Below are 72,089 nucleotides of genomic sequence, written 5' to 3' on the forward strand. Positions count from 1 at the left end.
GAGCTCTCCTTATATGAAAGCTTCTGATATGACTTTCCTCAATTACTGCCAAGAAAGAGAGACTTGAGTTTCCCCCTCACTTAAATACATACCCCTGAGTCTTTTGAATGTATTCTTAGCTCAGCATTGAAAGAGTCCTATTCTTCATCCCAGAGTAAGTGGAGGAAATAGTCGTGGAGTACCTGTGCATACTTTTAAATGCATATAGGGAACTGGATCACATCAAGCACATTCTGCATACTCATAAGGACTAAGCTCCCATTAGCCATTCCCTATTATATTTGTAAGAGAGAAATTCACCTGAGTAGGGGAAGGGAGAAGAATGCATTCAGAAATTAATGTAATATAAAAACCAAAAGGCATCAATAAAATAAAAATTAAAAGAATATATTTCTAGATAGTGATTATTAGAGGGGTAAATATTGTAAAAATCAAGCAATGGGATTTTGCAAATCCATTAACACAGGGATAACTGGGCTAGAGTCATTATTCCCTTGACAATAAATTTCTTTCCAAATTGATTTACCTTCAAAGCAGGCCAGAGAGGTTATCAATGAGCCTTTATCTGAAAATACCTCAAAGATTCCTCAAACCAAAAAAATACATAGACAATGTAATGAGAACTGAAGCAATGTCGATGCACCTGTAGCCAATTCTAAGCAAAAACTCAATAGTTCAAGTCTGTCCTCTAGCTTACATCCCTGCTTCCTCCTAAATAAAGTTCCACTGGAAAAATACTTGGTCTTTCTACTATCAACTGAATGTCAGCAGGGCACATGCTTGGAGCTGTTTTGGGCAAGGGTTGTGATAGATTTCTACTGTTACCTCCACACTCTCTCATCTATTCCCTCCTGTGAGCCATGACACACAGATACAAAATAGATAGATGCCCCACTGTTCAAAAGCACAGCATTTGGCCACACAAAACAGGAAAGCTAACTAGCTCACAGAGATAAAGCCTTCAACCACTATAGCACCTCCATATTCTAGCTAAAGTAGTGGCTAAAAAGTAAACCTAGAAGTACTAACCACATCATTGTGAAGAAATGGAGGGAGAACCTCTGGCACACCATTACTCAGACAATGACTATCCCGGGTTAAAGGTACTGTATAATTCTACATAGTTCTATATACATTCAAAGCCATGACTCACAAGCTATTGGCAAAGTGTTGACATCTTCTAGTCATCCAGAGGATATAATTAGTTCAAAGGAATGAAACAGTATAAGAAAAGCAATAATAAAATATTTCCCCCAAAAAAACCTGGAGACAGTCTCCCACAAATATACCCAAAAGGTGATGTGGAGAAAGAGGAGGAGAAGAAGCCAGAGGAGGAAGAAAAAGAAGAGAATGGAGAAGGGAGAGAAGAGAAGAGAAGAGAAGAGAAGAGAAGAGAAGAGAAGAGAAGAGAAGAGAAGAGAAGAGAAGAGAAGAGAAGAGAAGAGAAGAGAAGAGAAGAGAAGAGAAGAGAAGAGAAGAGAAGAGAAGGGAGATATGGAGGAGGAAGAGGGGGAGAAGAAGAAGAAGAAGAAGAAGAAGAAGAAGAAGAAGAAGAAGAAGAAGAAGGTTATGATGATGATGAAGATGAGGACAACAAGGACCTTACATCTCAGTACCCTTATTCAATTACAAAAGAAAATCTATCCATAAATATAATAGTCCACATAAACAACATAGGCACAACAGTAGGATTGCAATTGTCCCTCCTAGGACCATTGTACCTGAACTTCATCAAATACAAGCTGAGAAGAAAGAGAATAACAATAATAATGAGAATAACAATAGCAAATGGTATTTATATCATGGTTTAAGCTTTGCAAAGCACAAAAAGTGTATTTTCTCATTGACTGGACACATTCATAGAACATGCATGAATAGGAATATACATTAGGAACATGGGGCTGAAGTTCATGTTGTGGAGGATATGCACCCAAGGGACATATGTGGTTCAATCACATTCATGAAGTCTTATAGGTAGGGAACACATGAGGATAAAGATAACACTGAGAGATGCAAATTATGCCTCTGGCACTACACAGCTGTTTGTGTCTTCTGGTGATCCCATTATGCTGTTCCACTAGACTTGCTTCCCACAGATTTCCTGTAATGTTCATTAACTAGCAGGAATGGAGTCTCTGCCAGATATTTTTTGACATACAGTCAAAAGTGAAAAGGAAAGTGGCCATGGTGGACATTTCTCATTGATTGTGCTGGGTATCTACTGCTTATCTGGGCCCCATTGATTCCATGGTCACTGTTGGTCTCTACCAGTTGCAGCTCCATTGGGCATAAGGTTATATAGCTTTTTTTCTGCTTCCAGTTACTAGTTTTTCCTGGAGTCTTCAACCAAATTTCTACCTTTACACATAAGTGGAAGAATGGGATCTGTTATTTTTTTAGCTTAAAGCCTAAGGCTTAAACTATAGTTCTTGTAGAAAGACAAAAACCTAACACACCCAATGGAAAAGAAGAAAACTCTTCACAGTGATTCCCTATGTAAAGAAGATCTCTTCATTTTTGGAGCCTTGGTTTCAATTTTCATTTCCTCTGCAAAAGGAGATAGATACAACACCCCAGCCACTAAGAGTTTTAAAACAGATCAGTCCCAAATACATAGTGCCTGCAGGCTTAAAACCATTTTTTAACCTCTAATTTATACTCACTAAGAGAAATATGTCTGTCAGAAATCTCACTCTAATTAAGGGTTAAAAATTCCCTGTAACTCCCTACTTGATGACTGATTGCTAATGTTACCCAGTCAGAATTCCTTTAGAGACTATCCTTCTAACAAATTGGCAAGGTTAATCTGGGTAATGAGGAAGGAGATAAGGTCATTGTCCCTCTGCTTGCCTAGATTTCTTCTTTAAGCAGCAAGTTATCTTGTATAAAATATCCAGTGAGAAAATCCTACCTCTTTCTATTCTGCCTTTGCATATCTTTATTTCTTTCTTCTCTATTCACAATACTACCCAGACTAGTGGGGCAGAGACAGAGACAGAGACAGGGAGAGAGAGAGAGAGACAGACAGACAGAGAGAGACAGGGACAGCGAAACAGAGACAGAGACAGAAAGACAGAGGGACAGAGAAACAAAGAGACAGAAAGACAGAGAAACATATAGACAGAGAGAGAGAAGGAGGAGAGAGAAATAGAAAACTATAATTTCCATTTTTGACAAGAGTAATGTCATTCTAGAAAACCCTCTACTTCAGTGTAAATGAGCATTCATGTGTAACCCCAATGTTGTACTTATCTTTACACCATTTCTTATGCAAGGACATCCAAAAGAGTCTACCCTTTCTCAGATCCTTGAAAATAAACTTGCACATTAGGAAGTATCTGTCCCCTTCCCTTAAATGCAATAAATTTTCCCTAAGGCTAGTATCTGACTTGCTATGAATTCACCATAACCCTGGATTTTCTGTGCATGATCAGCACCTGTGGAAAATGATGTATTCAGAAGGCCACTTGCCCTAGAAAAACATACCTTCTGTGGGGGATAGCTGTTCCTTTTTCCTGCCTTGGATTATGAGAATGGACAAAATTAAGCCTTTTAACTGACTTGTAGTCTAAATTGTAAGCAGTAAATTTTGTTCTACAACAACAATAACTCCCCAATAAGTCTTCGTACTCCTAACCCATCTAACCCATCCTTCATATAAGTACTACCCAAATCATTTTTCTTCATCGATCTGACTTTGTCAGTCCTCTATTAAAAAGAAATCTTCATTTGCTTCCCATTACCTACTGAATAATGATGTTTAAACTCCTTTGCCTGACATTCAGTGTTTCATTCCACAGTGTAGAACGAACTTATTTTTCCAAATTACTTCTCTCCATGCACTCAACACTCTATAGTCATTCTCTGCCCCATCAACATATGCATTCACCTGCATTCCTTATGCTGTTCCCCACTTCAATTGTTGAATTTATGTCAATGTCTGAAATCCACCTCAAACATCACCTCCTCTAAGAAGCCTTCCCTTATTTTGTATGTCTGAGATGAACTCTCTTTCACCTAAATTATACACTGTTTTGCATGGCCCCAAATGCATTTAGCATCACAGATCGAAGCTGGAAGGAAGCTTACAAAACACCTTGTCAAAAGTCTCTCATTTTAAAAATTAGTAAATGGAAGACCAGAAAGGTTAAGCAACATCCAAGCACATATAATAATGTGTATTATAGTTATCTGTGATTATGAGTTTTACCCCACTAGACTATAAGTTTCACAAGCTCCAAGATCTTCCTTGCTAAACTTTGTATTGCCACCAGTACCTAGCATGGTGCTCTAATTACAATAAATGCTAAATAAATCTTTTTGCCTGAATGTATGAATGAACAAATATCAGTGTTAGTAAGTCAAGAAAGAGAGGGTTGTATGTTTTGTGGACAGAATCTTGAATCTCAATGTTAATATTTTTAATGTATATCTGGACATCCCATAATCAGGCTATGTTATCAAAAGGAATAAGGAGATGGGTCTCTGAATCTTCCCTAGTCTCTTCAATGGGATGATGGGTCCCTTACCAATCATCTGACTGACAGGCATATGTACATGGATTTTGCTCTTATTAGCTAAATGTCTCCTTAGGGAAGTCTAAAATCCTTCAGTGATAACTACTGGCTATAGTTGATAATTCAGGAGACAGATTTTGCCCTAAGAGATGCTAAGGGCTAAAAAAAAACCCAGCTCAAGTCACACTTTTACTCAGAAATCCTCCAATTTGTGTCAGAGCTGACTCAATGTTCCTTAACACTTTTACTTCTGAACTTTTAATTAAATTTTCTAGGGTTTAGCTAGTAAGAATGGAACTTCATCTAAAACTATGCAGTTGTTTACCACTCAGTCTGCCTTAAAGGAACAAGAACAGGGCAGAAATGCCTTTAGAATTTTAAAGAATATCCCTTAGTCACACTAGATTATCTGACTTTATAACAGGTCACAGACATACCATGGAGTCCAAGACTGGAGTAGCATATGACTAAAACGTTACAGAGGTTTGGATTGCAAATATACCATATATTCCTAGCCTAAAGGGAGAAAATAAAGTATGATACAACTCAAAGATTTTCCAGGACCTAATTTTTAAAGTGATTTAAGACCATCTTTTAAGGGGTTATTGGTACTTTACTTAAAACTTCAAAAGCCCTTGAGGTGAAATAAAATAAAATAAATTTTAAGGATTTGATATCTTTTTTGCTCTGGCCTTAAACAGTACTTGTAGCTGGCATGAAGACCTTATAACCACTGTAATGTCAAAAAAATAATTCAGTACTTTGTATATTCCTGTCTTAGCCAAGGGATTTTTTATTTTTATACATAAGAGGAGAATTATTTTGTGAATACACACACGGGTCTCATAGCCATATTGTCCTCCTACTACAGCATTCAGTCATTTCAGTCATGTCCATCTCTTCATGACTCTATTTGGGGTTTTCTTGGCAAAGATACTGGAGTGATTTGCCATTTCCTTCTCCAGCTCATTTTAAAGATGAGGAAACTGAGGCAAATAGGGTTAAGTGACTTGCCCAGGGTCACACAGGTCTTGAGTGTCAGAGGCCAGATTTGAACTCAGGAAGAAGGGTCTTTCTGACTCCAAGCCCAGCACTCTATCCACTGCTCCATTTAGCTGCTTTATATAGTCTTGGCTCTTACAAATGGTATGAAGAGACAATGTATGGATCAAGAAAGGTAAATGGAGGAAATAAAATTGTAGAACAAGAAAATAAGGAGATTTGTGAAGGTATGGTCCATTTGTGAATGGAACATTCTAAGAGAATATTTCAAGTGGAGCAGGTGGTTTCCATTGTGTTATATAGGGACCACTTTCTTTCCTGAGGTCAACCATTTCCCCATTGTTTGTGTTAGCAGTACCTAGTCTACCCACAGGCCTTTGCAGTGATTCCAAGTTCTCTAGAAGTACAACAAAATAAGACAGGTCAAAGGTCCTAAATCCATAATAACTTCCTCCTAAAACATTTAAAGTTTCCACATGCCTCTTGACCAATGATAAAAATATGTCTGAAATCTTTAGGAGTCACTCAGAAGGTTTTATGAAGCCCCTACAATGTGTAAAGAATCATAGGAGATATAGAAATAATAGAAAACACATTTCTAACCTTCAAGTTGCTTTACAGTCTCACTAAGGCATGTTAATCATGGTTATGTGCCAGTCACTGTGCTGTGTGCTGAACATACAAATGCAAAAATAAGATCAATCCTGCCCTCAAAGAATTTACATCCTACTGGGGCAATACAACATACTGACTGAATAAGACTTATGAACGCAGTGATCTCTTCTTGATATTTAAGGAATGATTAATTCACTTGTACCTGAGATGTATTGACTATTTTAAATAAGTAAAGCTTGTTTTCCAAAATGATCAAAACTGAAATATGATCCATCACTCACATTTTTAAAGGTCAGCTTTGCAATCAGTCCCTTCCCTATCTCTTCATATTAGCTATACCAGTGATGTTAAGAATGATTAAGAAGGAAGAAAAGAACAAGCATTTATTATGTGCTACTATGGACCAGGCTCTGTGCTGAATGCTTTACAATTATTATCTCATTTGATCCTCACAACAACCCTGAGAAGAAGGTGATATTATTAGCCCCATTGTACAATTGAGGAAACTGAGGCAGACTGAGGTTAAATGACATGCCCAGGGTCACAAAGCGAGTAAGTGTCTAAAGCAGTATTTGAACCAAGGTCTTCCTGATTCCAGGCCCAATCCTCTATACTTTGTTGTTGTTGTTGTGTTGTGAGAAAATTAAATTTAATCAATTTGACAATGATGATGTTTTACTTTTATGCAAATAGTTTCATAGAATGCTCTTAGATTTCTCCAATACATTTATTTTACAATGCCCAGTATTTAGCAAAATCTTTTTTGGGGAGGGATGGGAGTTAATGACTTAATTGTAAAACTAATCTTCAGTATTGGCCATTTATTTAGAAGTTCTTTCCATTTCTTAGAAAATTGTAAGTATGTAGCTTTGGCACATATCAAAAGTGCAGTGTATCAATTTAATATAAAACTACTACTGTCAAATATATTAATATACAAATATCAAATTTCACTTTTTAAAGTATATTGAGATTCAAGCATTAAAACAAAGTAATTGTTGATAATTTTTTTAATCTTTTTTTTTTTGGTGAGGCAACTGGGCTTAAGTGACTTGTCCAGGGTCACACAGCTAGTAATTGTTACGTGTCTGAGGCCAAATTTGAACTCAGGTAGGTCCTCCTGAATCCAGAGCTGGTGCTCTATCCACTGCACCACCTAGCTGCCCCCATAATTTTTTAAAAACACAGAAAGCTATATTTAGGTGATTAAGGTCACACACCTAGCAAGTGTCTGGGGCAGATTTAAGACAAAGTGTTCCTGACTCCAGTCCCAGTACTCAATCCACTGTGTCACCTAGCTGATAACCTACTTCTTTATAGCACTTTAAAGTTTGCAAAATATTTTGCATATATTTACCTAATTGAGTCTCATAGCAGGAAAGAGGAAAGAAGGTAAAGTGGGATGACAGAAAGAAGCAGTATTTCTGAAGGAACAGACCCTAAACTCAAAGCCTGTCTCTAATGTAAATCACAAACTCTGTGAGACTCAGTTTTCCCATCATTAAATGAGGGCAGCTAGGTAGCACAGTAAATAGAGCACTGACCCTGAAGTCAGGAGGGCCTGGGCTAAAAGTCTCACCTCAGATACTTACTAGCTGTGTGACCCTGGGCAAGTCACTTAACCCCAATTGCTTTAAACATTCGGGGCCATCTCGAATTGTCCTGATATACAACTCACCACTGTACCCAGATGGCTCTGAAGAAGAGAGTGAATTTGGTGGCACTGAACAGCCCTCCCTCACTTAAACCCAATTCAGTGCAAGTTATGACATTACCCTAATGCCATGGTCATCTTCAAGATCGAAGGACAAACAACAACATCAAATGAAGAGATTAGACTAGAATGGATAGGAACCTCTGAAGTCCCTTCCTGCTCTAGACCTCCCAGTTCCTCAGACTCACAAGCTAGAAGTCATCCTGGATTCCTCACTATCACATACACACACACCATATCTAAGCCATTATCAAGACCTACTGATTTCCACTTTGCAACATCTTTCAAATACCCCTCCTTCTCTCTTCTGACACTGCCACCACTCTAGGGCAAGCCCTCATCAACTCATGCCTTGAATGTTGCAATAGGTTGCTGGTGAGTCAGCCTGCCTCAAGTCTCTCCCCATTCCAATCCATTCTCCATTCAGCCACTAAAGTTATTTCCCTAAAATGCATTTACTAAGCATGTGACCCCCTCCAAACAAACTCAGTAAAGTCTAGTGACTTCTTATTGCATTCAGGAGCAAATACAAAATGGTATGTTTGGCATTCAAAGCCCTTCATATCCTGGCCCCCTCCTACCTTTTCAATCTTCTTACACTTTACTCCCTGACGTATTCAATCCAATGACATTGGTTTCCTTCCTGTTCCACAAACAAGACAATCCAGGCATTTTTTTTTTCTGACTGTCCCTCATAGCTGGAACACTCTCCCTTTTCTGCTCTGACACCTAACTTCCCTAGCTTCCTTTAAGTCCCCAAGAAAATCCTGCCTTCTAATATAAACTTTTCTTAATCCCTCTTAATTCCAGTACTTTCTGTCTTTTAAATATTTCCTATTTATCCTTCATATAGCTTGCTTTGTATTTATTTGTTTACATCTTGTCTCTCTCATTAGATTGTAAGCTCCTTGAGGGCAGGGACTGGCTTTTGACTCTTTTTGTGTCCTCAGTGCTTAGCACAGTACTTGGTACATGTTAGGTAGTTGGGCTATTATTATCCCATTTTAAAGGGAACTCAGAGAAGTTAAATAAATGATTGATCCATAGTAACACCACTTGATAGTGTCATAATCAGGATTTGAACCCAGTTCTTCATGACACCAAAATAGTCCAACTTCATTGAAACTGTGACTTCATGTTCTAGAACAAAAATACTACCAGGTATTTGAAGACATAACCAACTGTGATAATACTGGCTCAACACCTCTCAGGGTGAGGCCAAAATAATTTAGGACTTTCTTGGTGCTCAAGCTGAATTCTTATTTACAACAAATTTGAGAGGAAACTGTGAAATGAAGGAAGATACTTCTGACCTTCATCACCTAAGGAGAGAGAGGAAGAACACAGCTGTCTCTTTCCCATTCCATCCTAATTTCCATAACATTGCATTACTCATTTGGGAAACATGAAAAGAAGGTTTGATTTTATATTTCCAAAACATTCTAAAACATACCAGACCCTTGGTAATATATAAGATGATTGAAATTCCATGGCTGCTGGTGTTTAAGTTAGTGGAAATAGAAGCTATCAAATTCCAAGTTATGAATAAAGTACAACACAAAAGCAGACTACATACTCTGGTCTTTGTCTTTCTATGCTATTATTCCTGCATGGTTTGGGTTTTTTTTTTTGACTCATCGTTTCTATGCATAAACCTGTGGTCATAAAAGAATACAAGCATTCAACAATAAAAAGGAAGTTAGAGCTGAAACTTAAACCAAGAAAAATGAAATAAATTCTTTCTGCAACTGCTTCCTGCTGTTTTTACAACCATAACTAGAGCAGGGCAATTGAGGCTTTACCCCAAGGCACTAAAATGTAGGGGGTACTGACAAACAAATACTTCAAGAACACAGCTCTAACTAAGCTTTGTACCTGATAGACACTGATTCATAAGATGAAATAATACATATGAACTGCTTTGACAACCTTAAAGAATTGTATAAATATCAGCTATTACAAGTATTTTTGGGGGGTGGGGGATGTAGATGAGTCCATATCAATGGTTTCCTTAATTTTTAAAAAAATTTTGGTAGGGCAATGAGGGTTAAATGACTTGCCTAGGGTCACACAGCTAGTAAGTGTCAAGTGTCTGAAGTCAAATTTGAACTCAGGTCCTCCTGAATCCAGGGCTGGTGCTTTATCTACTGCGCCACCTAGCTGCCCCTATAGTTTCCTTAGTATAGAGAATTCTCAAAGATGAAACCTCTTATACTTATGCAGATTACACAGAACTTAAAATCTTAGAGAATTTTCTGGCACACTGAGAGTTTAAGTCATTTGTTCAGGATCATATGTCTGTATAGGTCAAAAGCAAGACTTGTACCCTAGTTCATCTGACTCCAAAGCCATTTCTCTTTCCTCTTATCATATTGCCTCTGCTATGAAGTTCATTGTTAATACTATCATCATCATAAACATCATCGTCACCAGTTATTCTGTTCTCATTTTTTTATTTTATTGAGATATTATATAATTTTTCTTATCTTTTTGATGGAGTTTAAATAGAAATAATCCTGAGAAAAGATTCTACTATGCTATTATTCTTCTATTTTTAATATTTTATTGATATTATAATAGGTGGATAAAATAACTAGTTTTGTAGATGAATAAAAGTATTAGGATGCAAGCTCATGCTATATAGACTTGATGAAAGCATCTTTGGGCCAACACTGACAGCAGGTAGAATGACAGATATAAGATGTTCTTTAAGTAGATTCCATATGGTTTTATTTCTCCTGCTAGGTTTCTATTTTAACACCTTTTAATTCCACATAATTTAGAGGGTTTTAGTATCCATTATGATGACTTCAATTAACAATGTTTTTTCTTAAATTTTTGTGGATCAATATTAGGTCTGGGCAATTGTGAGGCAACTGTTTTCCACGATAATGCTTAAGTTCTAATAAGTTCTTTGTTGAATTCTCAGTTATATTTTGGTGTTTATAATATTAATATGAAAGTATTAGTTTATAAAGGATAGCAATATTCTGGAATAAAATGTTGGCTACTTGATCATGTGTTTCTATGTATTCAGTAGGAACTAAATTTTTACAACCAGCAGGACCATGTAGCACATTTTCTACTATTTCCTTGTATAAGCTACATTGATTACTAAGTCTGAATCCCTTAAGGATAACTTTTCCGGAATCTGGTGCCAATGACTTGATCCTGAATCACTATCATATAGCTGACAATTTCTATAAATAAATCCACATGACTCAGCTATTTCTTATTGAGTCATTCTTTGTTGACATATTCATGTAGTTGTTTCTCTATTGTCATTCTTTATTCTTGCTCTATAAAGTGATGCCTTGTTGTTCCTAAAGTATTTCTAGAAGTTCCTAACCTGCTAATCATGTGCTCTAAGAATGTCTATCAATCCTCTTCCTCCTTTTTTAATTTACTATTTAATTATCTTAACCTTCTTTTCTTTTTAAATTTTGTGTTCCAAATTCTCTCCTTCCCACCCCCTTTTCCACTAACTTAGAAGAAAAGTAATTTTATGTCAACTATACATGTGAAATCATGCAAAGCATTCCTTATTAGCCATATTTCAAAAATAAGCAAGGAAAATGAAAAAGGTGAGAAAGGTACATTGATATAAGCTAATTGGTTAGCATTGTTCAACTCCATTGATTGACATGAATTGAGGGGTGGTCTTAGAGACGGTAAGTTCCTACTCTAGGTGTGTCTTCCCTTAGCTAATCAAAAGTACCAATATATATATATTCCTTTTATTAAGGTGAACCTAGGCAGGTTTCTGGTGTGATGGGGAGAAGGCAGCAAAAACTGTCTGTGTTTCTCCTAGAAATCCATTATTAATATTTTCTCACAGTTTCCATATGTGTCTCAAGTTAATAGGCCCTGTGTTTTGTTAATATCATATAGGTTTTTATTGGGATACTTTCTAAGTATATAGTCATCCCTTTGGCCTTTCCAAAAGTATATGTTAAGACTGACATTGCAAAGGTATTCATTGATTTAAATGTGTTCCTCCTATTAAGCTTAGGCTTCAGGATGTCATTAAGTCTTTTGATGTACAAAGCCACAGTTTTCTCACTGATAGTTTCTTGTTCCTTGTCTTGCCTGGAAAAGATCAGTGTATTAGTTAGTATTACCTTTATCCATTATTTCAATTTTATTTTGTGATTCCAGTTCAAAGTTTTCACTCACATTAAGAATTTTACACTAATAAAGTCCAAATATCCAATATCACTGGAGAAAATTTCCATGAGATGGAGAACTTATTTAATGTGACTTTTGATGCTGCTTTATAATTTAATTTCATTCTTCTATATCAAGTGATCAAAATAATGTTTTGGTATAACTCCTCCTTTAACTTGGAAGCCATACTCAGTTCAGTTAAGGAGGGATGATAATGAGCTTTAGAACTAGGAAGAATGAGATTAAACTATCTCTTTTTTAAAAACTACATTTTATGACAATTATTCTTTATTTTTGGTAGCATGTTTTTAAAAGAGAATCATTTCCCGCATGTATATTAAATTCTCTGTTATTCTCAAAATACTTTGGTCTAGTGTATATATTTATTGTGTGAGTAATACAAAAATGAGTCCAAAGCTTTACAATAATTACTGAACGTGGTATGAGTGATGTGGCATTTTCAGGAGGCTTGTTAGATAATCACCAAATCAATAATGAATTGCTCGTTATATCCATGGAACTTTTCAGAAACTACTTTTGCTCCTCAGCCAATATAACATTCTCTTTATAGATTTTTGATTTGATATAAGCTGTGAAAGTTTTTTTAATTACATAAACATGTAATTGGCCTATATTTGGAGGATTCGATAGTGTTCACATCTTTTGGTGATAAATATTTGATACCTTCTCTTAAAAAAAAAAGTGGGATTGGTTTGGCATCTGAGACAAAGCTGTTAAAGTACTTGGCTAGTTTTTCAAGCACAATGATGAAGTGAAGTGTTTGAATCAACAATTCTGTATTTCATCTGGCCTTTCTGCAGAAAAGATAGTTTTAGTCACCTTTCTTTTTGTAATTATTTGTCATTCATTACATTAATGTGTACAGAGGCAGCCTATTTCATGTTTAAATCAGCTTACATTTTCTGTGTTTTGAAATACTTGTGAGTGTATAAAAGATGAGAAATTTTCCAAATTCTCTTCAGGAAATTTCTTTTATATTCCTGATTTCTTTTCTTCTTAAACCTCCATGGTAAAAGCTTTGTTGTATGTCAATTTTGTTTTGTTCTTTGTGTTGCCTTCGTGTGCTCCTTAGCATTGTAGCTTTTGCTTTCAGTTGTTGATTGAATTTAACTAGAACTTCTGGTTATTATTGTTCTCTGGAGTCCATTCTATTTCCTTTAATTGGGTGATCTGGCATTCCTTATCTTCAACTGCATTGGTTTCTTCAGTTGTCTCTTCATATGTATTTGTGGTCAGCCCACTTTAGTGGTCAGTGCAATATGAACCAAAGCCAATGGGGTATTAGTAGTTCTGATTCATTCTCATGTACCTCATCTTCTAGTGTTACCACCTGAAAGAGCATCACCTCCTCTACTTTCCTCTATTTCAAGATGATCACCCGGATGGTTCTAAGTTGTTGATATTGTTATATTTTACTTCTTATTATTACTATCTACACTTTATAATATTGGCACATGGAAACTTTCCTTCCAGGTGGTAAGCTCTGCACCAGGCCTGCCCTGCTCCTGTAAAGAATTGTTATTTGAGGTTTTTATGCCTAGGCACGCACTGGCCTGGGGCTCCGCTCTGGCACCTCACGCCATCACCACTCACCTATACCTACATGGGCCTGGCAAAATTATAATGATTGGAAGCCTAGTGAGGGCAGTCATATGACTGTCAGAGCAGCCATCCTATTGGCTGGGGCTGTGTGGGGTGTTTCTAGGTTTGGGGGAGGAGAATTGGGGATTCTAGGTGGAAGCTGGAAAGCGACAGGCGTTCTGCTGCATATTTTCAGCTGATTCCTGGGCGGTGGTATTTTTTCAGGTATTATAATTTCCCTTTCCCCATTTTATTTCCTTTCCCTTGATCCTACTGATCCTGTTTGTGTGGTTTTTTTTTTAAGTTCGTTCTTGTTAAAATAAATCTTGTTCTGTTTTGAGGGAGGCTGTTGGTCTCCTTCCCTGCCCCAATATTGCGGCGAGCCGCTTAGCTAGCACTCCCCAATTAAAAATTGGTCCCCACAATCCGTTCCCCCTAAACAAAATATAACCAGTGTTTGCTTCAGGGGTCTCTGTCTTCTCCTCACAAGGTAGTTTCTTGAAAGAATCTATCTTATTCCCTCCATTTCATTTGTTTAAGAAGTCAGTTTGTGGACTTACTTCATGTTGCTAGTCCCTAGCTATGCATTGAAAAGCTTGCCCAAACTGTGCCAAAATTATTAATTTTGTGTCAGTGTATTGGTATAATTTTTCCTTAGAATGCAGACTCTCACCTACACACACACACACACACACACACACACACACACACACACACACACACTCCCACACACACACACTCCCACATACTCCCACACACCTCCTCACCAACCAGAGAAGCTCACCAGACCACCCGTGCTAAAGGGCCCTTAAAAACAATTCCTAAAGACCACTAAGGCACCTGGAAAGAAATTCTGCTGTTTGATGTTTAATGAGCCTCAATTTCCTCCCTTATAAGATATGAATATTAATACTTGCACTCCCTTCCTTATAGATTTATTGTGAAGAAAGCACTTTGTAAGCCTTAACCCTGCATCTTTTAAAAAGATCCAAAGCAGAATTTGGAAGGCAAACTTTATTTTAGCAACAAATGCTTCCAAGTGGCTGCATTTGTTTCCATTGCCACTGTGAAACAGATGTTTGTGTCCAGAGCTGTGAAAACCACCATAGATTGGCCAACAGCCCCTAAGCTCCAACTCCTGCTCACATGCTCCTTGCAAGCATGTCTATGTCTCAGGACTTGTCATGGGACTTCTGTGGTATCCTGGGAAAACATTTGCTTGAACATTTGTGCAATTAGGACGGCCAAGTGTTTCCAAAAACATTTACTTTGCAAGATATGGCTGGCAGTTAAGATACGCCTGTGCATGTTTCTGGAAAGGGCACTCAGCTGCCCACAGTGCCTCCTTTGCCAGTTTGGATGACATGTATATAAGCCATTTGCCCTTCTGGTGATTTGCATTGTTATTGTTTTGACACTGTACCATTGAATTAATACTGACATTGGCACTGTTTCCTTCATTAAGCCCAGCATCTTCACTGCCAGCTTGAATATTTGAATATTATATTTTAGTCCAACTCAATTTTAAAACTCAAAAACTGAGTTGAAAAAACTGTTTAACTACTCTTCTATAGCAAACAATGGCTAAATCAGGAGTACAAAAACTTTCAAGCCTGAAAAGGATTGCTGCCAGCGTTTTTATCAGTTTTTTCAGGTGGAATGAGCATTTGGAATCAAAAAGTCTGGGTTCAGTTCCCATCACTGCAACCAAATACCCATGAAACCATGGACAAGTCACTTCCCCATGACAATTACCTCATCTATAAGTCACTTATACTACCCATCTCATGGGATTGTTTTTAGAAGATCACTTTCTAAACCTTAAAGTACTATAGAAATCAATTTAAGTCCATCTCCAAAATGGGAAGAATGCCAACTTTACAAGGTTGTTGTACAGAAAACACTTTGTGGGAGTGGCTAGGTGGTGCAGTGGATAAAGCACCGGCCCAGGATTCAGGAGGACCTGAGTTCAAATCCGGCCTCAGACACTTGACACTAGCTGTGTGACCATGGACAAGTCACTTAACCCCCATTGCCTGGTGCAAAAAAAAAAAAGAAAACACTTTGTAAAATCATAAAGTTATATAGAAATGAGAGGCATTATTACTGGCTAACTTATAAAATCATTGTGAGAAAAACATTTCATAAACCCTAAAATAAATATGAATTATTATTATAATGTTTCACTAGACCTTCAATTTCATTAGTATAGGGAGCCATTGTGAAAAACTCTCTGGTCCAACACAAATCAGTACCCATTCTGCAGCTTTTATTCTTAGAAAGCTGCCTGGGACACTAAAAGGTTAAGGGACTTGCCCAAGGTCACACAGCCAGCATGTGTCAGAGACAGAACTTAAACTCATATCTTGGTGACCCCAAGGCATGTTCTCTAATCAACATGCCATCTTGCCACTTGTCACTATTTTTTTAATAGCAGAGTAAATAGAGTACTGATCTGAGAACCATGGGATCTGAGCTTTATTCCTAGTTCTACCTCTAACTGGATTATGTGACCTTGGAGGCTTCACCTCTCAAAGCCTCAGGTTTCTTACCTATAAAATGATAGAGTTGGAATATATGATCTGTGAGGTTCCCTTCAGTTTTAACATTCCATGAGTCTAAATTTCCCAGCAACCAAAGCAATCAAAATCATTTCTGCGTTCAGAAATATTGGAGGACACTATAATATAGTGATGATTGGCCAACAGTCAATGTTCCTGCTTCTATAAACCTTTCTAAATTATGACTGTGAAACATGATCCCATTGACAGCACTGAGACAATAAAACACATAAAATCATGGAATCATCAAACATTGTAGTTGAAATAGACTTTGGAAATCATGTTTTAGAGGTCTTCAGGTGGAAGTGACCTCAGAATTCCTCAAGTCTAAGAAATATAGTGCTATGAAAAGGCAAGAAAATATTATGCCTCAATCTTACAGTATGAGCTCTACCTCTATTCTCCCAGCTCTATGGTAAATTCAGACCTTAAAGGCAAAAAAGTCACTGATTATGACTTACCCAGGCCCACACAGTTAATAAGTGTCCCATATAGGATTCAAATTCAGGTCTTCTTGACTCTAGGTCTAGCACTCTATCTGTTGTTGTGGAAGAGAGAGATAGAGGCAGAGAGAGAAACAGAGAGACACAGAGACAGAGACAGGGAGAGGAAGAAAGAGACAGAGAAAAAGGAATGATTAGATGGATAAAAGGAGAACCAATAAATGTCAGTGCCATGGAGAGTATGAATAAGGAGGGTGTGGTCAACAGAAAGGACAATGAGGATGAAGACTGAGAAAATAACACTGAGCATGCAATTGGAAAGTCATTAGTGACCTTGGAGAGGACAGTATTGGTAGAATAGTAGGAATTGATGGAAGATTATAGTGGTTTGAAGAATCAGTGGATAGTGAAGAAGTGGAGTCAGGGAGTGCAGGTGATTTCTAAAATGTTAGTGGAAAAAGGAAAAGCTGCTTTAATAGCTAGAGAACATAGAAAGACCATAGGAAGATTTTTAGCAGGATCAGAGACACTTTCACGTATTTTCATGCAGAAGGGAAGGAGGCAATAAAGAGGTATAAACAAAAGATATAAAGTGCAAGGGGAGTAGAGGATGATGACTGAAGGAATAGGGCACCAAATAAGATAAGAAATAATGGAGGAGGGACAGCTAGATGGTGCAGTGGATAGAGCACTGGCCCTAGAGTCAGGAGGACCTGAGGACCTGAGTTCAAATCTGGCCTCGGACACTTAACACTTACTAGCTGTGTAACCCTGGGAAAGTCATTTAACCCCTATTGCCTCACTAAAAAAAGAAGAAGAAGAAGAAGTAATGGAGGATCATCCTAACCTAAATTAACTAAATTTATTCTATAGTCCTATCCCAATGCCTCATCATCACATAGAGATAACCCAAATTCTCAAAAGCTGTGCTGATAGCATGCAAGTTCTAGCCAGTGCTATCATGCTGATAAGGCTCCTAGTGAAACCAAAAAAAAAAAGAGACTGAGTCTACTTTACATGAGCTAGTCCAACTTAAAAAACACACACTCAACCCCAGAAAGCTCATCATTTTGTGATGAATTATTTAGTCACGGAAACCCATTTAAAAAAATAAAAATAAAAAATGACCCTCGGTTTTGTATAGCCCGATTTCACCTCTGCAGTGATGGTAGCAGAGAGGTAGAAAGGGGGGGGGGGAACAGAGGGCTCAGTATCATGGTTTTATACCATCCATGAACTTTACGTTAGCTATTGGACTTCTAAATGGGAGCTCTTTGTCCAATGACCAATGAGTGGATATACTATAGGAAGAATAAAATGGCATTAATCTTAACATTCTCTTTTTTTAAAAAAACAGAAAACAAACAGAAAGTTCAGCTAAATAGAAGGAAAATGCAGGTTCTCCTTGAAGAAGCAAATAAAGGTTTAGCAGAATTAGTTTTATCATGTGTCCAGATTAATAAGAAACATTATAATGTTGTCTTCTCATTTTATAATACCCATGATAAGTATTTGATAAAAGATTATGAAAGTAATTGCAACTTATATAACAAAATTATTAAAGGGAATACAGATTTTAAAATTCTATTAAGAACATGATAAGATCCTCAAATTAATTCAATATATATTTTTATACTTCGTGACAAAAGCAAAGATAGGTGAAGACAGCAAAAAAAAATGAAAAATTCAAATCATGAAAAAGGAATGAGAGAGACCAAGCTCTAGTAAACTTAACAGAAGCTTCATACTTAGATATAGTAAATATTGTATTCAATAAAAGAATAATAAAGTAATGAAAAGAGCAAGCATCAATTATTATCACAAAACCAAATCATATTGATCATATTTATCCAATAGGAAATTGCTCTTTGTTAATGTGTGTTCTTCCTAAATCAACCATACGTATATGGTATACAGTCATATCATAGACTTAGAAGAAAAAATTTTAAAAGATAGAAGGAAAATTTAAAAATTAGGGGGAATGGATATGGCATACAATTAAAACAAATTGAACACGGCATTTAGACAAGTTATTAATTACTAAAATGGGGGTATAGATGGAAGAAATAACTGATATTCATTATAATAATTTCACATAGGAGTTTAGTTAATGTATACCAGTTGCCAAATGAAGAGACTGAATCATTAAACATTTGACAAACTTGCCAAACGAAAAAACATAGCAGCCATGGACAGCACCACTTTAAAGAAGAAATTAATTTGATGGGAAAGATTACGAGTCATGTCATCTAATAAAACAGTGAAGCTAGAGAGTGCAAAACCATTTTTAAAGGAGTCATCCTATGGGTATGTTTTATAAGGGTGAAACTGGAAGGAGGACAAGAAATAGAAGAAAGACAGAAAAGATCTACAAAATTTGTTATAAAAAACAGACTCATATCCTCACCAAGATTAGGGATATACTACATTAGACTCAAACACCATAGTTCCAAATGTTATTTTAAAAAGGCAAAAATGTCACTTGAAGACGGCAAAACCAGAAAATAACTAGATTAGATCAGGTGTACATAGAGATCCGTGATGAAGGTAAAGCAATTTTGAGAGTACTGAGGAATCAATTCACAAAATATATGAAGGAGGGGAACTATGTTGAGTACCCTGATGAAATTAGGAAAAGTGGAACCAGGAATACAATTTTTTCTTGATAGTTCTAAATTGGGGAACAAGAGTAGAGAAAGCAGACTAGGGAGGTAACCCAAGACTAGGGATTAGCAAAATGAAAAAAGTAGGACAAAGTGGAAAGAAATTTAAAGTTGGAAAATAGTATAATATCGAGATGGCTAACTGTTCAAGGATATGAAAAGATGGAAGTAAAGCCAGAAAAGGAGTGTTGGATTGAGAAAATTAAGATCACTTGAGGATCTGCAGATCACAAACATATTTAGGAAAAGTGAGGGAATTATATATGTAGGAAGGCAGAGAAGACTATCATTGGAAAGGAGTATTTGGGAATTCTTCAGGATCTTAAGGGTGTCATTGATAGTGAGGTCTGTGGTGTGACCAACTCTATGGTTAAGGTCAAGTGGACAAGGAGGGGCACTAGGAGTCGAGAGGGTGGATGTTTGAATGGCCAGGTTGTTGGAAGATTCATCAACTTGAATACTGAAAGAACTGAGGATGATGTCTTGAGTTGAGAAGAAGACTGTGAACTAGAAGCTAAAGTCATTAAAGAAGCCCAAAGTGTACTTGGGGTTAATGTATAACAGTTATAAGAATTAGGAGAGATTGATATAATCAGAGAGTGTGAACTTTTAAATAAGAGAGATGTTGAATGAAGACAGCCAAATAAGGGTCTAGAAATGACAGTGTGCAACAAAGTCTATCAGAACCCTGGATATGGGTGATGAGAAAGCTGAGGAGTCTCAGCATTTGTAAGAGTACAAAGTTGCTTGTCATTAATCTGTAAAATTCAATAAAGAAGAGAAGTAGTGATGGTAGAAATATTTTAAAAGAAGTGAATAAAGAGTTAAATAAAGTATTATTTGTGGGCATGTGATTCCTGCAGTTTAAGGAATTACATCAGAGACATTCAAAGAAGCTCTATCTCTTATAGTATAGAAGGGAATTGAAGAGGGAAAGAGGAAGGTCACAGCTTAGTTTGGGAGAAGGAGCACTGGATCTGGAATCAGAGGATCTGGGTTCCAATCCCACCTTTAATACTTATTACCTGTACGGCCTTGGAGAAGTTATTTACCTGGATCTCAGTTTTCTCACATGTTCAATAAAAGTCCCTTAGGTTCCTTCAAGCTTACCACCACTGCTACCAAAAAAAAGTGACAAAAAGAGCATTAATAAAAACAGGTATTTGATACATACATACATAAAAACATATATATATATACACATATATACATATATATGTGTGATTTAATTAATAATTATAGGTTTGTATTTAACTATAAAATTAATTGATAATTGTATGATTAAATACTTAATAATTCTTTTCTTAGTGTTTGGGTAAATATATTTAATATTTATTATTGTGTATTATTGTATATAATATAATTAATATGAATTTAATTAATATTATAAAGCTAGAGCTTGAAGGAATCTAAAGATGTGTATACATATATGTACAAACATGCATTCTCTTTCCATGTATGTGTGTGTGTTGAGAAAGGCAGGGAAGAATAGTTGAAGGGGCTACTATTTAGGGATAGGTAGCCTTTTACAAGAAAAATTTCCCAGTACTATAGCATTGTAGATAGAGATTTGGTTTCAGAATCAGTAATTCCTGCATTTAAGTTCAGCCTCTGACACATTCTGGCTATGTAATTATGGTTAAATCACTTAATCTCACATTGGCCCATGTTGTTCTTTTCACCAGGAGAAGGAATTTCCATATCGGAATTTCCCCACAATGAAAAAGTTACAATTATGGGTCCAAATTTCAAAATAAACCATATCTGTGCCATCACATATCTGACTAAATAAAATGGGGAATACAAGACAATGCTGTATTGATTGATTTTTATTGATTATTTTAAAATTCAAGGAATTAAAAATTAGTATTACTCAAAGGGCAGCAAAGAGGTATATGTTGGGTATAATCAGCCTGCAACAAATAATAAATAAACAAAGAATTATAGAAATCTGAAGTAAAGTACGTCATCAATGAAATTATCAAAAGGGAGGAATACTGGTCTCATGCCAAGAGTAAGGAGAGAGAGCGGTGTACTCCACTAGTATCTTCTTCACATTATCAAGAGAAAGTAAAGAACCCCCATTCCCACAGCCAGCATGTTAAGTGTAGTGCCTGAGGTAAACTTAGAAGAAAACAAGGATAAATCACACTGAATGGTAAGGCATGAATCCATTATGATCTACATCAGTGGAGGACATGTCAATATCAATGAGATCATAGCTCCATTTATATATTCTTGTATATCACTCCCCCATTTGATCTCATAGCCCCCAAACTTCCTGTTATGTACTCATGTTTTGATTTATATTATATTTCTATCCTACTATTTTTCTATTAAATTATATGCCATGGGAAGACAGGATTGTCTTATTTGTTAATGTATCTCTTTTAACGCCCCTCCACTATACCTTGCATTGTATATTGTCCATAGGTATGCATAGAGTGTAAGCCAGATTGTCCTGGAACACTCCAGAAAGCATTTCCATTGTTTTTTCCCATTCCTTTCAGGCCAAGGGTCAATGGTGTACCTGTACACCCAGCCCATGCTCTGCCTATGGCATTGTACCTACTGGGTTCATGTTTACTGTATAAATAAATTAATAGATGAGGTAGGAGAAGAGATAGCTGTACTGCAGTGTACAAGCCAGGAATCCTAAACTCAGCTCCAAAACTACATCAATTAGAAACTTTCAATCAAGTTTGGTTGTTTGTTTTAATGCAAAGGATATACAAGAGGAGAAAACAGAAATGGAAGAAGAACATGGTACTCCACAGAAATTCCCATGTGCAAAGAATTGGGCATGGAGAAAGGATTAAAACCACTATGAAAAAGGAATAATGCTTCTTTTTAGTTCCTCTACCTCAAGAACTGGATTTCTACCAATGTACCTATCCCAGTTTTGTAAATAAGTCCTTTATGTTGCCAAGTCCAGTTTTTTTCCTGGCTAAAAACCATCATAGACATCCCAAATTGAACATGTCCATTGTATTTTTGCCAGTGATTAAGACTCAATTCTGCACCAATTCTCCTGAGATTTTTTTTCTTAATGAGCAACTAATATTCCACATTATTTAGCATGCTTAATGAGTAGAACTAAATGACCTGCATTTCAGAAGATGGATCAACAAAGCAACTGATTCTCTTACAAGCAACTTCTAAAATAGGAGGAATACAAGGGTAATATTGAAACAGGGTAGCTGAAAAAGAACCTTTCCAAAGTTGTCCTTTAACAGGGATGGTTAGACCAAGCATATACCCAGCCTATCTTCACCTGACTCTGTTGATTTGTATTTGTACAATTTTAGAAGAAGAAGAAACAGAAGAAGAAGAAGAACAACAACAACAACAAGAGGAAGAAGAGGAAGAGGAAGTGGAAGAGGAAGAGGAGGAGGAGGAAGGAAGGAAAGAAGGAGTAAAAAAAAACCTTTTTATTAAGCATTTATAAGCATTTGCTATATGTAGAGCACTAAGCCATGTGCATACAAACACAAAAGTTCAAGTAATCCTTGTTCTCAAAAAGCCCACATTCTAATTGAGGGGGCAGGGCAACATATGTAGGAGACTTCAGTTTGTTTGATAAAGAGGCCTTAGGGTGCAACAACAAAGCAGAAGGTAAAGCCTGTTTTTGTTGTCATTTACATTAATAAAATCATATCAGTTGCTGATGTTGAACCATCTGACAGTGCCACTTCCTTTGATGTTGAAAACTTTCTTTTCTGGGTCTTAGGTAGCTGGGGCTACTAGGGTTCATATGAGGAGTTTCTCGTGACCTCCAAACTCTTTTGCCAGGTAACAGAAGGGTTGGTCCAGTGGAAGAATGGGGGGAGGTAGAAAAGGAGGAAGAAGAAAAGGAAGAGAAAGAGAAAGAAAAGGAGGAGGAAGAGGTAACAAAACCAGCAGCAACAAGTACTGGTAACTCAATTCTAGATGTGGTTTCCCACAATTTGTCCCAGCAAATAAAAGCTGATGTGAAAATCTGAGTCTCTTCTTTTAAACCAACAAACTAATTAAATCTGCAATCATGTCAGATGGATTTGTTTCAATGGGCTATTGCAGGGCTGGCATGATAATAATGCTCTTATATGATTTACCATCCAGAACTATAAGGAGATAATAACATGAAAATAAATGTATTACAGGCCTCTTTTTTCTTTCAGAGTTGTTTTTTTTTTTTTTAAGTCAGCAGTTTTCTCAAGGGAAAGAAGGCTGTTTGCTCTCATTGTGTTTTGGTAACATTCTCTGCACACTGACCTGGCTCATAAATAATTATGAAGCCTCGGGAACTTGGACTTTTTGTTGCAGCCAGCTGGTTTTATTTATGAATAACTTGGGCAGCCAATCATCACCTGCATTCTAATTCCAATACTGAGCCAATGGAGCTGTGTGGACCAGGGGCTCCTTTCTCCTCCCCCAAGGCTAACCCCCCAGGCCACAGCCCACAAGGCATTGCTGCCTTTATAAAATTACATTGTCTCTTTCTTATCTTTCTTTTCTTTTTTCTTCCTTTTTTCCCCATAGGGTGCATTTGTTTGCATTTCTTCTTTTGTTCACTTTCAACTTGGAATTTTGATGGAGGATTGCAGAGACTTTCCAAAGACCATCTCCAATATCATCAATCAGGCATGAAACAACATCCCTGTCAGTCAAATCAAATAGTATGATTTAAAACATGTAATATCAAAAGAAAGTAAAGGACACATGAGGGACAGGAACTAATCACTTTTTAAAGTAAAACACAAAACAACAACTGGAGACAAAGAGGTAGATCTCAGAAGTTCAATTCAATTCAATTATGTGAGCATTTATTAAAGTAAAAGCAAGGAAATTCCCATCAGACCACTGCTGTTGTACTAGTAATTGAGGACTTAGCAGGTATTAAGCTTATCTTAGTGCCATGGTTTGGTAGATGAATTTTATCTAATCTATTCTAAATTCAGCTTGGCCAAGAAAGTACAGAATCAAGTTATCCTTGTTTTATTGACAACTAATAAATTGCTGGGATTCTTACATTTGATGTCTATATTCTCTAGTGTAATCTGTGTACCTGGGATCCATTTGCATGTGTTATGATACACTATGAAAAGTATTGTTTGTTATGCTGAGGTGGTTTTGAATTCCTGGCCTCCTGCCAAGGTCAGGAGACACCCCCTCACCAAGGAAGAACCTCATTTCTTATATTAAAAACTAGCCAATTACATGTATAACCTATATTGGATTGTTTACCATCTCAGGGAGGGGAAAGGAAGGGATAGAATTTGGAACTCAAAGCTTTATTTTAATTAAAAAATTTAACATCTAATTGGAGAAAAATAAAATGTTATATTTTAATTTTAAAAGACTAGCCAATTATAAACAGATTTTGTGGCATTAAGGAAGGAAGCTTATTAATAATGTGAAAGGCCAGGTCTCAAAACATTACAGTTATTTGTTTCCTTTTTTTAAAGTTCATAATATTTGAGGGGTAAAACTGCCTTTTCTAGCCACCATTCCAATTTTATACTTTCCTTACCTCCCCAACCCCATAGCTATGTTTAAATGAACCTACTTGGGGGCAGCTAGGTGGCACAGTGGATAAAGCACCAGGCCTGGATTCAGGAGGACCTGAGTTCAAATCTGACCTCAGATACTTGACACTAGCTGTGCGACCCTGGACAAGTCACTTAACCCTCATTGCCCTGCAATAAATAAATAAACAAATGAATGAATGAATGGATAGATAGATAGATGAATGGATGGATGAATAAATACATCTTCTCTAATGTAATTTTAATCTTATTGTTTTTCCATTTTTGGTTATATGTTTCTATTCTACTGTCTCTAGACATATGCCCACAGTTAGAAACTCCTAGAGAATAGAACTTATCTTTGTAGAATTATTTTTGTATGAATAATTCTACAAATAATGCTTATTATCTTTACAATAACAAAAATGACTCACATTTCTATATGCATGGTTTACAAAATAATATTCACATGTATGTAACACCTCCCTCTGGGTAACACCACTAGTTCAATTCACATTGACATTGGCAAGTTGAGTCACACCAGAGGCATAGATGCTACTACTTTTAGACTTCTAGAAGTAATTCTGCAGAGATAGATCACAAGTCCCTAACCAATGTGACTCCCCTTTAACAAGAGCCAATCAAGTCAGTTCCTCTGCAAATGTATTTACTTAAGTAGTATAGCAAGACCAGTAGTTATAAAGCTTTCCCACCCCCACCCCATGCAATCCTCCAAACACCAGGAGTATACTATGCCACAAATATACCCAGAGGAAGAATGTGTGTGTGTGTGTGTGTGTGTGTGTGTGTGTGTGTGTGTGTGTGTATAAAGTGTAGTATGATTGATAGTAGTAAGGCACACTTATATGGCAGCACACATGATCCAGACAAATCAAGTCCAGAAATGCAAAGCCTCTATGTCCTTTTGCTCTCTGAAGGTTCCTGATGGTGTTTATTTTGAGGTATGTTATTCCTGATGGATAAATAACTGCTGCCCAACTGGGATGGCTCCTCAAAGGTCTCAATATTTCTTCTAAATGGGCAGCTTAGATGGGATTGCCCTCATAGAGTATATTGTATCAGTTAAATGACTAGGCACCACATAAATAAAAACTTTGGAGTCCTCAAAGATTTTTAACAGTGTTATTGAGAAGAAAAAGTCTAAGATCCACTATCTAAACTGCCATGTGATGATGCTCAGACCTAGGTTTTTGCTTAGTATGCTATTAAGATCTTTGGGGTTTTTTTCCCTAAACCATAAACTGCCTCCTTCTTCCCAGTATGATAATAATACTCACATGTTCTCTTTTATTGAAAGGAGGCTACATTAGTATCTTTGTTTTGTTAGTTAGGTAATGGAAAGAAAGAAAAATATGTTGATAGTCAAGACAGCCCTAAATAATGCTACTATTTCTCTGTAATCCCAGTTTTAATCTAAATAGCACTATAGAATTCATGCCTGGACGATTAGCTTTTCATGGGATGGTCAGATTCTGCAAAAACAAAAAACAAAAAATAAACAAAAAAACCCAAATAGTCCTAGCTGCCCAAATGACAGGTGACTTCATGGTACTAGAAAGTCAATTTAATAATTTACAACAAGAAATTATATTTCCCAAAAGAAGTCTACTTAAGCAGAGCAGTAATATTCTAGCACCGCACCAATATATTGATGTTCAGAGATACCTTCATTTGCAAATTTGGGCTCTGGACTACCAAGGAGAGAAGATGGAGTGCAGTGGAATGGGATATATGGTTGCACGTAACTGAAGGTAATGCTGAGGCAGGAAGTGAGAGGGCACAGTGGTAGCTGGCACATGTTTGCCTCCCTATTGCTGTTGATATTAGATTTGTGGCACTCAGAAAAGACCCCATAATACAGTGTCTGGGGCATTTTATCAATGTCCTGTTTCAGTGCTAGGTATTTTAGGGGCAGGCAGAAACATTCATTCGAAAAGCATTTTTAAAGTAGTGGAGAGAGAGAGGGAGAGACAGACAGAGACACAGAGAGAGAGAGAGACAGAGGGATGGAGGGAAGGAGGACGAAACTATTTCTGCTCTCAAGGATCATGATGCAGAGTTCTGATAAAAAGCAGATAAAACCAGAGGTTCTGAGACCCTGGGGACATAGCTGGGTTTCCTTATTCCTATACTGCTGCAACCATGAAAATCACTGAAAACTTCCACAGCAGTCACTAATCTCACTGTAGACAATCAATCAATCAATAAACATATGTTAAGCATCTACTATGTGCCAGGCACTGTGCTAAATGCTGGACAGACTACCCTGAGTTAATCATGCGTATCTGGTGCTTTTTCACAGGAAACTGGAAAGTCTAAAATAAGGCATAGAACTTCTAGGCTAGCTCTCATCCCTGAGAGACCTTCATGCTGTGGTTGGGATATATGAGAAAGACTCCTGCTTAAAGGAGTTTATGACTTGGTGGGGGAGGGGGGACTAGATTTATTATTTTGATGGAAATTATGGTCTATTTTAGTGTAAGTTATAAGGGAATAATGTTTCTGGTTTTGTTACTTTTTGTTTAATCCAATTAAACTGCTTACTAATGTAATGACTATTTTCCACAGAGATCAGAGATTGATAGTTGTAAAGGGTGTGGTAAGCAGGTGGGAGAGAATCAAAAGATATATATTGTGGTTGCTGTTATTTTTCAGTCATTTTTCAGTAGTGTGCAACTCTCTGTGACCCCATTTGAGGTTTTCTTGGCAAAGGTACTGGAGTGCTTTGCCATGTCCTTCTCCAGCTCATTTTACAGATAAGGAAACTGAGGCAAATAGGGTTAAGTGACTTGTCCAGGGTCATGCAGCTAGTAAGTGTGAGAGGACAGATTTGAACTCAGGAAGATGAGACTTCTTGACTCCAGGCCTCATACTCTATCCACTATGCCACCTAGCTGTAGATGATAAACCTCTAGATGGTTAAAAAAAGGGAAAAAAAACTAAAGTAGAGGATAGAACCAATGGATGATTCACAATCCACATAAACATGGGTCCAGCTGATAGCTTAAGAGGAGCAGGTTGTATACACCCACTGTGCCATCTAGTGGTTAGCTAAGAAACCAAATTAAAGAAAGAAAGCTACTACATTAGTACATGCAAAGTAACTGCCAGTAGGGTAACACTTAAATAGGTGGAATCCCTGCTTCAGACAATGCTAGAATGCATTGCCCTAAATCTTTTCCAAGGTTCCCCTTTTTTAATACACCAGTCATCCCTCCTTTCATTTCTTCTGATTACAGATTACATCAACATTAAAAAAGGTACCCGGTTGTTTTAGTTTCCCTCTTTTGAAACATAACAAATTAAAATTAAAATCACACCCTACTAGAATATACCTTTAAAGGACAGGTGGGTATTGCAGTGGATAGAGTGCCAGGCCTGGAGTCAGTGCTCATCTACCTAAGTTCAAATTTGACCTTACAAACTTACTAACTGTGTGACCCTAGCCAAATTGCTTACCCCTATTTGCCTTAGTTTCATCATCTGTAAAATAGCCTGAGGGGGCAGCTAGGTGGTACAGTAGATAAAGCACCTGCCCTGTATTCAGAAGGACCTGAGTTCAAATCTGGCCTCAGACACTTGACACTAGCTGTGTGACCCTGGGAAAGTCACTTAACCCTCATTGCCCCCCCCCAAAAAAAAAAGAAAAAGAAAGAAAAAAATGGGCTGAGGAAGGAAATTGCAAACCACTCCAGTATCTTTGCCAAGAAAACCCCAAATGGGGTCACAAACAGTAGGACACAACTGAAGTGACTGAACAACACACTTTTAAAATAACCATGTATATTTGATAAATGAGGAAACTACAGTGTACAGAGTGATACCTCCTCATATATTTTTGTTGTTGTTAATGATTTATATGTGTATTATTAGATTTTTTAGACCCAAAAATGATTTGAGAAGTCATCTTCTCGAAAACTCTTGTTTAATAGATGAGGAAACTAAGCTTCAGGGAGAGTTTGTGACTTACTTAAAACATTACACAGGCAAGAAGGGTAGAGCCTGGATTTAAACCCAATTCCTCCAACTAAAAATCTAGTGTTCTTTCACTGTACGACACAACTTGTACGTCACCAACACCTCCCCAAAGGATGCCAAGTGTTCTAGGCCAAGGCTTCATGAACTTCTTTCACTCACAACCAATGTTTACCCAATAAATTTTTACAGGATCCCGGGTATATAGGTATATAAAATAGGTATACATAACCTTTTACTTTTGCCAAATTTTTTGCAACCCCCACATTCAGTTAAATGACCCCACATAGGGTTATGACCCACAGTTTAAGAAGCTTTGTTCTAAGCTGCCTGAGCCTGCATAGGTGATCTTCTAAATCCAACCCCATTGTTCTCTCCATTACACAATGCAGCCACTCACTACAATTTGACCACTCCTAAGGATTTTGGTAGCTTTCCCACCCCCACCTAATGAGAAAATCCCCAAGGAAGCCCAACTCCCCTGTCAAAATAAGCCCAGCAGCAGTAGCTAAAAGCCCCTCTATTGGCAGAGTTTGAATATCAACTAGTCACCAATTCCCACTGCATCTCTCCCAAACACTCCTCAATACCCCACATTACAGCATAAATTAGCACCATTGCTCAGGTCCTGGGTCCTTACTTCCCCCCCTACAGTGCCTGGTCCTGCTCAACCCAGATAAGAACTGTCAAAGAGGAAATAGGTGGGGGATTCTTAAGTATTCCTCTTTAAAGAATTGTACCCTCTTGTACACAATTCGATTAGAATAAAATAGTCTTTTAATTAGGCACTAGAAAAAGAGACCAAGAGGGAAGTCAAAGACTTCACCTCAAGCAGAAATGGTTCAAAGACATGATTCTCTGAGATATCTATTTCCTGGAACAGAAGAAAGGCAAAAGCTTTTATTGATGATAGATGGGGTGACCAGATGGGGTGACCCACCTGACAATGGAAAGTTCCCTTTGGGGGTAGGGAAAGGCTTGAATTGAGAGGTAGTGGTCCGAACTTCTGGAATGATCTCTGTCCCCTGGCGCTGATCAGGCAGCCGCCACACATAAAAGGTTTATATTCCTTACTTCTCAAGGTGTGTCTGTCCTTTAGTTTAGCTGGCCAGTTTAAACTTTAATAGTCCCAAATTTCTTGGTATGTCCCAACCCCATTTCAAAAATCCTATAAAAACTCACCAGATTTTACTGATTTTGGTAAATCTGACCCGTTTCTATTGTCCCTGACTGCCCTTATTGTATTTCCCATCAACATCTCTGGCTTACTTTGCTTCCTCTCTGGTGAATCTGTCTTGTAATCCAAGCTTTCTTGAACAGTCCTTTGGGATCCCAAATCACACCTAATCTTTAATAGCCACTGCCAGACATATAGATGGGGCACAGGCCTTGTAATTACCACAGTGGTGTCTATTCTGCCACAAATTAAAATTATGCTAGATAAATAGTTGCTGAGTATCTACTAGGTATAAGATTTTGTACACCCTGCTGCTGCATTCTGGCAAAAAAGGCAACCTTTCCTTGCTACAGCTAATATACTCATACATGGAGCAAAAAATAACTCATTTCCATAGACCTTTAAGATTTACAACGCATTTCTCTAACAACAATGCAATGAATTATATAGTGTATTATCATTCTCATTTCACAGATGAAAAAACTGAGGCTCATTCATCATCACAGAGACAGGAACTGTCAGAGCCAGGATTCTAAACTCAAGAATGATGATCATTCTATTAGAAACAATAACAATAACTGATATTGTCATAAGGCTTTAACATTTACAAAGTATGCTACCTATACAATCTCATTTGATCCCTACCACAACCAAAGGAAATGCATACAACAAGTATTGTTATCCCCATTTTATAGATAAGGGAACTGAGGCTCAGAAAAATTAAATTACATACTCAATGACCACAGTTATTAAGTATGATAGGTAGGATTCAAATTCAGGGTCCTCATGACTCTGACCAAGTCTAATACTTTATCCCCTTTGTTATTCTGCTTCTCAAATAAAACTACACTGGACTTCTGCTTAAATAACTTTTTTGAATAATCAAGATGATACATAAAAACAGAGGTCAGAGTCCGTCCTTTTTTCGGTCCAGTCAGGTATATCTAAATGGCAAAAAGTTTCTTCTCTGTACCTAGGTCCAATACTGTTACATCACTGTTTATCCTAAGTTTGATAGATTTTTTTTTAATAGAAGAGCTTAGTTTGTAGAGAAACCCTTCCTTTTCTCAGTCTCCTCCCATTTTCAGGACACAGTGTTTCCAACCAATTTTGGATCTATATGGCATTGTAAGAGGAAACAGTCTGCAGAGAGAGAGATGGCAGAGAATCTTCTTCCCATGGAGATCTTTCCGATAACCCCAGCTCCTCATTCACTGCAGTGACGTCCCCCCTTCTCTGACATAATGGTTACAAAACAACATGCAGTGGCTTCTCCCCCTCCTTCCTGCAGTACTGTAGCTAAAACCTGATCACTTTCATATTACTATTGTTATGAGATAGAATGTCAGAACTGAAAGGGACCTTGGAACACAGAATGTATGGGCCAAAAGTTACCTAAAAACATAGACTGTCAAGACCAAAAAGACCTTAGAACATAGAATGTCAGAGCTGAAGGAGACCTTAGAGTATTTCAAGCCTGAAAGAAACCTTGGAACAGGATATCAGGGCAGAAAAAGGACCATAGGATACAGATATTTTGAAATGTAAGGGAACTCAGAATTTAAAAGGTCAGAAATAAAAAGAAACTTAGAACATAAGAGGTAAAAGATGAAAGGCACTTCAGAATGTTAAGAAGGGACCAAAGAACATAGAATGTTAGAACTAAGAGAAATTTTAGAACAATGAATGTTGTTAGAGATGCAAAGGTCCTTGTCTAGATCGTTTATTGTATACTCCTCATTTGACAAAAGAGAATACTGAGATGCAAAGAGGGTGAGTGACTTTCCCAAGATTTCACAGTAAATGAGTGGCAGAGGCAATTCAAAAACCTAGATGGAAGTGGTTAGGGGAAAAGGACAAGGCTAATTGCCCACATAAATTAGGAGACCCCAAGCACTGGGGGAAAGCAAAGGATAAAACGTATCATTGGAGTTTGGAACACTGCCCATAGGAAAGCTGGGGAAAGGAGCCCTGCTTCCCTTATGCTCCAAAGCCAATAACTAGCAGTCTTCTCTATTGACCACAGGGAATGTGCAAAAGAGTAGGCAATTCACATAAAACCCCCCTTGCCACCCACACAGCACATGTGCACCCCACCACTCTAACTTTCACGTGAAAAATGTGCGAAACATTTGAAATGACAGCTTGGTGAAGCCACTGGTGGTGGGAGTGTAAGGAAAGTAAAATCCAAGCTTGTCATGCTGAGCTTTTTAGGCGGCCCCAGCTATGTTTCTCTTTCTTCATTTCTGGAGGTTAAAGGTAAATGTGACTGACATCACAAAATTCAAACCGGCCGAATGACGTGAGAAAAGTACAACCTTTGTCTATGGGAGTGTGAAAGTAGAAAGAAAATGGAGAGCTTGAAGCAATGCCTGCTGGGGTAGGTCATTTGAGGTGAATGAGGGAGTTCATTGAGTGGCAGATTTAGTGCTGAAAGGAGCAAAAGAAATAATTGAGTCCAGCCATTCAATTTTACAAATGAAGAGACTGAGGCACAGAAGTGACTTGCATGAAGTCACAAAGCTTGTCAAGTGGAAAAACCAAGACTTGGAGCCACATATCTCCCTCCCTTCTCTGGCTTTGTTTTCTCCTAAGTAAAACAAGGGGTTGAAATAGAGGATCTCCAATGCCCCTTCCAACACAAATGAGCCATGACACACCCAAGGCTACACAGATGATAAGGAACAGAATCAGAATTTGGACCTAGGCCCTCTGTCTTCTAATCCAGTGTACTTTTTTACTACACTATACTTTCTCTTGACAAAATTGTTAATATAATTAATATGACATAAATTGTTACTACCAAATGTACTATAGACTTCCACCCCCTTAAATGTTCCTTGTAATGTCAGAATTTCAGTAATGTCCTTGCATTCCTACTCTTAAGATGTGTATTCTTGATTAGGTTGAGTTGAACCACATCCTAGGTCCCCTCATCCAGAGAACTTGATTGCTGGGGGAACCTGGCTCAAGCTGGATGTAGGCATCTGATGTCCTTCTCTTTTTCCATTGGGATTCATGGCATGAAGGGCAAAACAACCAGAATGAAATGGCCTTCCTTGCCCAGATTGCCAAGAGCCACTGGGGTCTCATGACCAAGGCTCACTACCTTATACTGTCTCCTCCCCCTCTCCTCTTAAAACAATAAAAACTTTTTTCATGGGTCTCTTTGGTTGGGAAATCCAGTGGACATCCCCCAGGGTGGCAGGCTTGCTGCCTTATTATCTCAATTAAAGATGCTTCCATATCCTTGAATGGCATCATTACATACCTGGCACAATCCCTAGGAGAGGTAAGCTTCATCATTATTATTATGCAGTATGTGAAAGAATACTGAGAAAAGCAGAATTCACTTTAGAAATATAAGAATTTAAGGCATCATGGCATAGCAAAAATGGTATGGAACCTAGAATCAAGAAGACCTAGATTCAAATCCACATTCTCTAAATTAAATATAGAATCAAGCCAGCCTCAAGCTAGGAGGGGGGAAGCCAACAGACTGAATGTACGAGCTGACGAACTCTCCAGTTTAATATTCATTATTAACATGTTCTCCATCACTTTCTTAAGTCTAAACAATCAAAACAACAAATCAAGGCCCAATCTGGAGTATTTTCCAATTTCTGAGGCATAAATGCTTACAATGAAGATTTAACAATTGACTCTCAGCTGCTGTTTATAGATACCTGCAGTACACACCAAAAGTACCACCTACTCAGAATTCCAGCTGAACTCAGAAGCTGTTGTAACCTCAGTCCCAAAGCCCATTGATATGGGACTCTTTCCTCATAGTTAAAGATCAATGCATTAAGTCTATCTGAGGGACAGGCAGAATTGGTGAAGAGAGTTCTTCTGTCTCTTTGAGCCTTTGGGTCTTTTTTATGAGATCCACAAATAAGGGCTTCCAGCTCCTTTTATGTCAGCTTCTTCTCAGAGTCTTTTCCTTCAGCAACCTGAAGTAGGATTGACATCATCCATGTTCTCTCAAACCTGAAAGCCAGAAGTACCCAAAACGACTACAGAAGCAGAATGGTCTGGGGAAAACCCAAGGACTGGAATAGACCAAAGAATTGCCCTCTCTCCCACTCTCTCAAACTCTGCCCTCCTCCCTCATGCAAGAACAGTCCACTGATCTCCACCAATGAGGACAGAGTCCCATACAAAGGGCTTTGGGACTGCAGTTACACTGGAAACTGGGAGAAGCTCCACAATCAAATGCCCAGCTGAGCCACTCCAGGCAGTGACTAAAAATAACCACAGAAGCAGCAAAACAGCACTGAGCACAGCCATGAGAGACCAGCAGCAACTACATACCTTGCAGATATTGCATAACAATAACAATAGATATAGATATAGATAGACATAGATATGCATATGGATATAAACTGATTTAGAATTTGGCATTCGCATGGCCTGAAACCAAAAGAAAAAAATCTCACCGAAATGAATGTACTCTATTTATAATATTTAAGACCCCAATTCTTTTCCTGCCTTGATGTATAAATATGGGCAGTAAGTAATGGTATTTTCTACACTATTGGTAAGAAAGAATTCTTCCACTTGGCTGCTAGTTTATCTCTTTGGTTAATTTATGTTTTGTCATCCAGCAGGTTTATTCCTTTAGGTCAGGACAATAAATGTGCAATTGTATTTTCTGCCACATCAAGGCTTAAGAACCTTGGTAAGCCATGGTGAAAAAAGTAGACACTAGCTTTATTGGATATGCAATTTAGGGAACATGATCTCTGTCATTGTAATCAGAATAAATCCAATGGCGATTGGCAGTGGACTTGAGAAAGATGTACCACTGAGTCATCTGAAGATTTCATTATTGAAGTCTACATAAATTAGGCAATCATTGGGAAAAGAGACCCAGCTTTGTATAGCATGTTCTTCATCACTGGAGGATCCGTGATTACATGTCAGGAAGATTAAAGAGGTGATTCCTGCTCTGGTACACATTGGGTTTGATGATCCCTAACTTTCTATCAACCCTGATATTCTCTGAAAGAGAGCTGAGCCCTGAGATGAGAGTCAGGAGATTTGGGTTCAAGTCCCCACTCTGCCACACTGATTATGACTATGGTCAAATCACTTAGCCTCTAAAACAGCTAAGACTATAAAGCTGCAGAATACTTGCTGATATGCTTTGGTAGAGGAAGTTTCCTCCCAAGTAGTCTCCCAATGAAATCACAAGTTGGATTCCATCACCACCACCACCACCATAACCCCCCCCCCAAAAAAAGCACGGGAGGGTAGAGAAAAAAAGAAGGGGGAAGGAAGTTGGCTTATGGAATTTAGCTTGACTGAATGCTGTAGTATGGTACTGACTAAAGGCTGAAGTATGAAATAGACTTCAGCAAGAACTATCTCATGTCTAAGGGTATAAAGCTAGATAATGGAACTGCTGACTAAGAAAACTGAAACTAAGAAAACTACTCCTCCATTCCCTTAGTCAAGTGAACAATTATTTCATAAATACTTGAAAACCTTCACTTGACAGCATCCCCTCAATCGTCTAATTTCTCTTGTCCCCTTCACAAACTCCTAGAAAGGTTGCTTCCTCTACTACCACTCACTTCTCAACCCTTTGAAATCTAATATAGAAAGGAGGAAGAAAGATGAGGGGAGGAATGGAACTTGTTCTTTTTTTTTTTTTTTTTAGTGAGGATATTGGGGTTAAGTGACTTGCCCAGGGTCACACAGCTAGTAAGTGTTAAGTGTCTGAGGCCGGATTTGAACTCAGGTACTCCTGAATCCAGGGCCGGTGCTCTATCCACTATGCCACCTAGCCACCTCAACTTTTTCTTTTTCAGCATTATTGTACGTGAGGAAAAAGAATATTTACAAATATGGAAGAAAAAGAGACACAAAGGGGAGAAAGAAACAGACAAATTGTGATTATCTATTTAGGCACTTCCTCCATAAGTGCAGACTGTACTTCACATCCAATGTGATGCTTGTCCATATATATCTTCCTATAAAACTTGCAAAGTGCTGGGGAATATCCTCAAAGTCTTTTGATGTTGCATAGATATCAGTATGACGCACAGACTGTTGATTTTTAACACAAGTTCTTGCTACAAAACTTGGTTTTCCAGACAACTTACTTGGAGAGTAACTTCGTAATTCTCAGAATTTTTTAACTAGATCTTTATTTCATTAGATCTTGGACCCAATATTGTTAGAGGATCTTGGACCTATTAGAGTTAGAGCTTGACTGACTTAGTTGGTTTAGAGAAGACATAGTCTAAGTTAAGGATTCAATCTCTGGATGAAGAAAGTTAATTTCATTGAATCATAGAGAACTAAAAGGAAATTCAGAAGCCATCTAGTCCAATTCTTCCTAATTTTACAAATGAGGAAATTGATGGGGGGAGGGGAGGAAGATTAAATTATTTGTCCCAGTTGAAACAGGTGTCAGAGGTAGCATTTGAACCCAGGCCTTCCATCTCAAGTAAAAGCTTTGGTAAATCTATATATACCCCTTAACCTGACCAAGTATATTGCAAATGCATTCGCATAGCCCAATGGAGGAGTAAGAAACTATAGATGAATGGTTTGCCTCAACACATTCTGGTGGTAAACAACAGTTTATTTAGGAGAGAGAAATAAATTCTGTACCACGTAGTGATATCTGAAAACAGACATTCAGATTTGGCAGTTTTAATGGTTATCAAAACTGAAGACTATCTCCTGAGAACTATAATATCTCTGGTCTAATATCTCTGTCTCCACAGAACAAACAATGACTGGGTTGGGTTAGCTCTCAAACCTAAATTCCAGGCACAACCTCCCTCTACCATAGGGTATTGGAATTTATAGATCCAATTTAATATGACAAACATTTATTTATTAAACACCTACTAAGGGGAGCGGCCCTGGATTCAGGAGTACCTGAGTTCAAATCTGGCCTCATACACTTGACACTTGCTAGCTGTGTGACCCTGGGCAAGTCACTTAACCCCCATTGCCCCACCAAAAAAAAAAAAAAGAAAGAAAGAAACACCTACTAAGCACAAAACAAATTTTCTGATGTCAAAGGGAGTATTCAATTTTTTTTTAAAGCAGAAAGAAAAGAACTTATAGAACTTTGTGCCCCCATCAATAGGGAAAATGAATTATAATATTGGAAAAAATGAATATAGTAGGATATAATTTCAGAGAATCCTGGGAAGTACTAATTGACACAGAGTAAAGTGAATGGAGCCAGTAGAGCAATTATTACAATGACAAGTTTGCAAAAAAAAAAAAAAAAGTACTTTGAAAGACTTTAAGAATTCTGACCAAAACAATAACCAACCATGTCTCCAGAGCATGTATCAGAGAGCATATTTCCCACCTTCTGACAGAGATGTGATGGACTTAAAATATAGAAAGAGATACAAAATTTTGGTCCTGGCCACCATGAAGATTCATTTCACTATACATATTTGTTACAAGAGGGAGTGGAGAGAAGCAGATGATAAAATGATGCCAGAAAAGAAAAAAAGGCCATTGAAAAAGGCTTTTTTAAGTAAACAGAAGATAACAGGAGGAAGTTCAAAAGGAAGTAAAGACAAGCAGGACAATTTTGAAAGTAATATGTTGAATTCATTTCATATATGCTTGTCTTTTGGGGGTTTGTTTGTTTGGTTTTTTTTGCGGGGCAATGGGAGTTAAGTGACTTGCCCAGGGTGACACAGCTAGTATGTGTCAAGTGTCTGAGGCCGGATTTGAACTCAGGTACTCCTGAATCCAGGGCCAGTGCTTTATTCACTGCACCACCTAGCTGCCCCCTATGCTTGTCTTTTGAAAAATAAGCAATATAGATTAGAAACTCATAGTTTCATATACTATTTTCTTTTTGTTCTTTATTTTATGTATGGAAATGCTCTTTTGGATGTCTGTTAAATTCAGAATTTTTTAAAATAGTGGAAACCTGTTTTCCTCTGTTATTTATGCAAATTATACCCAGTTCTCCACAGTCCACTTCATGGCTCACCTATATTCCACGATGCTTTTCCTACTCCATGATGCTTCTTGCTATACAAGCACACCATTTTTTTTTGTCATCTGACCATTTGTTTGTAGGTCTTCTCATTCTAAGATGCCTACAGGCTCCCTAATTGCTAGTTCCATATAGCCATAATAGATGCATGTAGATATAATTTACTTTGTATATATTTTGCACTTGTTTGTGTTCATATTATCACCTTCCTTTCTTCTCCCTCCCTCAATAGGATATAACATCCTTGAAGTCAGAGACCCTTTCTTTTTGTCTTGGGACATCCCCAATCCCTAGCACAGAGCCTGTCATATAGCAATGTTTAAGAAAGGCTTGTTGATTTTAATTGAATGAAGAGGAAGGAAAATTAAAATAGTTCCTTACCACTTGGTAAAAAATTAGCATCTTTTTTATGGTGATCCCATGACTTAATATATGCTGAAGGAGTTAATTCCATCCAATGTGTAAGTCACACCCCCAACATTTAGAATGAAAGCCCCTAATGAAAAGAAACATTAATTATTCTTCCAACATAGGGCAGAACACTTAACCAGCCTGAGTAGCTGTAAGGTCATCCCGGAGCAATCCTCCTATGGTTTTACATTAACCTAAAACAAAAAGGAAAGCTGGGTACCTCACCTGTGTTTGCTACAAGATAAATAGAGAGTCAGTCACCCAGGAGGTAGTCAGGGAAAACGGTGTTCCTCTAATTGCTATTCCAAACAGCAAACGATGCTGCTTTGGAGAGCCTGAGTTTCTTAGTTTTGAAAGGCATCATCTACTAGCCATTTTTCATGTTTCGTTTTGAAAAGAGAATGCAGAAGACAATTTTGGCATGCCATAGTGAAGAAACATGAAACAGGATGGCATGGGAATGTTGCTGGTGATGCTTATCTCATTTGCCATGCCTTTGTTCAATCTTTTCCTCCAAACAACCAATACCCAAACTCCTCCCCATCCCTTGCTACCTGGACAAGTGGTAACCATCCATCATCATGCAGCTCATGTTCCTCCTCCTCCATGTTGTTTTCCCTAGACAATCTATCCCAGTCATCTCTCCTCTCACTGAACAGGATAACATTTGTTCCCTATATGTCATATTTTGGTATGTAAACATGTACTAACTTGGTTTGATATTTAAGCATTTGTTCAGGTATATATTGTCTTCCTAAAAAATCCTGTAAGATAAACAAATGAAAGAATGGGGGGGGGCAGCTAGGTGGCACAGTGGATAAAGCACCAGCCCTGGATTCAGGAGGACCTGAGTTCAAATCTGGCCTCAGACACTTGACACCTATTAGCTGTGTGACCCTGGGCTAGTCACTTAACCCTCATTGCCCCGCAAAAAAAAAGAAAAAGAAAGAAAGAAAGAATGAATGAAGAAGTGAAAAAAAGCGTTTATTTAGTGTTTACTGTGCTACATGCTGGGGGCTCAGAGAGAAAAGTAAGATAGCTCTTGCTCTCAACAAGTTCACATTCTGATGGAAGAAATAATATTTTTTTCTTTTTTCTGGGGCAATGAGGGTTAAGTGACAGGCCCAGGGTCACACAGCTAGTAGAGGCAAGTGTCTGAGGTCAGATTTTAACTCAGGTCCTCTTAAATGCAGGGCCAGTGCTTTATCCACTGCACCACCTGGCTGCCCACAAAAATAATATATTTAGGAGTTTAGAGTTCCAAATCAAGTGTAAAGGTCCAGCACATTTAAAGGTCCAGTGGTCCTTATGGTAAAGACTTGTTTAGTGTCTTCTCCATTCATAGAATTATATTTGTTACTGAAATGAGGAAAACTTTCTTATCATAAGGAAGAAGAACAATGTCTTTTTCCACTTCTCTATCCCCCAGGGCATTTATGGCAAAAATACTTGGTATATGGGGCAGCTAGATGGCGCAGTGGTAAAGCACCGGCCCTGGATTCAGCAGTACCTGAGTTCAAATCCGGCCTCAGACACACTTGACACTTACTAGCTGTGTGACCATGGGCAAGTCACTTTACCCTCGTTGCCTGCAAAAAAAAAAAAAATACTTGGTATATAATAGGTCAGCATCATAGAGTATTGAAGCTATAAAAGATTTAGAAATCAGAATGCCTATTTTTTTCAATGCCATTATTTTACAGATAAGGAAACTGAGGCTTAGAGAGGTTAAATGAATTGCCAAAGGCCATATCACTTTGTTTCTGCCAGAACCTAGAATAGGACCCAAAAGCAGAGTAAAGAGATACCTCAGATGCCTCTCTTTTGTTGAACAGTTTTCCCTGATGATTAGGCTCAAATTTGTAGGATATGTCACATTTGGTTGCTGTTTTAGATCCTTTGCTTTTTGGAATGTGCGTTTTCATTCCCTTCTGTCATTTCTCTTCCTTCTGGTTTAAATTTCTCTTTTTTAAAATCTGTTTGAGTGCCTAGCTTTTTCCCCCTTGATATCTTTGATATTCAAGCGCTTTTTTTTTTTGGGGGGGGGGAGTTGGCAATGAGGGTTAAGTGACTTGCCCAGGGTCACACAGCTAGGAAGTGTCAAGTGTCTGAGGTCAAATTTGAACTCAGGTCCTCCTGAATCCAGGGCCAGTGCTTTATCCATTGTGCCACCTAGCTGCCCAACATTCAAGCTTTTTAAAAAAAATTCCCCATTACTTTATGTGCTTCTCCTCTTTCTTACTGGTTAGACTCTCAAGTCTGTGCTTAAAGGTTATCTCCATTTTATCAGTTTGGGGTGGAGGGGTATATAAGGTTTATTAGATTATGACCTTCCCTTTAGCATTCTCTCAGTTGTCTTTCAATACAATTTCTATAAGCCCCAGTGCCCAGACATCCTTGCTGGCACCCTACCTGGTTCATCCCTCTGCTATTCTCCTTTTCTTCACATTGCTGGATAGTTTCAGTATATGCCATTTATTGTGGACTAGGAGGAAAATAGACGAGTCTTGTGGCAGAACAACTATACTCTTAGAAAGTGCTTATCCTGGGACCAGTCCCCAGTCAGGAGGCCAGACATTTTCTACCTAACTGATTCCTCCTTTGTTCTTTTTTCCTTAGTGTGGTTGGGCAGGATGAGAGTCTGCTACTTCTTGAAAGATAAGAGAGGAAGTGGCATTCATAAAGAGTTCATGGAGGGGCAGCTAGGTGGCACAGTGGATAAAGCACCAGCCCTGGATTCAGGAGGACCTGAGTTCAAATGTGGTCTCAGACACTTGACACTTACTAGCTATGTGACCTTGGGCAATTCACTTAACCCTCATTGCCCTGCCCAAAAAAAAAAAAAAAAAAAAAGAGGAAAAGAAAAAAAAGGAGTCCATGGGACAGTAGAGCATCACAACCCTATATAATGCTGTATAAATCTTACTTGTGCTTCTGCCTTTTCACAAAGAGGCTGGTAAAGAAAGGGAGATGAGAATTCAGAATACAGGTAGAACAGTTGGAAGGGTTTAAGTGGTACCTATTATTAGTCACATAGAAGCCAGGTCTCTAAAGCCCAAACAAGTGTCCTTTTTCCTTCATAAATATTTGTTGAATTAACTTTAATTGTCCCTTAGAGTTACTGGTAAAAACACAAGATGCATCAAGAGGAAATATGGGAATATAATACCTGGTCCAATTCTATGACTTCAATAATTAAAGCTTCAATAATTAAAAAATCCAAAGAGATTAAGTAAGGAAAGTCATACAATAATATTGTACAATAAGTGTGACCATTTATTCCAAGAAAATAGTGGTGCCTACAACTATAGGCACTATACTTAGAGAACTATAGTGAACTATAGTTGTGAGAACTATAACAATATCATGAATTCCTGGCGAGCTAATACATTTACTCTTAGGAGTAAAGGGCAACATGGGACAATGAAAGTGAAAGGAAGAATTGAAAAATAGGAAATAATTGGGTAGTGTATGTCAATTTAGATTAGCCACCAAAAGACAATTCTACATCTTCTACACTTGGGCTGTTTAAGTGAAAGGTCATAGAAGTTAAATGAATTGCCCAAGGCCACGGAATTTGTTAATGCCAAAGCCAGTGATAGAGACACATATTGAGTATATACATGAAATAGACATAGAATAACATAATAATACTATTTTACATAGAATAATATAACAATATTTTTGAAAAATAACACCAGCTCATGTTTACCTCAGACTTTTAGCTTTATAAAGTCATTTCCTCACAGACACAAAAACCTTGTGAAGCAGGTAGTACAAAATCATTTTCCCCTTCATATCTGAGGAAATTAAAGCTGAGAGAAGTCACATTATTCGCCCAGGATCATACAGGTATAACATGCTGAAACCAGGTTTACACCCAGTTCTCATGACTCCATGCTCTTAACAAACTCCCACTATATCAGATCACTCTATGTGAAAAAGTTTTCTGCACAAACTTAAAGGCCTTCACCAAAGTTCTTCTAATCATTGTGTATAGTCTTTAGTTCTCAAAAAGGTATGCATTGGAACATAAGTTCTCTTAAGCTGCAGAGACTAACTTTGACCTCAGTAACAGACTGTGTCTGCCATCAAAGACCAGCATCATTAAGTGTGCTGATATTCAACACCAGAGAGTACACCCTCTGATAAATGTTGATTTTTTTTTTTGCTAAAGCAATTAATTAAAATAACCTACTAATTCATGGGAGATTTGAAACAATATTAATGTGAGGCATGTCCACACCAATGACAATTAAAATCCTTTTTTTTTTTTTTTTTTTGGTGAGGCAACTGGGGTTATGTGACTTTCCCAGGGTCACACAGCTAGTAAGTGTTAAGTGTCTGAGGCCGGATTTGAACCCAGGTCCTCCTGACTTCAGGGCCGGTGCTCGATCCATTGTGCCACGTAGCTGCCCCAACAATTAAAATTCTTAAGGCTTCAAAGTAAGTAAACTTGGAAGACAGATACCTCTAATTTTCTCTACAGTATTATGATTTAGATAATGATAGGAATTGGACCTGTTATTTCACCAGTATAGGCAATTCCCCAGTAAGAAAACTCCTTGTATTTATTGATGACTTGGAGCAAATACTTTATCATTATCCCCAGGCAACTATTTCAAGCCATAAATAGCAGACTAGGTGCGGATCTTCATTGGTAAAAGGTGTTTTGTCATCAGGATTATCCTATACCATTTAAATTACAGATCTGGTAAACAAACACACAGACATAAAAAACACATACACATACAAAGGTCAATGAACTTGTTTTTTGCTTAATATTTTGATAACTCTGTTTCCATAAATTTGTTTCCTTTGTAATAGTATATATTTTATTTTATGCATTTAAAAACATTATTCTGAGAAGAGGACTATCGGCTTTACCAGATTCCAGATTCCATGACATACACAAAAACTTAAAGAACTGATAGGCTAAAATCATTAGAATGAAAGACACAAACACCAGCCAAAAAAAGTAAAAAGATATTCTCTGGAAAAGATAATGATAAAATTTAAATCCTAAAATATAAAAGGAAAATTAATTTATCAAAATCAAAAGGTAACATTGGAAGACCACACAGGAAAGAAAAAGAAAGAGAGAGAGAAAGAAAGAAAGAAAGAAAGAAAGAAAGAAAGAAAGAAAGAAAGAAAGAAAGAAAGAAAGAAAGAAAGAAAGAAGAAAGAAAGAAGGAAGGAAGGAAAGGAAAGAAGGAGGAAGGAAGGAAGGAAGAAAGAGAAAGAAAGGGAGAAAAGGAGAAAATAAAGAAGCATTATAAATCTTGCAAAAAATGTAATTTAAAAAATGAATACCATACTACAGAAAATCATATAGGAATATTGCCCAGAAATGATGGGAAAAGAGAGCCAAGTATAAGCCTCCTTTTCCATTTGGCCAATTCTACTTTCTAAGAAGTCATTTTCTTAAGTGAATTTTATCTTTTTCCATTTGGCCAATTCTGATTTTTTAAATAGTTCTTTTCAGTGGATTTTTTTTTTTTGCTTCTTTTACCATTTGGCCTTTTCTGGTTTTTTAAGGTGTTATTTTCTTCTTGCATCATTCTCATTTCTCTTCCTAATTTTTTCTCTAACTTCCTTCTTTGTTTTTTTTTAATCCTTTTTAGCTCTTTCATGAGTTTTTGAGTCTGAAACCAATTCACAGTTTTCTTTGAGGCTTTTCATGTATCCATTTTGATATTGTTGTCCTCTTCTGGATTTTTGATCTTCCCTGTCACCATAGTAATTTTATATAATCAGATTCTTTTTTGGTCATCTGCTCATTTTTTCAGCCTATTTCTTGACTTAGCTTTATATTAAAGTTGGCCTTTGTTCCTGGGGTGAAAGGGCACTCTCCAAAGTTTCAGGGTTTTTGTTCTATTATTCTCAGAGCTCATTCTGGGGATCTGTAAGTTTTAGCTCTTCTGAGGTGGTATGATTTAAGGATTGGTATCGTCACTGCTCTCCTGGCCTGCAATGTGGTCTGTGAGAGACCACAAGTATTATTTTCTACCCTAGAACTGTGAATAGGGTCCCCTGCAGCTGGGAGCTTTAGTGTGCTCTTCATCCTTGAACTGTGACTTGGAACCAAGTATAGGCAATGCAACAGAGTCCTGTACTCAGTGCCAGCAAAAGGTCTCTTGTAATTTCCTTCTGACAAGTTGTCTAATCCCCTTACCATCTGTGGGTTGAGAGCTCCAGAAATTGATGCCACAGATTCAGTTGTCCCCTAAGACCTGCTGCTGGCTTTAGGAGGGTTATTTTAGATTAAAAGCTGAGTTCAATGGCAATCACTCTAAGATGCCAGTTAGGAAAATTTGTAACATTTATACAGAGGTTGAGTTCTCTATCTAACTTAATATTTAGATCCTATCTGTCTCTAGTTAAACCCTTTGTGATTAAGTAATATGCAATTTACTGGGCAATCAAATAGTAGAACATATTATAGTAGCTGGAAATAGACATCATGGGGTGAAAATGGAAAGGAAGCAAACTTTTTTCAGGATATCCCCTTTTGGGGGCAGCTAGGTGGTGCAGTAGATAAAGCACTGGCCCTCAATTCAGGGGGACCTGAGTTCAAATCCAGCCTCAGACACTTGACACTAGCTGTGTAACCCTGGGCAAGTCACTTAACCCTCATTGCCCCTTCAAAAAAAGGATATCCCCTTTCTCAAGTCTTCTGCTCTAAGATGTTTATAGAGCTAATGATCCTCAATATCTCCCTTTCCTGCCACAGTTCAGTCCTCTGCTGTGCCTCAGAAGTATTCTGAAAAGTCTCACTCACTCCAACCCTTCTTCCTAATGGAACCTGATTCTTATGCAACATCACTATAGTAGAAATGACTACCACATTTAGTCTAAGGAATCTGAAACCAGGCATTTTATCATTACTTTGAGTGGAGTAGCATTAATTAAATCAATAATGCTCCCCTTATGAAAAAAAGTTAAATGTTTTCTCCTAACATTTTGGGTAATTCAATAATAATAATAGGACATTGTGGCACACATAGCAGAGGGAAGAATGGAAGTCAGGTCCCACCAGAAAAAAGAGAATACTCAGGAAGTATCACAAAGCAATACCAAAAAGGTAGAAGGGAGTGAGACAGGTATCAGATAAATTCTGTTGAGAGAAACAGAGACCTGGAAACTCCAAGGTATATTCATGGTATAGAAATCAGAAGACTACTAAGACAGAATGATAGACATACTATCAGATATAGTCACTATATTGGGCATTTTTATTTAATTTTCTTCATTAAAACAGGATGATTGAATCTCAAGAGGAGAAGAAATGGAGATGCCATCCCCATCTCCTATAGAAATGATTGTGATATAATACCAAAAGACATCAAAAAAATATTTGTTTTGAAAATGCTGAAGAGGGAAGAAAATCTTGGGGTTTTACAGGACCAAAAGTCCAACATGAGTCAATTATATGACATGGCAGGCAAAAAGTTTCTGTGATGCTAGGCTACATTTGAGACAAAGTCTCTGGGACTAGGGAGGTGACATTCCAATTTTATTCTACCCTGGTGAGATCCCATATGGTATATTGTGTTCAATTCTAGGTGTCACGTTTAGGGAAGAACATGAATAAGCTAGGGATGTCCAGAGGAAAAGAATTAGAATATCAAGAAGATCAAATATTATGCCATAGGAAGATTTAATTGAAACAACTGGGGATGTTTAACCTGGAGAAGGGAAGGATTGGCAGAAGCATGATATTATAACTTTCTTCAAGTATTTGCGAGGATAGGTGGAAGAAATGAAAATTGCCTTGTTCAGATAGAAACTTAAGCAATATAAGGGAGGAAACAACAATCAGATTCCAGTTTAATTTAAGAAAAACTTCAAAGCAATTATGTAAAAGTAGAACATGAAGCCTGATAGGAAGAGGGAGCCAGGTGCTCCCTAGATGGCTTTTTTCAAGCAAATGACAGATAAGTATTTGTTAGCTATGTTATAGAAGAGATTCTTATTTAGTGTAGGTTGGACTAGATGGCCTCAGAGGTTCCTTCAAACTCAGAGATTCTGAGTGATCCTGTATGTGATTTCTCTTCTGTGTATCTCTGATGGACATGCCATTTCACGCATCAGCAATTGTTAGGAGTCTCTCTGGACCTATGCTGAATTACATCAGCTTCCTTCTACTCAGAAATTTTCAGTAAAAATCTGCTAACAAAGCATATGTATGTGTACAGATATAGATATAGTCATAAAATTCAGGTCTATTTTTCTAGCATATACTAAAAACATGTTTTTAACAGAACTGAACCACATCATTGTAATATCTACACAGAAGCATAAATAGTAGCATTTGGCTCTTCTTTAGCATTTTGTAAATACATGTTTTTATAAATATTTTTATTTGTATCTTATTAAATTATTCTTTAAAGGATCAATCAGACAAATTTTTAAAAAATTTAATCATCTGTTTCTTGTGCAATTCTCGCCTGGTTGCCAAATGTCTTTTTTTTTTTAATTTTCTTGATTCCCTGGTAATTAAATCAGACTCTCCTGTGAGCTTCTCCTTGTAACTTTCAAAAGGTAAAGAGAATAAGCCACTAAGAAGTTAGGAGTTGAATCCATACTAGGTTATGTAGCCAGCCCAGTGAAGAAGCATCAAGGAACAAGGACTAATTTTTAGAACCCAATCATGCTTTATCTGGAAAAAGAGTTCATCCAGCAGCAATGACCCTTTAGATACAAATGTGGTGGGATCAATGCATTGTAGAAACTTCCTTAAGGCTGAACTTACTGTCCTCAGAGATAGAGATGGTGTTTGGCAGGGTGTTTTCCCCACCTCTTGTTTGGAAATAATGGTTGCACTTCTATTTATATATCTTTGAAGTAAATATTCTTGGCAAAAGTTATTTGGCATTAATTAGTGTAATGATTGGAATGATGCCACCTACTGGAGACTTACTGTAGAAGAGCTCCGCCCATGAAGTGCAGGTCTTTGAGGGTAAGACCAGGAGTCTTTTCTTTGGCATCAGGAAGTGATGTTGGCTAGTGGCAGAAGGAAGAGACTGGCGCTCTGTTTCACTCTCTTTCCTGAAGACTACAGTGGAGAGCGGAGCTAGAAATGTGCTCTCCCTTTAATAGATAAGAATCTAGGCCTTTTCTTCTCTCTTTACCAAATTCTTATTCTCCTTAATAAGTGCTTAAAAGTCTAACTCTTGCTAAAGCTTATAATTTATTGGCGACCACTCATTAGATATTTTAGACAGTTTAGCTAGAATTTTAGCCCTTAACATTAGTTAAATGGAACTAAAGTTCTGGTAGCTAAAAGTAGAAAGAAACACTTTTAAAAATGGCATGAGGTGATAACAGAGAAACCCCTCAGGGGTACTCCTAGAATCCTAAAAGAGATATATAGCTAGCCTCATCCTGGAAATGTAAGACTTGAGTATTCATTTCACGAATAAATTAGCTAAAATGTCCATATCCTTGGCCCCAGATATTCTACCTCTAAGTGTATATGCTACAGAAATAATTGACAACAAGAAAGGATACATATAAAACAAAATATTTACAGCAGTACGTTTTGTGGTATCAAATTAAGTCCCCGTTGACTGGAAAAATGGCTAAAATAAATTGTGGTACATAAATATAATGGAATATTACTGTGCTGTAAGAAGTGACAAATATGATGAATACATATAAGCATGGAAAGACTTACATGAGCAAGGTACAATAAGCAGAGCCAAACAGTATATGCAATGGCTACAGCAATGTGAATTGAAAGCACAAAAAAAATGAATGTCAAAAAATTACAAAGAGCTATTTTGGTCCCAGAGAAGAGATGAGAAGATGCCTCCATCCATGACTTTGCAGAATCAGAGAAGATCGTGAATGTGGAACATTGCATATATTGTCATTTTTTTCAATGTATTCTTTGAGCTTGCTGATTTATTTTTCTCTGCTTTTCCTTTTTTCTTTTTAATAAAATCTTTATTAAAAATGAAGACTCTTTGGGAGGGAAAAAGGGTGGAATATAGGGGGAACCTATGAAATGAAAAGCAAAAGATATCAATACAAATTTATTTCAATAAAAAAATTACTCTGCCTGGGTCTATTGTCTGGGGTATGAAATTTCTCAAGTTTTCATATCCACAGGAAAACAAAATTGGCCAAAGCTCATTCTGGCACACGGGCATGACTCCTGAGAGAGCTAAATTCCTGCAGATATATCAGATTCATTGGTACTTACATATCCACATGCATGGGCTCTGGGAATAACTTAAGAGTTATTCTTCCTGGACCTCTTCTTTGCACTTGCCAAGATGTATATCAGTTTGCTTCACAGGAATGTCCTTTAGTAGAAAAGACAGCGAGTGACATACTCAAGTATTTATAGTCCCTAGTCAGTTATTACTATCTCTTGTCAATTACTTGGCTTTGTGTGAATTCCCAAGGATAGCCTTCTATGACAGCTTCATTCTCTATGACACTCAAAATTCCCCTGGAAGTCATTGAATTACAAAGTGGAAGGTATGAAGCTGTAAAATGGTTCAGCCATTCTGGAAAACAATTTGGAACTATGCTCAAAAGTCACTAAACTGTACATGCCCCTTAACCTAGTAGTACCACAACAAGGCCTATATCCCAAAAAGACTTTAAAAAGAAAGTGGTTTATATGTACAAAATATCTGTAGCTGTTTTCTTTGTTATTGCAAAGAATTAGAAATTAAAAGTATGTCCATCAATTAGGGAATGAGTGAACAAATACGGGCTATATATGTAAGGAAATAGTATACTATAAGAAATTATTAAAGGGATATTTTCATAGAAACCTAGGAAGATTTTATTAACTGATACAATGAAATGAGGAGAACTAGTAAGAAAATCTATACAAAAAAAATTTTAAGTCTTAATAATTCAGATAAATGGAATGACCATTAACAATTTCAAAGGATTAATAAAGTATGCTATCCACCTCTTGAGAGGTGATGGACTCAAATGTAGAATGAGACATACTTTTCAGATATTTCCAATGTGAGAATATGTTTTGCTTAACTATATGTTTGTTACAAAGCTTTTGTTTTTTTTTATTTTCTCAATGGAGGGGAGGGAAATGAAAGACAAGAGTGCTACAAATGGGTTTGGCTCCTCCCACCCCACCCTAAACCACCACCCCCCCAAAAAAAAAGGAAAGAAAGAAGGTTATTTAAACATGTCTCAAATGCATAGAAAAGAATAGAATAAAGACCAGAAGAAATGACAATTAGGACAACTATGAAAGTATTTTTACATACAACATTAGAAAGAAAAGTTAGATCTACATAATAGCTTGTTCATTTTAATAAAGAATTTATTAAAAAGAAAAAAGAAAAAGCAGAGAAAAATAAACCAGCATTTTTCAGAGGGAGTCATGTCCATGCTAATTATGACCCTATTAATATAGCCAGCCTTAAAAAAAGCTTTCATTATCATTTCCAGACATTTTTTGTTCTTTAGGATGTTAGAAGTAAAGGCACCAACCCAAACATTTTCAGCATCCTGAACCTATTGTGCTAGGTTCTTCAGGTTGTAATGAACTTCCAATCTAGTGTTTAGGCATCTTTAAAGTTTACTGACCCAGCAAGGAAGACCATGAACTCATTCATTACCAACATGGGAGCCACCATTAATTACGGTGAAAGATGGGACTGGAAGTAAGGTTTCATTAATGCCTTCAAGGTCATCAATGTAATAGTATAGGGAACACCTTTCTTAGCATCTATAGCCTTGAACGAAAGCCAGAGATACTCTTATTATGCATTTGCCCCAAATTTCAATTGAAGTGGTTCAATAGCAGAGTGACTGGGCATGGAGTGGGAAGGTCAGAATTAAAATACTGCCTTAGAGGCTTACTTCCTATGTGACCCTAGAGATGTCATTTAACCTCTCTGTGCCTTAATTTCTTCATCTATTATATATTGGGGGGGCAGGGCAATGGGGGTTAAGTGACTTGCCCAGGGTCACACAGCTAGTAAGTGTCAAGTGTCTGAGGTCGGATTTGAACTCAGGTCCTCCTAAATCCAGGGCCGGTGCTTTATCCACTGCGCCACCTAGCCACCTCCTTCATCTATTAAATAGGGATAACAATAGCACTATCTTCCTTAAAAACAAGATAACATTTTAATCACTTTGCAAACATCAAGCACTACATAAATTCTAGCTGTTATCATTTTTGCTATTATTGTCAATGTCATACATCTTTAGCAGCAGTTTGCAAATCTTCCACTCCTCAACACTAAGTTTCTTACTAATGAATGCTGGAGCAATAGATTTATTGATGTCATCAGCCACTTTTGAAACACCTTTTCCCATGTAATAGATCTTATTGTCTTAGAACACTGGGGCTTTATGATTGTCATTACAAGTATCTCTAGTCATAGCAGCTTCAAAGAGACGTTTTGTAGCATAGACATCAACCTCAATAATGGGTTTCACAACAGTCAAGGATCTTCCTTGCTTGGAACTTAAAAATACACATATTGAGTTCCTGGTCAGGGCTGGTGATACTAAGAGAAAGCTTTAAGGGAATGCTTTTCATTGTAAGAGTGGATCACTACCTCACTACCCGGCCCAAGGAAACAGTACTGGGAAATGCCGCCAAAACTGTGCTTGAAAGTGCTTTTTGATAAAAATGTTCAACACTGTCTCAAACACCTAAGATAATAAAAAAAGTAGCTTTGTCATTCAGAAGAGCAAAGAGGACCAAAAGAGGAGCAGTCTCACATGGCAGGTGACTCATGATGTAGATGATTCCTTTAAAAAAAAACACCTAGAACATCAAGTCCTATTGTCCTGAGTTGTGACTTGCCATTGGCATACAGGTTTCCCTGTTCATTTGCCTCCTGCTGTTTCTGTAAGTGTGTGCCCATTCTCCATGATACTCTTTATTGGCAAGAAATTGTAACCTGAGTTCATAGGTACACTGATGTTATGCTATGTTATGCTGTTATGTCATGTTATGTCTTGTTTTGTTATGGTTTGGTATTTATGTGTTGTTGTGTTATATGTTGTTATGATTATTATTAGTTTGCATTAAGTTAGTAACTGTTTCATGTTTAAGAGTATGGTGTTTAAAATTTAATCTGGGGGGGCAGCTAGGTGGCACAGTGGATAGAACACCGGGCCTAGATTCAGGAGGACCTGAGTTCAAATCCGGCCTCAGACAACACTTAACACTTAATAGCTGTGTGACCCTGGGCAAGTCACTTAACCCCAATTGCCCCACAAAAAAAAAAAAAATTAATGTGGGTCCTAACCTGCCCCACCAATTCTGGGAGGAAAGCTGGCTAAAATCACTCATAAATTCAGCAAGGGTTTAGGCTTTTAAAGATTTATTAAAGTATATTAGAAGTTAGTGAAGAGAGAGAATGGAAAATCCTAATTTAGATCTATTTGGTATAACCAGAGAGAAACCTTTGCTTTGCCTAGCAGTCCGTGTGAAGTCTCCCACCATGACAAAGTCCTGAACAACCAGGGGGACCTTCCTTTTTCTCTGTCTCTGCCTCCAGCAAGCCAGCTCCAGAGGAAAAGAGGAAGATCCAGCAAGCCAGCCTCACCTTTCTACTTCCTGTCTCCCTCCCCAAAAGGGGAGGTCCTTCAAGCTGATTGGTTGAGAGTGGTCTCTTGCTGATATCAGTAGTACACTGCCTCTGAGAACAATACCCCACTCAGGGCCAGCCAAGTATGGTCTCAATTTTGATGGTCCTCAGGTAGGGCCCCTGGGCATCTGCCAAATCCGTTATTTTATCACAAGAGTAAATTCACACACAAAAAAATTTTAAAAGAGTAAATTCACTTATTTGTTTTAATGGGAAGTAAACTGAGAGTTAAAGAATTACTGTTGTGAGTAGGGGACAGCTATGTAGCACAGTGGATATAGTGCTGGGTGTGAAGTCAGAAAGACCTAAATTCAAATACAGCTTCACATTGAGAATGGGTTGTAGCAGGGACAGCTAGGTGGTGCAGTGAATAAAGCACCAGCCCTGGATTCAGGAGGACCTGAGTTCAAATCCAGCCTCAGACACTTGATACTTACTAGCTATGTGACCCTGGGCAAGTCATTTAATCCTCATTGCCCTACAGAGAGAGAGAGAGAGAGAGAGAGAGAGAGAGAGAGAGAGAGAGAATGGGTTGTAGCTACATGGTTATCCCTTTGAGGAATCAACTCAACCTTCTAGCGTGGGATGGACAGGTGGAGTGAGTGAACCAGTTGTAGCCCAAGAAAAGCCTAGAAAAAGTTGACTGTATAACACCATGCTCTGTATTTCACACATGGATATGGGTCAACTTAGATGGTACATTAGTCATTCTTCAATCTTCCTTCATGAATGATTCACTTCCTTTTCTGGTTACAAAATGATACACCAGACAAGATTATCCTCTATCTACTCTCTATCTATTTATCTATCAATCCACACATGTAATAATATATATATTTTTTACACCAGACAAGATTATCCTCTATCTACTCTCTATCTATTTATCTATCAATCCATACATGTAATAATATATATTTTTTTATTTTATTTTTTACATATAAGGTATTTTATTTTTTCCATTACATGTAAGGATAGTTCTCAACTTTTGTTTATACAAGCTTTACAATTTCAGATTTTTCTCCCTCCCTCCCCTCCCTCCCCCCTCCCCTAGACAGCAGGTAATCTGATATAGGTTATACCTATATATCTATATACATATACATATAGATATACATACATATACCCACAATATATATACCCATAATAACATTAATCCTATTTCTGCATTAACCCTGTTACAAGAGAAAAAACTAGAGCAGTGATGCAAAACCTCAAAATAGAAAAAAAAAACAAACAACAGCACCCAAAACAAAAGAAATAGTATGGTTCAATCAGCATCTATATTCCACAGTTCTTTTTTTTTTTTTCTTGGATTTGGAGATCCTCTTCTATCATGAGTTCCATGGAACTCTTCTGTACCATTTTGCATTCGTGAGAAGAATATAGTCCATTACAGTAGGTCAACACTCAATGTTGATGATACTGTGTACAATGTTCTTCTGGTTCTGCTCATCTCACTCATCATCAGCTCATGTAAGACCCTCCAGGTTTCTCTGAACTCCTCCTGCTCATCATTTCTTACAGCACAATAGTATTCCATTGTATTCATATACCACAACTTGTCCAGCCATTCCCCAATTGATGGGCACCCCCTCAACTTCCAATTCCTTGCTACCACGTAAAGAGCAGCTATAAATATTTTTGTACATGTGGGTCCCTTTCCCCCCTCCATGATTTCTTTGGGAAAAAGACCTAAAAGTGGAATTGCTGTAATCTATTCACCTCTTTCACTTCTTTCTTATTTATTTTTTGGCTAGATTTATCTAATTCAGAGAGGGGGAGATTCAGATCCCCCACTAGTATAGTATTACCATCTAATTCCTCTTGTAACTCATTTAACTTCTCCTCTAAGAACTTGGATGCTATACCACTTGGCACATACATATTTAATATTGATATTACTTCATTATCTATAGTACCTTTAAGTAAGATGTAATTTCCTTCCTTATCTCTTTTAATGAGATCTATTTTTGCCTGCACTTTGTCTGAGATAAGGATTGCTACCCCTGCCTTTTTTACTTTAGCTGAGGCATAATATATTCTGCTCCAGCCTTTTACCTTTACTCTGTGTGCATCTCTCTGTTTCAAATGTGTTTCTTGTAAACAGCATATTGTAGGGTTCTGGTTTTTAATCCACTCTGCAATTCGCTTCCGTTTTATAGCAGAGTTCATCCCATTCACATTCACAGTTATTATTACTGACTGTCTATTCCCCTCCATTCTACTTACCCCCTTTGTACTTTTCCCCCCTTCTTTCACCCTATTCCTCCTCACCGATGTTTTACTTCTTACCCCTGCCTCCCCCAATCTGCCCTCCCTTTTTATCACCCCCCTCTCTTTTCTTTACCCTTTTCTCCCTTGCTTTTGTCCTCCCTTCTATCAGTCCCCCCTTTCCCTTCCCCTTTTGTTTCCCTAAAGAATGACTTAAGTTTCTTTATCCCAATGAACGATTATGTTATTCCCTCTTTGAGTCAAATCTAATGAGAATAGGGTTGAAACCATGTTCCCCCCTCCTTTCTTTCCCTCTATTGTAATAGGTTTTTTTTCCACCTCTTCATATGATATAATTCATCCCATTCCACCTCCCCTTTCCTCTCCTCCCCATAGACTCCCTTTTTATCCCCTTAATTCTTTTGTATCATCACATCAAAGACAATTTATATTTATACCCTCTATATAAAGTCCTTCTCTCTGCCCAAATACATTTACAATTCTTAATAGTTATGAGTATTATCTTCCTGTGTAGGGATATAAACAGTTTAACCTAATAGGGTAACCTTTTTTTTTCCCCCCCTCTGTTTACCTTTTTAAACTTCTCTTGAGTCTTGTATGTTGAGATCAAATTTTCTATTCAGTTCTGGTCTTTTCACCAGGAAAGATTGAAAGTCCCCAATGTCATTAAATGTCCATCTTTTCCCCTGAAAGAAAATGCACATTTTTGCTGGGTAATAGATTCTCGGCTGCAATCCAAGCTCCTTTGCCTTCCGGAATATCATATTCCAAGCCTTGCGGTCCTTTAATGTTGAAGCTGCCAGGTCCTGAGCAATCCTGACTGTGGCTCCATGATATTTAAATTGCTTCTTTCTGGCTGCTTGGAGTATTTTCTCCTTCACCTGATAATTCTGGAATTTGGCTACAATATTCCTTGGAGTTTTCCTTTTGGGGTCTCTTTCAGGAGGTGATCGGTGGATTCTTTCAATGATGATTTTATCCTCTGATTCTATGATATCAGGGCAGTTCTCCTTAATAATTTCCTGGAATATGGCGTCTAGATTCTTTTTCTGGTCATGGCTTTCAGGCAGTCCAATGATTCTCAAATTGTCTCTCTTTGATCTGTTTTCCAGATCAGTTGTCTTTCCAATGAGGTATTTCACATTTTCTTCTATTTTTTTCATTTTTTTTATTCTGCTTGACTGATTCTTGGTGTCTCATGGATTCCTTATCTTCCAACTGTCCCACTTTAATTTTTAAGGCATTGTTTTCTTCAGTGAGATTATGCACCTTTTTTTCCATTTCGCCAAATGAATTTTTTAAGGCTTTGTTTTCTTCAGTGAAATTATGTGCTTCCTTTTCTAAGCTGCTGATTCTTTTTTCATAGTTTTTTTGTTTTGCTTTCATTTCTCTCCCCATTTTTTCTTCTACCTCTTGCAATTGATTTTTAAAATCCTTTTTGAGCTCTTCCAGGAAGGCTTTTTGTTCTTGCGACCAATTCACCTTCCCTCGTGAGGCTTCAGATGTAGGCAATTTGAGGCTATTGTCCTCATCTGAGTTTGTGTTGGCTTCTTCCCTGTTGATACAGAAGCTCTCAATGGAGAGGGCTCTTTTTTGCTTCTTACTCATTATTGCAACTTATTTATTTATTCTTTAAGTTGAGGTCTGCTCTGGGGGCACCAGGGTCCCTGTTTTGGGCTTCTTGTGCAGGGCTATAGGTGCTGTGTGACCGGGTTTTTACTCTGAAGCCTTTATCGTGTGTGGAGATCCCCCGCCCTGCACTTCCTGTCTGATTGTGCTCGGCCAGCCAGGCGCAGGACCCCGGCGTCTGATCCCGCCTGACCCGTTCGTGGCCCTCTCGGCCGGTGCAGGTAGGTTTTTCCACTGTCCTTCTTGGCCACCAGATTTTTGAACCAGGTTCCAGGGGCCTCAATTGTTCAGCTGTGGCCCGCAACTCCTGCTGACTTGCCCCGACCCCCTCGGCACTGGGTTGCTGCCCTGCGCTAGGCCTCCCTTTTGCTCGAGTCAGACCGACCTTTTCCTGAAGTCTTCTAAATTATCTCTGGTTGGAGGACTGTGTCTCTCTGTCTCTTTGCAGGTTCTGTAGTTTCAGAATCCGTCCAGAGGCTTGATTTAATGTTCGTTTTGAGGGAACAGAAGGAGAGCTCAGGCAACTTGCTGCTTCCTCTCCGCCATCTTGAATAATATATATTTGATTTCATAATTTATATGACTCCTTGAACATAAGCCATCATTTGTAATATGCTGTAGCGTACTCGAATGCTCTATGTGCTTTTCTAGTACTCCTTGGATTATAAATACTTCTAAAATTATGATCATCTATGATCCTTAACCATGTAACATCACTGGAAGAATATTGAGATAAAATAGGTTTTGGCGGCAATAAGTCGCTTGAGAGAAATGAAAAGTATTAATTTCCCATATGTAATTGAACCAAATTTCTTTCTCCGAGACAAATACATGCATGCGTATATGTATGTATATATATATATATATATATATATATATACACATAAATATATGTATATATACATTCATGCAAAGATGTCTACGTAACTATATACATGCGTACATAAAAACTAGTGGAAGATTTTTCCTTTTTTCTCAATGTGAACTACCAAAATTGACTACCTAAAAAGAAGCCAGTTTACTTAGATTAGCTAATTCTTCACTCTTCATAAAAATGCTTTTTATAGTGAAAACATTTCTACACTGTGAGATGAATAGGACAGTTATTATTATTTTCATTTCATAGATGAGGAATAAGAATTATGACTTGTCTAAGTTCATGTAGCTAATTAGTGATACAACTGGAAACAGAACCACAATTCCTGAATCACAGTCCAGGGTTCCTGCCACAAGACCAGGATAACTATCTTGATACATTTCCTAAGTTGTCTAAGACATGCCCAAAGACTGAGCAATTACTTATCTCAGTAACTGAGCCACTGGGGTAATTTATCTTCTATAATTAATAATAATAATAATAATAGAAAATGATACTTCATGAAGGTCAAATAGCATTCTAAGTCTCTAAGGAACAGTTTCAAAACTGAAAATCAAGGGAAACAGAGATCACAGCTTGATTTGCTACCAAAAAGCTTATGGATTTTGGCTTTGGCACATTTCAATTTTCAGATTTAAATTATACAGAGGAAAAAGAATAAAAACAAGTAATGCTAGAAAATTCTGCTTATATTACCTGGGACTCAGAATTGAACCTCTGGAGTTACATGAACCTTATTCAATCTTGGGGGCTTCTCACAAATACCTCTCTTTGACTCATGCCCTAACCTCAGGTTTCCCCTGAAAACATAAGAGAATTTGGGTTCGTGTTTAGGCCACTACACAAAAATGTCCTTAACTCCCATGGCAAACAGTAAGGCTAAAAATAAAGCAGATGCAGAACCTATTTTATTTCGTCCAATGTAAAACACAAAAGACTCACATACATGCTCAGAGTTTTCTTCCCTGTCTAGTGGGTCTCCACTTTCCCATGGGTTATGCTAGGGTTGAGACTCTCCTCCAAACAGAAAACACTTAAGACCACTGAAGAATTCCTCTCCCCCTGGCAAATCCCAATTTCCAAGAGATGTATGTGGTTACCCACCAGTTTTTTAACTACCATGGTTGAGTCATGTCTCTACTCTGGTAGAAGAAAGGTTGCTAGAGAATCAAAGAACTCTTCCTTCTGATGAACCCTATATTCCCAGAGTTATAGTGATAAATTGGTTGGGATACCCCAAAAGGGGAAATCCCTTGGTATTTTCAGGGATCTGAGTAACCCATTCCTCCAGGGAGCCCCAACTCTTCCTATCATATTGGCAAAGATGACCAAAAAATGCCAAATATTCAGGGGCTTTGGGGAAACAAGCATACTAGTGTAGTATTGCTAAGAGTATAAGTGGGTCCAACCATTCTGGAAAGTATTTTCAAATTATAGATAAAAAGTTACTAAGCCATACTTCCCTTTGAATCAACTATACCACTGCTAAGCCTATATCTCAAAGAGATCAAAAGAGAAAAAAACCCTATAAGTGCAACCTATACAATTCTCCAAACCTAATACCATGAAGTGAATCTTTACACCCAGCCTCATCCCTCATTCTTGCCCAAAGGAAAGTACTCATGGTCGCTAAAAAGTCAAATCTTTTTCTTTGACCTGCACAACCCACATAACCCTAGAAAAGGGCAACATCTGAATTGTCTCTGATTCATCATGACTATGTCATTTGAACCTCTTCAACTCTAGTTCTCACTTGGTCCAAAAACTTCAGTCCATGTTTAGTCCAAGAACTCTTCCATAGTTCTTCTCTTGGAACTCCAATGTTACTGAGTCATATTCTCACTGCTGTCCAGGAACTCTCACAGCTTCACTGCTACCTCCATTTTCTGCCATCTCTGGGGTCACATGGTCCCCAAATGGACATTGCAGGTGTGCAAGTTTTCTTTCCAGGGGATCAAGTCCAAATTTCAGCAAGTTAACTCCTCCTCTTGGTCCTTTGTTAGCTCCACTTAGCAAGGGGTCAACTGTCTTGTGATCCTAAGAAGTTTTCTAGATGTATGTATGTCAAAGAATACTTGAAAGCATGGAAGATGGTATAGGCTCTTGGAAAAGAGAAGGGAAAGGGATCACTCTCTATGAAACACAAGTATGTTTCTCTTTTTGTCCAGAGGAGGGATGGAAAAGGCACAAGGGGGTAGTACTTTATGTTGAAAAAGTTGCTTGTCCCCGAAAAAGGTGAGGCTCACTGGAGAAGAGGGTGGACTGTTTATATACCTCAAGTGTTTTACCCTAATAAAAGGGGCATCAAGTCAACTAGACAAGTTTGGATGTCTCTGAGAAGATTGGACTCTCATGAGAGAAAAAGGTTGACCTAGTGATCTGGAATCCTTTCCCCTTTGGGGAGGAGCCACTAAAGGTAGCAAGAGGCCAATCAAAGATGGAAGGAAAATTGTTTTTACTATTCATGGTCTTGATTTTAAATCATATTATACTTTCAGTTGGGTGAAATGGAACCTATTTTGTATTCAATATATTTTTAGTCTGCATGCTTTCAAGAGAGCTAAAAAATTACCATTTTTGTAAGGACCTGATATAATAAATTCTAAAGGCCCCAAGGGAAATGTCATATGGGGACAAAATGAGCTAATATATGATATAATCAGAGGAAATTCTTAGTGGGAGCATAAACCAGGGGAATAAATAGTTTACTATTAAAAAGTACCCAAGAATAAATTAAGTCCTTGTAGTCAGTGAAGTAGTCAATAAACATGTACTAATTTTAATTAATAAACATTTATTTATGTGCAATGCATTGTGCTAAGCATAAGAGAAACAAAGAAAGGCAAAAAACAATCTCAGCTCCAAAGTATCTCAGTCTAACAGGGGAGACAAGATGCAAACAACTTTCTACAAACAAGTTATGTGTGTGTGTGTGTGTGTGTGTGTGTACATAATATAAATATAAGTGTACATAATCAACAGAAAGAAGGCAGTAGAATAAGAAAATATTGGGGAAGATAGAGGCAATTGAGCTGAAGGCTCTCAACATTTCCCTCCAAACATCTTTGAAATAATGATAAAATCAAATTTTGTAGTGCTAGAGCCAACAAAACTAAGGGCAAGACTTTTTCCAGTATAAGAAAACTTAGGTCAGCAGAAGTATGGGATGCTAGGGTGGAAGCCAAATTCCAGAGCTCCCAGATCAAAGAGAAAATACTTCAAGCAGCCAGAAAGTAACAATTCAAATATTGTGGAGTCATAGTCAGGATCACACAAGATTTAGCAGTTTCAACATTAAAGGAGGAGATGACTAGGAATATAATATTTCAGAAGGCAAAGGAACTAGGACTACAACCAAAAATAACATATTCAGAAAAATTGAGAATAATCCTTCTGGAGAAAAAAATGGATATTTGATGAAATAGAGGACTTTCAAGCATTCCTAATTACATTCAAGGGGGCAGCTAGGTGGCACAGTGGTTAAAGCACCAGCCCTAGATTCAGGAGGACCTGAGTTCAAATCTGGCCTCAGACACTTGACATTTACTAGCTGTGTGACCCTGGGCAAGTCACTTAACCCTCATTGCCCTGCCCCCCAAAAATGACGTTCAAACACCAGACTCAAGGTAAATGTGAAAGAGTCATATAAGGGTCACATTCCTATATGAGAATATGATAGATGTAACTACTAAGAACTTTACTATTATTAGGACAGTTAGAAGGAATTTATATAGATAGAGGGCATGGGTATGAGTCAATTATGTTGAAATGATATAAGAAAAATGAAGGGGTGAGAAAGAGGGATGCATTAGAAGAATGGAGAAGGGAAAAGTAGAATGAGGACAATTTTCTTCCATAAAAGTAGAGTACAACAAAGTGCTTTCCTTAGAGGGGGTAAATGGAGGGTGGCAAGCAGTGATTAAACCTCACTCCCATCAGAATAGAGAGAGAGAGAGAGAGAGAGAGAGAGAGAGAGAGAGAGAGAGAGAGAGAGAGAGAGAGGTTTAGGAATGTAACTTATCCAATAGGAAAATAGAAGAGGAAGGAGATATGAGAAAATGGTGGGGGTGATAAAAGGGAGGACAGATTAAAGGAGGTAGTAGTTAGAAGTGAAACAGATTGGGGGGGGGGGAACAGAATAAAAAAAGAAAGAAGAAACTGAAGAAAATGTGATGAAGGGAAATACACAGTAATCACAACTGCAAATATGAATGGGATGAGCTCAGTCATAAAACAGAAGTGGATAGTAAAATGGATTAGAAACCAAGAATCCAACAATATACTGTTTACAAGAGAAACACCTGAAATAGAAAGACACAGAACTAATATTTTTTAAAATGTCAGGGTAGGACTGGAGCAAAATCTAATATGTTTCACCTGAACTAAAATAAAGGCAGCACCAGCCATCATGATCTCAAACAAAGCAAAGGCAAAAATAGATCTAATTAAAAGCAATAATTAGGGAAAACACATTTTGCTGAAAGGTGCCATAGACAATGAATAAATATAAAAAATGTTTACACCATTTTTTCTGATAGAGATCTCATTTCTCAAATATATACTGAGCATAGAACCGAGTCAAATTTATAAAAATATGAACCATTCCACAATTGATAAATGGTCAACAAATATAAACAGGAAGTTTTCAGGAAAAGCTATCTATATTCATATGAAACTGATCTAAATCACTATTGATTAGAGAAAGGCAAATTAAAACAACTTTAAGATACCACCTCATACCTATCAGAAATGACAAATGTTGTAGGGGAGGGGATGAGGGAAAAAATAGGTACACTAATGAACTGTTGATGGACTATAGAACTGGTCCAACCATTCTGGAGAACAATTGGAAACTAAGCCCAAAGTATATCTTCTGACTCAATAATATCTCTACTAGGTCTGAATCCCAAAGTGATCAAAGTGGGGTAGCTAGGTGGTGCAGTGGATCAGGCACTGGCCTTGGATTCAGGAGGACCTGAGTTCAAACCCAGCCTTGGACACTTGGCACTTACTGGCCGTGTGGCCCTGGGCAAGTCACTTGGCCCTCATTGCCCTGCCAAAAAAATTAAAAAGCAGTGACTGTCTTTGGGGCAGCTAGGTGGTGCAGTGGATAGAGCACCAGCCCTGGATTCAGGAAGACCTGAGTTCAAAACAGGCCTCAAACACTTGACACTTATTAGCTGAGTGACCCTAGGCAAGTCACTTGACCCCAATTGCCTCACCAAAAAAACAAACCAAAAAAAAATGATCAAAGAAGGAAAAGGATAAAAATATTCATAGCAGCTCTTCTTATGGCAAAAAAAATGGAAATTGAGGGCAAGTTCATCGATTGAGAAATGGCTAAACAAATTGTGATGCATGATTGTGATTTGGTATAGTACTGTGGGAAACGATGAGGGGGTGGTTTCAGAAAAATGGCAAGACCTGTAGGAACTGAGGCAAAGTGAAAAGAACTGGGAAATCATTGTACAAAGTAACACTGGCTCCTCTGATCTAAGACAATTCCAAAGTACTCATGATAAACAATTACTACCCACCTCCAGAAAGAAAACTGATAAACTCTGAGTACAAAGAAGTATAATTTTCACACTCTCTTCATTTCCTTGCTTTTAAAAAAATATGGCTAATATGGAAATGTGTTTTGCATTATTTCATATGTATAATTGTATTGCTTGCCTTCTCACTGGGTGTAGGAGGGTACAGGAGGGATAGAGAAAATTTAGAATTCAAAATTTTAAAAGAAAGAATGCTAAAAATATCTTTAAAAAATAAAGAAAGGGAACAGGGGAAGAATTAAGACCAAAGAAGATATGGAGAGCTTTACAAAATGTAAAATAAATAATTTCAATTATACAAAATTAGAAAGCTTTTCCACAAACAAAACCAATGTAAGCAAAATTATAAGGACAGCAGAAAACTGGGAAAGAATTTTTTCAACAAGTATCACTGATACAGGCCTCAAATCTCAAATACACAGAGAATTGAGTCAGATTTAGAAAAATACAAGTCATTCCCCAATTGATAAATGGTAAAAGGATATGAACAGGGAGTTTTCTGATAAAGAAATCAAAGCTATCTATAGTTATATGAAAAAAATGCTCTAAATCACTATTGATCAGAGAAAAGCAAATTAAAACAACTCTGAGGTACCACTTCACACCTATCAGAGTAGCTAATATAACAAAAAAGAAAAGTGTCAGATGTTGGAGGGGATGTGGGGAAACTGGAGTGCTAATCCACTGTTCGTGGAGTTATGAACAAATCTAACCATTCTCAAGAGTAATTTAAACTAAGCCCAAAGGGCTATCAAACTGTGCATACCCTATGATCCAGCAATACCACTGCTAGATTAATATCCCAAAGACAGGGGGCAGCTAGATGGTACAGTGGATAGAGCACCGGCCCTGGAGTCAAGAGTACCTGAGTTCAAATCCGGCCTCAGACACTTAACGCTTACTAGCTGTGTGACCCTGGGCAAGTCACTTAACCCCAATTGCCTCACTAAATTAAATATATATATATATATCCCAAAGACATCCACAAAAAAGATAAAAATACCTATTTGTACAAAAATATTTATAGCAGCTCTTTTTGTGGTGGCTAAGAATTGGAAATCAAAGGAATGCCTATCAATTGGGGAATGGCTAGACAACCTTTGGAATATGATTGTAATGGAATATTTTTGTGCTACGAGAAATAACAAGCAGGATGATTTCAGAAAGGTCTGGAAAGACTTACATGAACTGATGTATAATGAAGTGAGAAAAATCTGGAGAATGTTGTACACAGTGATAGCAATATTGTTTGATGAAGAACTGTGAATGACTTAACTATTCGCAGCATTATAATGATTCAAGAAAATTCCAAGGGACTGAAGATGAAGCAGAATATCTGCCTCCAGAGAAAGAACTGATATCAACTTAACAGAGACTGAAACTTTTTTAAGACACACACATACAAAGACTGAAAGCATACTATTTTTCACTTTATTACTTTCATTTTTTTTCCTTTTGTGTTTTCTTATACAAAATGACTAATATGGTAATTCTTTACATAATTGTACGTGTATAACCTACATCTGATTGTTTACCACCTGGGTCAGGGAGGAAAGAAAGAGGGATAGAATCTGGAACCCAAGACTTTAAAGATGTTTATTATAAAGAGGAAGGAAGGAAGGGAGGGAGGGAGGGAGGGAGGGACAGGGGGTTTTATCCACAATGCCTAGTTTGGAGATGGAGTATTTTTGTTTGAGGAGCAGTAAGGATACCAATGTCACTGGATGGAAGAGTGTATAATGGCCGTATAGGTGTAAGAAGACTGGGGTTGGGGGCAAGCTATGAAGTACTTTTATATTTGATTTTTTATATTTTATTCTAGAGCTTCTATTCTGAGTGACAAGTTACATTAGATATTAGGGGACAATCCTATTCATGGGCCTGGTATTTCTTCCCTCAATGATTAAGTATTTGTTGGTATTCTATGGTCCATTGAGGAGATAGATGGGAGGCACTGAATGCAAATTAGGGGCTCCATATGGCCCAAACAATACTCTGTAGCAGAAAACATAAGCACATTAGTAAAGTTAACCTTGCTGAACACACTGAGTGAGAATCTGTTACTATTCCAGGTTCACATGCTGATATGCCAATTAAACAGATGAATTTTGATCAAAGAATCCTAGAGTTTGGGTAATTCATAGCAATGTTTTTATATCCTTTAAGATTCCTAAAATAAGAACCTAATGGTTAGATTAATAAACATGTTTTAGCAACTGGATGTAACAATGTAGCCCATGAATACAATTCTCAATGTGCCCTGCATAACAAACATAGTGCCAAATCCTATCAGTCTTTTTTTTTTTGGTGAGGCAATTGGAGTTGTGACTTGCCCAAGGTCACATAGCTAGTAAGTGTCAACTGTCTGAGGCCAGATTTGAACTCAGGTCCTCCTGACTCCAAGGCCGGTACTCTATCCACTGTGTCACCTAGCTGCCCCCAAATCCCATTCAGTCTTAAGAATATTTCAAGCTATTACCTGTCAGATCTCAGTTAACAACAATAAAATTATCTTGCATCCTTAGCCAACTCTTTGGTTGTGGTTATGTACTGGCATAATTCATTTAAATAAATTGTGATGGGGAAAGCCATTTCTAACAGGTAAATATAAAATATAGAAAATCCAGACACTTTGGCAAGAAACTGTTTGATGAAGAACTTATTTATTATTTTAATATTCTTATTTGAGCTCATCAATATTGGTACTCCCTCCAGTAATGCAGATCAGCATTCATCCATGCTGACCCAACCTATGAGCCTCTGGTCCATGTTCTCCCATAAATTAAAAAAGGTGGGGGCAGCTAGGTGGCGCAGTGGATAAAGCACCAACTCTGGATTCAGGGGGATCTGAGTTCAAATTTGGCCTTAGACACTTGACACTTACTAGCTGTGTGATCCTGGGCAAGTCACTTAACCCTCATTGCCCTGAAAAAAAAAAGAGGGGGCTTTTTTCTTTTTTTCTTTTTTTCTTTTTGACTTTAAATTGATACCAATGAAATATATGGGCTATCCCTTGGTTATCCTTCAATCTGTCTTTCATAACCAATCTTTTTTTTCCAGGCAACTATTCCTGTTACCATACATTACAGATACCACTGACCCCTAAAGAATTCCTTATTTGTAATGTGTCACACATAACTCATGCTCTCCATGAACCTCTCCACTGACCTTTTGGTGATCTTTAATTTAAATCTTCAGAGATTGTAGTATCCCATTACTCACATCTTTGTAAAATTATAGGAGGAATTTTAATATCAAAAAGATGGGGAAGTGGAAGTAAGTTAATGGAGTAACAGGAAGAAGTACACTACTCCTCTCTCAACCTCTCTCCCCCTCTCCCATCCCCTGCTCATGTCTCCTACAAACAGATCCAGAAAATGTACTGGTCTAAGTCCTGATTGAAAAACTTTCTAAACACACACACACACACACACACACACACACACACACGATAATGAGTCCTTTTTTCCAGTCCAGACTGGCATAGGGAGACAGACACAGAGGTTTAGGACACTGGGAAAAGTTTCTTGTCAACACAGTAAAAGACCGTGGGGGGGCAGCTAGATGGCGCAGTGGTTAAAGTGCTGGCCCTGGATTCAGGAGTACCTGAGTTCAAATCCAGCCTCAGACACTTGACACTTACTAGCTGTGTGACCCTGGGCAAGTCACTTAACCCCCATTGCCCCACAAAAAAAAAAAGACTGTGAACCAGGGTAAAAAGACATCCCAGATCCAGTATACAGGATTCTCACCTTGTGTAGGATACATGAACATGTACCAATTGGAAGCCCTGCCAATCACTTCCCAATTCTGGATCATAGATATAGGCTGAGCTCAAGAGGATACCTGCCCCCAGGGTTGACATTCGAGGGTAAGGAATGGTCATAGGCTATAAAATGAGCAAGAAGAAAGTTCAAAAGTGAGCTATATATCTCTAACACCCTAGGAGCAAAATGGAGTCTCAGTTCCAGCTTCTAGCTGAGTCTGAAGCCTGCAGAGGAATTCCCAGGGAAAGAATTGCAAACAAAGGAGAACCTGAGGCTCTGTTACTATAGACTAGTAGAACTTTGCACTTGACTGATAGTAGTAGAGTCTAGTTGTAGCAATCTACTAAAATTTCAAATAGGGAAAACCCAAAGACCTTTTTCTTAAACCCAAATCAAAGTCAGTAACTTTCAGAGCTCAGACCAGGGTCAGAGGGGAGAGTGGGCAATGATCAAATTTTGACCTGGTTCATACCACTTTGGGGGAACTAAAAGTTTGTAGGTCCTTAACCTAAGCTGTCCCTAAGATCCTAGAATAACATAATTCTCAACACCATAAGAAAGCACCAGGGGGGGGGCAGCTAGGTGGCGCAGTGGATAGAGCACTGGCTCTGGAGTCAGGAGGACCTGAGTTCAGATCCAGCCTCAGACACTTAACACTTACTAGCTGTGTGACCCTAGGCAAGTCACTTGGCCCCAATTGCCTCACCAAAAAAAAAAAAAAAAAAAGCAGCAAGGGGATCGTCCCAGACATTTCCTCTAGAAATGGACAGAGCCCAACCCTTAACATAAATTCTGATGTCAGGAAGTAGGGTGGAAAAAAAAAAGTTAAAAAATAATCCCACATAAAAAGCTACTGTATTAACATTGCCTCTCAAGACAGAAGAGAATGACTCCAAAATATCTACAGACTCAAAGAAAAATATAGTTAGTCACAAATTCAAATAAAATTCCTTGAATGAATGAAGTAAGAGTTTGTTTTTAAAGGATGTAAAATGTTTTTATTAATTAAATGAGAGCATTAAAGGAAAAAATAGAAAAGAAATGAGATCTATAAAATAAAGAAGTGGAAAAAGAATAAACATTTGGGCACAAGAGGTACAAAACCTTGCCCAAGCAACAAACACCCTAAAAATTTGGAATGGACCAAGCAGAAGCCAATAACTCCATGAGGCAACAAGAAAAATTAAAACTAAGTCAAAAGACTGAAAATATAGAAGAAAATATATAAAGTTTCCTAACCTAGAAAAGAAATCAAGGAGAAAAAAATAAGAATCATTGAACTACCTGAATGCCAAAAACAAACAAACAGAAAATGATCCTAACCACCACATTTCAAGAAATCATAAAACTACACAGATCTCTTGGAGCTAGAAAGCAAAATGCAAATAGAATCCACAAGCTGCCTTTTGACACAAACCCCAAAACAAAAACTCCTGGGAACATTGTAGCCAAAATCCAGGATAGATCAAAGAAAAAATATTTTGCAAACAGCCAGGAAAAAAAGTATTTAAGTCCCAAGGATCCACAATCAAGATCACACAAGATTTAACAATCACAACTATAGAAGAGTAGAGAGCTTTGAATATGATATTGCAGGCAGTGAAGAACATAGGTTTACAAACATGAATAATTTACATGGCAAAACTAAGTATAATCCTATGCAAGGGAAAAATGGATTTTAATATATAGAGGACTTCCAAGCATTCCTAATGAAAAGAGCAGAGCTTCATAGAAACTGAATTAGAAACATAGGAGTGAAGAGAAAGAGGAAAAGGTAAACATGAATCAAGAACCATAAGGGACTAAACAAAGCTAAATTGTTTATTTTCTGGTGTGAAGAGGTGATAAGTGTGTTCCCCTTGAACGTTATCATTATCAGGAATCATAGAATCAAATTAGACAAAGGGTATGAGAGGTTCTGTTATTCCTTGATGATCTTAAAAGAATAATGGAAATGTTAGAGGAATATACTAGGGAGAAAAAAGAAGAAAGTTGGGGAAAGTTATCCCATGTAACTGGGGCACAAGTAGAAGTCTATACAAACAAGGAGGAAGGAGTGAAGAGTGGCTGGGACTGGAACTTTACTCATAGTCAAAAGAAGGAAGTACACACACATACACATGCACACACAAATACACTGGATACATAAATATATTCCACTCAAAAGAGGAAGAAGAGAGACTGGAGAATTAGAGGAAGGATAGGTTGAAGGAGAGATTCATCCTAAATATATCAAAATCTAAGTAGAGAAAAACAAAAACATTTATAGTAGCTCTTTATCTGGTGGCAACACTTGGAAACTGAGGAAGTGTCCATCAAGTGGGGAATGGTTGAATAGTTTATGATATATGAATATGACAGAAAACTTGTGTGTCAAGAAATAATGAAGGGCATAGTTTCAGAGTAACCTGGGAAGAGTTGTATGAAGTTATACAGAGTGAAGTGAGTAGAACCAGAACAATTTATACAAAGACAATAATATTGTAAATACAACTTTGAAAGATTTAAAAACTATGATCTTCAAAATGACCAACCATGATTCCAGAGTACACATGATGAAACATAGTATCCATCTCCTGATAAAGAGTGGGAGGACTCAGAGTACAGAATAATACCTACTTAATTTTTTAGACGTGGTCAATGTAGAAATTTATTTTACTTGATTATACTTGTTTGTAACAAGGGGTTTAATTTTCTTTTTTTTTCTCATTTGAGAATGTATGGAAAGAAGGCAGATTTTTGCTGATTAAAAAAATAATTAAGTTAAATAAATTTTAAGATGTACCTTTGCTTCATATAGAAGATTGATCTCATTAAAAGAACCAAAGCAAGCTCCCTCAAGGTAATCCACCCCACTCTCTTACCTCTGTTCTTTTTGGTGCCCCATTTATTCTCCATTTATAGTACCTGTTAACTAGCATATAATGAACATCTAGAATGTGCCCATTATTGGGGAGAATATAAAGAAATATAAGAGAGCCTATTATCTCATTAAGATTATAACACTGTTAAAAAAGCAATACATATATACTCAGTTCAATAATTTAAAATATCTGTAATTTTATCATCAACACAGATTGCAACTTGTCTATGATTCAAAAGATAATTTGCTGAGTAGCTATGACCAAAGGAGGGGAAATGATTGCTTAGTAGCTTATTGAAGCTGTTCCTCTGACAATATACTTATATTCTGTCATGGGAAATCTACCTGAAGCCTATGAAATATACAGGGTCATCTCAAAGTATATCTATTGCTTGAATAACCTTTTGAGATCCTAGGGGTCACCTCTAAACTATAATAGTTCATTGGAGCAGAAATTACATGGAAGATGTATTAATATAAGTTAAATTACAGATCAAGATCTCAATACACAAAAAGTCCACTAAGTGCTAATGATTAGTTTAGCCAATAAGTGCCATGAATTGTTAGACTGCTGAGACATGACAGCAAAGAAGAAAAAACTTGAGCAATTCCTGAAAGGATGAGTAGGAACTCAATAGACATAGAACAGGGAAACCAATGACAGCAAAGACACAGAGGTGGGAATGTGTATGCCATGGTTTGCGTTATACCAAGAGCTAATGAAGGGGAGGACTGAGAAAAATGTGGAGTTACAACCTGGGGCCAGATAGCAAAGTTACTTGAATGACATAAAGTGTTTGGTAGCTCTTCTAGATATAATGGGAAGTCATGGGACTTTTTGATCAGGGGAACAACATGATTAGGGAAATTTATCTGATAGTTATCTTTCAGCATGAGAAGGTACACTGGAACCAGGATTCTTATGAATTCCAGATGAAGTAATGATAATGAGAGAGAGAGAGAGAGAGAGAGAGAGAGAGAGATCCTTCTTCATCCTATGCAATTTTCATTGCTTCTATTCCTTAAATTTTCCAGAAACATCTCTCCATACAGTAGGCTGTCTAATATATTATACTCTATCTATGCCTTTAAAACCCTCTTGTGGTTCTTTTAAGACATATAAAATACTAATAACATTTACAAAATGATTTTTGAAATCATGTTTTTAACATTCTTTTTTTATTTCAAGTTCCAAATTCTTTCCATCCCTCTAGCATCTCCCCCACCCATTGAGAAAGTAAGCAATATGATGTTTATTATATTTGTGGTCATGTAAAACATATTTCCATATTAACCATGTTGCAACAAAAAAACCAAGAAAAATTAAGTGGGAAAATATGCTTCAATCTGTACTCATCAGTTCTCTCTAGAGATGGATAGCATTCTTCATCATAGGTCCTTTGGAACTGTCATAAATCATTCTATTGTCTCATCTGCATCTTTGAGGCTTTGCTTATATAGATTTTCATATTGTCTTCTTCGGAGTTTGTGTCTTGATTTTCCCTTTCACCATGGTAGATTTTATGGTCAGATTCTTTTATTGTTTTTTATCCATTTTTCCACTCTATTTCTTGACTTTTAACTTTGAGTTGGGCTTTGCTCACCTCTGCGTGGGGAAGGGGTTGGGGGGGGGTGTGGCTCATCACTGTCCCAAGCTTCAAACTTTTTCATCCTGCTGTTTTTCATAACTACTTCTGGAAGGTCTGTGAGCTTTCATTTCTTCCAAGGTGGTGTGATCTGTGGAGAGGTGTGGTCACTGCTCTCCTGAACTACATTCCAATCCTTACCCTGGAAGGACCCCTACTCCCTTGCTAATGCAAGTACTACTTTTACCCCTTGAATTGCGACCAGTAACTGGATAACGGGCAATGAAGTTGCCAAACAGTTCCTGGTCCTATGCCCAATGCCTGCAGAAGAATCCCCTTTAATCTCTTTCTAACAAGTTGTCCAAATTGCTTATAAACTGTGGACCTATATTTGGGAAACTAAAATCTAATCCAATCCCTTCATTATTTTGAGAAACAGATGGGTCAAGAGGGACCACAAGAACAATCCCTGACTTAAAAAGAGGAGATATTTTCCTAAGCATTCTACACAATGTAGCTACAGTAGAAGCACACAGATACAGTGTTGGTGCCCCCCTTCCCTATATAAAATATTGGAAAGGAGGTCTCCTCTCTCTTCTCTTCTCTTCTCTTCTCTTCTCTTCTCTTCTCTTCTCTTCTCTTCTCTTCTCTTCTGTTACCTCCTCCAAAATATTTGGTTGTCCATTGAGATCTCAACTTCATATAATAGATTATGGCCCTATTAACTAAGGTGGAAATAACACTTGGGATTTCTCCTTCTTCTAACTCCCCACTCTGCATATCATTCTTTTTATAGTAGTTCTTATCCCTTACTGCCTTTGTTGAACATCTCCAAGGCACCTAATGCATGTAGAGCCCTTCCTGGTGTTTCAGTTTCCATTATCTACAAAATGAGGCAATTAAGGCTCCTTACAACTCAAAAATCCCATGATTCTATATCAGATGTTGTAAACCTATTCAAATTAATTTCATAAATCCATGTTTTTATTCAGCAAGTATTCATTGAGCCCCAAATAGATATAAGACAGTGTGCTGGGCATTATGAGGGATACAACCACAAATAAATATGGCCTTTGCCTGGGATCCAGGAATTTATGATAATAGAGGTGTTAAGGTTTAGGAAAATAGCTGTGATATTAGATAATATTTAGTAAAGTTTTTTGTATGTATTAGGTGCCTTTTCTTATACCTTGCCCAAGGTAGCAAGCAGCTGACCTAAGATTCAGGCCCAGATCCTCTTAGCACAGTGTTCTTTTTAATATACCATATTGTAAGACACATAAGGTGAAATTATCTAAAAATATATCTGGATAAGATATTAAAAATAAAAAGGAAATGTCTTTAATATGATCCAACTATGTCCCAAGTAATGTATTCACAGAAACTCTTTCCCCACCTCCTAAGTTTCTGGATGCTGATTTTTTTCTCTCTTTCTCTTAATTAACATGATTTCCTGTGGTGTAGAGGAATATGTCTTGAACAGATATAAAGCTGTGTAAATGGCTTTTGGAAGGTTGTCATTCAGTTTGACAAGTGAGAATTAGAACACTGGGCCTTCTTCCTTCAGTTTGTGGTAATTCACATTAACTGAGAAGAACTTGCATTGCTCAGTCGGGT

This window comes from Dromiciops gliroides, chromosome 2, assembly GCF_019393635.1.
Source record: "Dromiciops gliroides isolate mDroGli1 chromosome 2, mDroGli1.pri, whole genome shotgun sequence".
In the NCBI taxonomy this organism is placed as follows: domain Eukaryota; kingdom Metazoa; phylum Chordata; class Mammalia; order Microbiotheria; family Microbiotheriidae; genus Dromiciops; species Dromiciops gliroides.